Here is a 69309-nt window from a genome sequence, read left to right on the forward strand (position 1 = left end):
ACAACAAGGTAGGGTATTTAAGAGTGCGCTGGAAATTTAAGTTGAGTAATGTACATGTGGACTATTTGTGGAGCATTTTAGTGATTGTTTTGTATATGTAATATATTTTCATAGTCCACGGATACACCTATAATTTTTTAAGTGCTGAGTTGAAAGATGTATTGTATTACAGTGACTGATGTAACGTAACTGTATACTATCAATTTTCTACCTTTTAGAGAAAAGCCTTTTAGAGGCTTAGAATTTATTTTTGTAGATTAGTTACAATTTTTTGTTGTTAATGTGAACAAAAAGTAAGGATATAAACTTAGATTAAGTTCAGGAGATTAATGGCTTATGATTTAGTAAAACACTTTTTTTTTTAAATAAAGACAACTTATAATTGTTTATACAGTATAAAGCTTGCAGACAGTAAATGGGAGTTGAAATCTGTTTTCGTTTCTAAAGGCAAAAGTTAAAAAAATGCACAATGACAGAAGACTTAATGAAAGTACGTATTTAAATAGTTCACACTACCTACTGTTATAAACTGTATTTTTTTTCAGTCGGTCTACGCAGTACCCACCATTTTATTTGCCTTTGTGTGTCACCCATCCGTCCTTCCAATCTACAGTGAGCTTAAAGAGTAAGCAGTCCTCTAAATTACAGCTGGTTAACTCAAGTCATGTAATCAAATAATCAGTATAATATTTGTGTATTGTAACATGAGACGCTGCCTTGCAATGTATTTGCATAATGCTCTCTTATTGCTTTAAATGCATGGAAATGCACCTGATGACATTGCTTATTTACAGTATAATTTGCTCTCTGTAGTAATTTAGTTTTTCCTATACCACCAAAACTAAAAGTTTCATTTAAGAAATGTCAGTAGAAAGGGTACATTATTTTAAACTTCTTCACATGCTGAAACTTCATTTTGGATGAGTTTTAAAATATGAAAATGAACAAGTATTTACTGGAGCACTGCAAAATGGCTTTCAGCATAAACATCAAAGATATTTACGTTTCTGGTACCCTTTGCCACCCTCTAGCTCCTGTGAACAATTCAGATTTAGTTCATATTGTATCAGAAATAAGGTGACATGGCTGTATAAACTTTTTTTTTACATCCGTTTTCACGAGGGTTTAATCCAGGTGTTTCAGTTCACAAAATGATAGAAAACAACCAATTCAGTGAAGCCCTCTGGCTCGATATGATAGCCATTTTACTGTGCTGTAGCGCAAATTCTTTCATATTCAGAAATCATCTGAAATGAAATTTTTAGAATTCATAAAGCACTAAGAATGTAGTATCTTAAATGTCCAGAGCATATCTATTCATAAAACTGTAAGTTTGTTGTATAAAAATACTGATTGTTTAAAAACGTACTGTTAAAAAATAGTTGTATAAAAAACTGTTTTCACTTGTAGGCGCTCTATCAAAAAAATGGAAAAAGTATCCATAATCTCATTTCTTGCCATGCTGCTGATGTACCTGCTAACGGCTGTTTTTGGCTACTTTACATTTTATGGTAAGTGAGAGCTTTTATTGTGATTTTCCAGTTAATGAGAATACTGAATTATGCAATCCCACCAGTCTTTTAGATCACTTTACAGTAAGGTGGTTTTAAATTTGAGACTACAATATCACAGCAAATGAATCGGTGTTCTTTTTTTCTTTAAACATGAGAAACATGCTAAAGGTCACTGTTGTATCAATATAGGCTCTGTGCATGAGGAGCTGCTTCACACATACTCCAGTGAGGGCGACACCATCATTCTTGCTGTGCGACTGGCAATTATCGTTGCAGTTGTGCTGACAGTACCTGTTCTTTTCTTTGTCGTAAGTATATATGTACAGCTACTTCTACTGTAACATGATAGTTGTTTTTTTTAAGTTTATAGAAAATGTATGATATGTAAGGTATTAGTCTTCCCATTTCAATTTGCTCTTAGTGAAAATGCCTGTCGACTTGGATTGATTGGATCTTGTGGACTAGACATTTTACGTTTAAAGTATTGTGTCACCTGCATCAGCAAAGATGGCGGCTTGACCCATTTATCAATAGAAATTCATAAGCCTCTTCAGAACCAGTGATTTTGAAATTTGACAAATATTTTAACAAGCATAGCCACTTCAGGTTTGCTCAGCATACCTGTTAAAGCTATACATTTTAATGTCAGAAGAGTAATATCAAAACAGCTTAGACTTTATACTGCTTCTCTTGAAAAACCCCAAGGGAGCTCCAACAGATAAAAGGTCCTTGCTTCACGTCAGTAGATATCTCATCACTAGCCGAAATTTCCCAAGGGGCAGCTGACAGCTGATGTGCCACAAGGGTAGTATAAGTGTCAGTCGGCCAGGTTTCTCTTGCCTCTTCAGCAGTCAAGATCCTTGTGACTTTCCAGCAGCTGCAGTGTTATCAGTACAGCTCTCAGGTCCTGTGGTGTACTGCTGGTGGGTGAAGTGAACGTGTATGTCTCATTCTTTCCCAAGTGGCTACTGAAGTCATTGTCAGAGGTTCCATTGAATGCAAATTATCTAAATGAAAGATAATTAAATCTTCCTAATCCTGGCTGTCTAACAGCCCTGTCACACTGTGAAATATAGGGAAAGGTTCGTGAATTATATAATATAGTATTAGAGTAAATTAAATGGATGAATTACAGAAATTAATAAAAGCTGTGCATAGCCATCACAAGGAATAGCTTTGGTTAATGTTGTATTCATCAACAAACCTTGAAACTGGAATCATGCCAACCTCTACCATACAAGTAGTGGTTTGACAGTTGTACAAAATTCTTTATTCTGTTCTACTGCTAGGATGAAAATACAAACACATGAACTTCATTAAATGACACAAATATTGGAAATTTCTTCTGGTGGCTGATAAATGGAATCAGTTGACTTTCTTGTTTATATATTTTTTTTTTCTTCCAGGTGCGGTCTTCTATGTTGATGATAATTAAACAAAAGCAATTTAAGTGGAGCTGGCACATCGGAGTAACATTGGTTCTTTTGGCGTTCTGTGTGCTGCTGGTCATTTTTATACCTTCAATAACGGACATTTTTGCAATTATAGGTATACCATTTCGTTTTCAGCATTGTCCTTGTATTTTACAACAAATTCTTTGATTCAGAAAAACTAATAACATGTATGTCTTTGGAAATTCCAGGTGCAACATCTGCCAACATGTTGATTTTCATTCTTCCAGCTTCAATCTACTTGAAACTTCATCAATCAGTACCTACCAAAAAGAAGATTAAAGTATGTTGTGCATGTCAATGGGTATTAAATTGGTTAAATGTTTAAAGAGACTACTTACTTTTTATTTGTATTTTATTTAAAAAATTGTTACTGATGTGTTGGAAACCTCTAAATCTTAACTTTAAACACAGCTGCACTATCCTGACCAGTTCATAAAAAGATGCAGCGCAGTGTTATGCGAGTTTTTGAAAGTTTAGGATTATAAATATAATATTTGAAAAATTGGTGAGTTTAATCACTGTCCAGAAGCTGTTTTTTTACCTTGAAATAACTTGTAGAGTTTAGTAATAATTGCTAGCATAACAATACAATATTTATTTTGTGAAGTACGCTTTAGAATTATACATTATTTAAGAGCAGTAGCTCAATTTGCTAAAAATGTAGCAGCAAAACTCAAGGTATAGTTCACAATCAATATAAAACCTCATTGAAAACATTTTAACTTTCTATATGTACTAACTATTGTAGAGCTATTTAGACATGTCAATGTCAATTGAAGGTAATCTCTTAATGTTGTAACTGTCTCCACCAGTAAAATTCAGTGACACCAGATGACATGAATTTCACTTTAATTTGTGCCTATAATCAGCATATCTCTTTTTTCCAGCCCTTTGCGTTCCTAATTGGTGGAGTGTTCTGCGTCCTTCTCATCCTGCCTTTGGTGATTATAGACTGGATTCACTCAATACAGAATAAAAACAACGCCCATCACTGATTCCAGCTGGCAGATGAAAAAGATGACTTTTTAACATTTCCAGAAAGACAATATACTGTATGAATAGACTAAACTTGAAAATCTTACGAAGTGCTTCCCTATGCCACATTAAAGCACCTTTGGAAAAACTCAGCCATCCTTAGGAGACATCCTGAAATGGAAACTGTCAAAAGCACAGCTGGGATATATGGATATCACAGATCTGTGATGCTGAACCTGTATAAAAATCTAAGATCTCGGCATCATCCTTGATCACCCTGATTACTGTATATGTACTGACTACATTTAGAGGCAGACAGATCATATTAGAATCCAACTCATACCAATAAAGACATTGTTAGGGAAGAGGTTCAGTGGTCCCTACTTTAATTTTCTCAAAATTCTTCAGGGATATAACTCAATCATGACCTGGCTTAAAAAAGAAAAATAGTTTTTGAAGGTGCTGCAATACTGTTTTAGACTCAGCTGTGAGTTTAGTTTTTATGCTTCATTGATGGACAAAATAATTTAATGTCTTCCTTAGCTGTCCCAAAAACAACCAATAGCAATGTTAGTCCACATTTTCTTGCTTGAACTCTTTTCCTTATGTTTGTGTCTAAAAGCAGTTATAAGCAGTTATAGAATGTCCTGCAGTTTTAATAACTTGGTTAGGTTGATAATATTGCTCATTGGCATGCAAACCATGCCAAATAATGTATCTGCCATACTGTATAAACTGCAACTTACATTTTCATGGAGCCATTGCAAGCATTGAATTATTCAGTACTGAATTACATACTGTACTTAAAGGTAAGAAGAATGTTAAGTAAATTTTTGAATAAACAATGCTAGACCATTAATACTGATGCATGCTTTAATAATCTTTTTTTGTTTATTGATGAAACGGTTCCTTTTTGTGAGGCTGCTCAGGAAAATGTTTTGTTTTTTTAGGTTTACTCAGACAAGACTTCAGTATTGTCTCTAAGGTTTCCTGTAGTACAGAATTTATTTCTAATGTGCTGCTGTTTAAGAGTTGGGCAGATGTAGTTTTAATTTATTTAGGTCTATTAGTTTACCTCCTCCCTGTTACTTAACTTTCTTGCGCCGTTAACAGAATAAATGTGTTCACACTTTTATACAAGGAAGTACAATGTAATTTTAATTTTTGTGTATACAGTACTTTAAAACTTCAAGTATGTTTACTGGTTCCTAATTGCTAAAGGTAACATTTTGTGTATCTACATTTGTATACATTTATAAGTGCAAATTCATACTTTGTACTACTGAAATTTATAAAGAAATGATAATGAAAAGTGTATAAAAAAGTTTCTACTAGAATATGATTATACATTTCATATTGTTTTAGCTTTAATGAACATCTTAACCAAAGTAAATCTTGATAGTTTTCTTCACTTATCAATATACTGTACTCAATCAACTAATTATTTAACATACTGAATATTAAAAACCTGATCAGCTAAATAGGCAAAATGACATTCTCCTAAATTAAATTTGTTCTAATAACCTAACGTATCTGCCAGGATTATAGTTAGTATTTGCATAGTGATGGCTAAAGACACTTAGCTAATTCTCAGTAGTGCCTTACAAAGAGGCATACTGTTGGAAGAAAATTACATGCATTATATGTTCTTTCACCTTAATGAATCTAAAGTACTCCTACAGAAATAGAGATCCAAATTTATAATAACTTCAAAGTGATGCATGTCTGTTCTGGTCTGCTGAGCTCCAAGCTACAAGACTAAATTCACCCTCAGTTTTGTTTAGCTGTATTTTTTTAGGGATGGATCTACTTCTTCTTAATGAAAGACCTACTGAACTGGCATCTAAGACTTTTTCCTGTATGTGCTTCATCACCTCATATATTGTGCTAATTTGTCATTATCACAGAGTGTAAATTAACCCTAACATTAACTGTAAATGTTAACAGTACTGTACAGTATGTAAAGTAACTGTACATTGTTGAAGAGTTTAAGGTATTCTGACTAGTTGAGCCTGGTGAAAGTCTCCCATTGGAGTTTGGAGGTGCCAGTTGAGGGGGGGGTTCTGGGGTTGGTATACTTTTAATTGGAGGCACATTGAAGACCCAAATCACCATCAGATTGATCAGCCAAGCTGCTCTTTTCTTGTTGGCTTACCAGTTTCTTCAGCCTACTGATGTATTGAACCGCAAGGGGATTTGAGTGAACATATAGATTATAGACTAGCAATTTACTGTTGGGTCTGTTTTGTGGAGATGTAGTTTTACCTCCTTGCAATAAGCGTTTTGGGACGTTTTGTGTGCATTTGAAGTAATTGGTTAAGATTTATTTTCACAGTTCCACCTAGTAACTTAGGAATTTCAGTTATTCAGGATCTTAAAATATCCTTATGTATACCAAACACTTGAGAGGTACCTTTTAATTAAACCAGTGTGTGATTGATTACCTTTCTTAGAACAAGTGTTTGAGTTCAGAGAATTTCTGTTTACAGAACTCTTAATATGGTGGATTTAAATGCTTCAACCATAATTCCTGATTTTGCTTCTGAATGTTTTTTTGTATATATATATTTTTTTAATTGTGTGTTTAGTGTTGTACTCTCCAATGTACTGATACTGATTTTTCAAGTGTGAATTCAATGAGTTTTACACTAGTGGGAAACTATTATGGGACTTCATGTACTATTTCACTATGTTATGTGAAGTGCAGTAAATTTGACACGGTTTTACATTATTGAATTTGTTTTGGAACTGATTGTCATTGTCTGTTTTCCCTTTTTATATTCTTTGTATGTAGGGTAGATGTTTTTTTCTGGGTACAATGCACTGAACGCGTTTGTTCATGCACAGACAAGAAATTTAACATTTCACAAGTGTTGTGACACTGGTAAACTAGCAGAATTTTAATGATGCTGCTTGTTCAGCTGATCCATTTTGCCTGGGTGAATAATTAGAAAGACATGAAGAACTTAATATAGAATTTGGAGTTGCGTGGTGGGGCCGTGGTTATTATTGCTGCCTTGCAGCATTGGGTCAAAGGTGCAGTTCGGAACCTGGGGTGCTATTGGCGTGAAGTTTGTGAATTCTCCCCATTTTTGCCACATGCTCTGATTTCCTCTCGTAGTACAAAAACATACTGGTAGGTTAATTGGATTCTAGGAAAACTGGCTGTGGTGTGAGTGTGTGGGTGTCTGTGTGTCCGCCCACGTTAGACTCTGATGGAGTCCTGCCCAGGGTGTATCCTGTCTTGCTCCCGTTGCTGGCCAGGATAGGCTTCACCTCCCCGTAACACTGAATTGAATGAAGTGGTTAGAAAGTGAATGGATATTACAGATTTTCTAAGATTTTCAGAAAGCAAGAAATAAATGGTGGGAGTGCTTGTGAATTACTGCTCATTACTGACTTACAGAGAATGAATTTGGTTCATTATTTTATTCCAAGAAATTGAGGATTATTTACTGCATATAAATTTCAGTTTCACAGGCAAAGTATTGCTACAGGGATTATGCAAGACAATATGTAAATGTGTAACATGGCCTTGCCTGCAGAGAGGTCTAATCCCCACTATGAACTCTGCAAACAAAATTTCATTCAATTATTTGGTTCAAAACACCCAGTAAAATGGCAGTGCTGAAAACTATAAAAAAAATTACAGATCATATCTTTTAGAGTTATAAATGAATTATATTTTAAGCATAATTTATATTTTTATATTTGGTAGATCAGCTACCTGGTTCATTTTATCATGTTGTGTAAAGCCTGCTTGAATTCCTTTGTCACAAGCACCTCTACACACTGTATTTTTTAAGTATGTAACAAGACTCAAAAATATTCCATAATCATGTCTGCTAAATGAGTACCTGTGTGCAACTTAATATAAATCCCTGCACTAGTCTTTTATAGCTACTGTAGCAACCCTAATTAATGTATTTGATGCAAATCTACATTTAACCATCAATCACTTGTCAGTTCCAACTGATATAAAATTGCAATTCACTTGTTTTTTCATAAAAAAAAACTACACAAATGGGTTATTAACGTGAGGGAACTGTATAGACCGAACACCCATTTTTGGGGAACAAGCAGAGAACATTTTTTTATGATGATAGACTAATGATTACTTAACACCTATTAACATTAGTGAGTAATACATCTAAGAAGTGGTTTGCACTTGTATTTCTTGCACAAAGTTGTCATTAAAATGTGGGCAAACAATTACTGAATTTAATCCAACATCTTTTAATACTGCCAAAGACTATTTTGTTAAATCCTGGATGAAAATGTATGTGATGTCTGTATCCTTTGTAAATACTTGATTTAAATAAACTTTTTCTACATAATTTGGTTTTTTTTACTTGGCAAGGCTAAATGTATATTTTCACTAGCACTAGATGTTTTTCACCACCTCCTGTACAGCAAGAAGTGTTGCTTATATTAATGTTAAAAATAAAAGTATGCAGTGATATGTTACAATATTTATGCATCATAGCTCTTAGGGAAACTACAGGCAGCATGCAAGCAGACAGGGTGGAGTAACGGGCAGGGATCAAAGTTGGTGAAAGAGAATCTAAACGCAGTCCAAGGCCAGGAAGACAAGGTAATGATATACAGGAAGAATCCGAGCCGAGTAAGAATGAGGAAGAGCCAAGGGATGATCCGGGAACAAGGTTGTAAACGCAAGCAGAACTAAGGATTCCAAACAGCACAGGAACAGAAGAGTTAAAGGACCCGGAGATGAAACCCTGTCAAATTCTGTGAAATCAGTTTAAATATCTTGGTTGTAAATAGTCTCCAAGTGGTCCAGATCCCCTGTCAGATTGATATCCATGACACCCATTGAGTGACAGGTTTTATTTATTTAGAAAATGCCAAGTCCCTCTGAGCCAAGTGAAAGCTTCTGGTCTGGCAGCGATGAGGGTGAGTAGTCCTTCACTGAGCCTGTGGATTGGGCAGTCCTGCAGGATGTGCTGCATAGTTTGCTCCATTCCACAGGAACAAAGAGGGGTTGCACTGATTCCCCATCTATAGAGGTTGGCAAGACTTGGAACAGTCTTAAAGCGGCTTAGAGTGGACCCTCTTCTTCGAAGGTGAAAGCTAGGAGGATTTTAGGAAGGGCATGTAATATTTAGGGCAGAGTTGTTTTTTTGTTTGTTTAAAATCTAGCGATTCCATTCTTGATCCCAGGTGGAGTCTGCATTGAAGTTTTGTTGGGGGTTGGAGGGGATTATGTTTTCTTTCTCTATTTTTACTTTTTAACATTGACTCCACTTCATATAAACTCCATTCCTTTGCCACTTGCATGCTGACAGCTCCCCACTCGAACACTATGAAAGAGCAGTGTAAACTGCTTTTACATAACCAGTGACAATAGGGCTAAAGAAACTCTTCTGAGTTTCTTTGTCTAGGCTAGTCTACACAAGCACACAGGGATAGATGAGAAGAATCACATGATTCCTTCCGTTGATTAAAAAAATAAAACAATTATTTAGTTCATACTTAAATCCTTCTTTAAGCCATGTGTTTAATTAAAACAAACACATTTTTCAATATTTCCTGTGGAAAATAATTGGGATGAAAAGGACGTCTAACAGATGCGGGCCCTTTCTTCCATGTGCACAACTGGTAGCAACCAGTACGAGATGTTTCAAAGCCAGTCATCATTCACCAGCTGCAAGAAGTAGCAGATTTACAGCTCCCCCGCAGGCAGAGTGTGTGACAGCTGATGCCAGCACAGATAGGCTCAGCTGGCAGGCAGCTGGTGTTAGGCGAGGTGTTCTGTTCAGTCCACTTTTTCTCCTGGTGAAAAGAGGGGGGACAAAATTAGTAGTGTTGATGCACAGAAAAAGGGAGTGTGCAGCTCAGACCACCACCTGACTCATAAAAATAAGTGCTAATAATAGTTGCTGGTAGGCTGTGCATGAAGGACACACTGTTCTTTCAGGAAAATCACAACAAAACACCGTGCATTTCAAAACAATCTGTAGCAGGGTTTCAGTTACAGGAATTGTTCAAGCTTTTTAAAAATATTTATGTTGAATATTTATGTGTACTCACATTCAAAACTCCAACTTATTGTTAATGTGTTGTTAAATTGTTACTAGTTTAGCCGATCATTTCTCAACATAGTTGCATTGAAAACAGGTGCTGGGTGAAATTTAAACACATTGCAGAATATAAATATATATTTTTTTAATTACAGCCTATTATTACCAGTTAAGTTATAAGCAAAAACATCTTAAACAGGAGTGACCATGATAATTACAGACATATTGAAGCTGTCATGCATTTTGCATAAGTTCTGTTTTCTAAGTATTCATAAAAGTCGACATGTTGAAAGATATCCAGATGAGAAGAGTGTTGTTCACTGATGGTATACTAAACCACGAGGGCTAATGCTATAAATATCTACTGAAGTGAGATCACTGTTAGTCAGTGACTGATCTAGTATGACATATTAGTGAAATATAGTATTTTGTGTAGCTATTAAAAATACTTTTTATTTTTTTCAATTAAAATGTAGACTGAAAATAACTGTCAATTAAAATAAATGAATCTGGTATCATTGGCATTTCAGTGTGGACCTCTGCAGTGACATAAAATGAGTGTGACTAGGTGAAAAGCCACTTCAAACTCCGTGAACCTGTCAACTGTTGTAACTATTTTGTCTTGCTTACAATTTACCCAGAAATTACCATGCACCAGTGCAGCAGTGGCTATGAGGGCAACGTACATGGGTGGGTTGTCTCTGACTCAACCATATATACCAGTAGACCAGTAATGGAGTGCCAGCTGCATCAGGGTGCAATGCTGTGTGCATGTGCAGCTGCATTGCTGTATATGGGTCTCTAGTCTCCCCTAACCACACAAACTCTCCTTACAGAGACAGCTGCAGTGTTACAAACCCACAAGATCTTTTTCATCTGAAAACATGGAAGTGGGCGTCACAGGCCTGTAGAGAAAGAGAGTCAGCCAGTGTATAAAGTTTTTCTGGGCATGTAAAAGTTGTTCTTCATCACAAGTCAGGATAACAGGCAAATCAGTTTCACAAGTTCAAATGCAGCCAAAGGTGGCACAGTGGTGCAGTGGTTAACTATTCTGTGTCACAGTGCTGGTGTCATGTGTTCAATTCTTTGTGGAGCTTATATGTTCTCCCAGAGTTTGTGTGGGTTTTCTCTGGGTGCTGTGGTTTCCTTACATGGTCTAAAAATATACTGTTAGGTTAATTGGCATCTGGAAAATTGTCCCTAGATGTATTTGGGTTTGTGTCTGAGTCTGCTTACACCATGATGAACCTGCGTTCTGTCCAGGGTGAATCCTGCCTGTACCTCTTGCCTGCCAGGGTAGGCTCCAGCTCCCCAGTGAAGCTGAATTGGAAGAAACAGTTAACAATGGATGGATGGAAATGCAGCCAAATACTGGAAGTTCAACAATCCGGTACTTAAAGTTGGAACCAGTCTTTTTGAAACTTCATATTCGAGAAATGTTATGGAATTATTTGGAGTTCGCCGAAGTAATAAGTAATAAACTTTAAGTACCGGATTGTTGAAGTTTGTTTTTTGTTCCCAAGATATAACGCCTTCTTTTTCGGGTGATCACGTGACCAGGCACGGCGACTTTGACCTGCAGTGACCCCATCTGCCGAGTTCAAGTGCTCTGTTACTGGTGCGAGGATAACAGTTCTGCAATTTTGTTTCTCTGTTTACCTGGGTTGGGGGTGGTAGTTAATTTTGCATTTAATAGCATTTAATACCAGTGTCTTCTGTGCATTTGTGTGAACAGAAAAATTACATTTGTCACCAATATCATACCCAAATTTCTCAACCTGGAAGATTTTAAGATGATGCTGAAATTGGAATACAGGAGAGGCATCCACCTCAGGCACTGGAGGAACATGGTGTCTGGTGGCTCTAATCCAGCAGAACTCTCAGGTACTTAATTAGACCAATTACATTGTTTACTTGATGGGCGTCATACACTGTACATACTGCATCTCATATAAAGAACAACTGTGAAATTAAAATCCTTGTAAAAGTCTTAAGTATGATTAAGAACACTATTACATTGTTTAAGCAGTGAAATCTAAACTACAATCTAGGTATAATTGCTGAACAGGTTTTGTCAGTGTTAGCATTACCGGGAACATCTCTCTGTGGGAGGTGAATATGTTGAAATACAAGTTTTCAAAAGCAGCTCACTGTACCTAAAAACAAATGAGCATGAACTGCAGGACAAAGGTTAAAAGTGATAAAAAGCCTAACTAAGCATGACTAAGCAAAGATCACTCTTCATTGCTTTACTGTTTATGGTAATTTTGTTGGTCAACATCACCTGACATCCTTTAACTAACCATCAGCTGTGAGGGGCTACTTGCTGATTCATTCACTAGAAAACTCTCTAGTAGTGTCTGCTGCAACTACAGTTTTCTTGAAATATTATTCCCTTTTATAACCTTATGGATGAGTAAAACAAAAACACAGAGTCCTGAATACATGTCCTTAAGAGACCCATATCAACTGATTTATGGTGATCTATATCTCTCTGGAAATTTGTAAGGAGAGCTGCATCTTTCATTAATAAAAGAAGTGGACACTGTAAAATAGTATAATACCTGCTGACTACAAAGCATTTTATTATCTTATAAAATCAGAAAGGGTGTTCTTCCACAATCGCTTTCTTCAGATTTTTGCTAAACCAATGAAATGAGCAAAATTATGCTGATTCAAGTAACTTTAGTACAAAACTACAAAATGTCCTTGTGAACCTGTGAAGCTCTTTCAAAACTCACTTTTAAATCCACACTTGACTTATTGTGTGTCAGCCAGATATTGACTAATTTTGTCAACAAGCAATTGATAGGTGAGTTGATGGCAAAAGGAAATACTTTATATACACTTTATATATATATAGAAATTATTTATATTCGCAATGTCTTCTGGTCTACTAATAATGGAAGGATTATTCATGTAGGAATTATTTTTAATGTTTTTTTTATCTATTTTTTTTTCAAGAACTATATTTCTCTTTGTTATGCTAGCAAAACAACAAACATTTCCTGCAACTGTAAGTTTCTGAAGCAGGACTTTATTTATAAAACCAAAACAACAGTGAAAAAAACCCTTTCAGTTCTCCTTTCCTGTGAAACTGGCGTATCCATTTTGAACAGGGCTAGCATACACTTGTGTACTCAATTATATCAATGCAAATAAGGCATTCACCTAGGGTCCATAAAAATCTAGAACAAGAAGTTTTCTTTTTATTTAAAACATGATCTTTCATTAGCCAAAATGAATTTTGCCTGAACCAAATGAATTGTATGTTTAAAAATGTTCACGTTCAATTTCCTTAATACAATTCCTGTTTATTAAAACCTTACTTTTGTACTTGAAGAATATCACATGAGTTAATTTCTAAACAGATTTATCATACATGTACTGTAAATCTTTTTTCCAGGCCTACAGAGCTCTGCAAAATGTAAAATTAAATTGTTTAGATTACCCCAGACATAGTTTTCACTACTTCACGAAAAATAAAAAATTAAGTGAGCAACAGGTGTATGATTATTTGTAGTACATTTTAATTATTCTTACAATTATAAAATTGAGAAAGGAACATGATGACTTATGAAAATAAAAATGGGCAGCCCTTCTGCTAATCACAAATTCTAAACGTTTAATATTGCTTCAAGTTTGCCAGACTGATTGCAATAGAAAGCAGCTATCAACCGTTGTGATTGGTTTCAGAATAAGCTGTAGGTTAGCAATTTTATTTAATCTAGGCCAAGTTTTCTTGAAAGATTTATCCAAACATAAATACAAATTAGACAAAACATTTATAGAATTGTCTAACTTTGGTTCAAATACATTAGCAAAAGTTATTTTCTACTCATGCCATTAAAAATCAGGGTCTTTGTTAACTTCGCTCAAGGTTCATTACTATTAAGTGGTTTAGTTAATAATCCTTACTAAAATGGTAATTTGATTCAAATAACTAAAAAGTGATTTACTGGGGCTTCCATACCTTACATCAACTATGCCATATTTAATGTCAATAAGGAGTCTGGGGCAGAAAAGCTCTTCAGCATGACTCTTTAATCTGAAGCCACACAGAATTGTAGTGGGATTAGTGAATTTTCATTGAAAGGATATAGTTGGCCAGCTCAAACCTTTTCCAACTAGGACAAAGGTTATTGGCACATAAAGTTTATGATTATGAGGGATACATGGTCAGTGCCACTGGAACAAAGCTTCATATAAACGAAACCTCATTATCACAAGATCAGAAGAAAGGATGATGATGATGATGAAAAACAGGTCATGCAGCTGATGAGTGCTTGTCATTTTCCTGCACCGAAGAAATCACAGTACCCAGTCTAGACTAGAAACCTCAAAGCATCTCTGCCTCTAGTATGTGCCCTAGCAATGCATTAATTACTTTGTGTAAAAGGAATTTCTAATACTGTTGCAATATTATCCTTTGACTGGTTTCCAGTTATATCCTTGTCTACTCAAATAACTTAAGTTGAAATATTTATTCAGCCAACCTTTGTGATTCCCTTTTAGATTTTTAAGAACTAAAGCAGATCCCCTTTCAGCCATCTTGTACTGAAACTAAAGAGATACAGCACCTTCACCTTAACAACTCCCCTTAAGTCCTTAAGATTCACATCAACCTCTGTTGATATTGCTACATCTTGGTTGTTGGCCTTTTCCCCAGTTTCTATCAGAAGCAAATCTGATTTCGGAAGCACCTTGATCAATATCAATATCACTGATAGTTATAAGGAGGATCAATGGTCCCAAAACCATTTCACATATTGTCCAGTCCAAACACTTCATCCTCTTACAACTTATACTTTCTCCATGCCTACTTTTCTTCAATGTACTGATTTGATCAGAATCAAATAATTGATGACCATTCAATCATTTGATCAGAGGGACAGGCTTTCTGAAATTAATTTTGAATGTGTGGGCTAGATTTGACCCTGCTATGCTCACGTGATCCCCCACTTGGCTTCCTAATCCCCTGTGCCATGGATTCTACTCAAAATTCACAGAAAAGTAAAATATATATTTCCTCCTTGCTCTATTATTAATAAACCACATTTAAAAGCAATTATATAAAACAATATCTGATACCTCTTTTTCTTGTTTTCCAGTGTTTTTAAGCTTATTGAAGGAGGGAAAATGAATTTTCCCATTACTGAAGTATGCCCCTAATTACAAGCTTTACTGATGTTTTCATACAGATAAGTTTTAAAGTTACCATGTGTGATCCCAGAGTTTTATAGAATACCCCTATGGTAGAACTCCTATTAAGTTTGCTCATTACTTTAAGTAGGTCCTTTGGTGTCCTGTTAACTGTAGATTAAGCTAGATTTTCTTTAAAACACAATTCCACTCCTTATCTGTCAGTTCCATACAATAAAAGAAGATGCTCCCAGGCTCAGGCCAGTGAAGCTGTGTAGAACTTTTTTGTCCATTTCTGTTTCAAAAAATTTGTGTAACTTTTTAACAAAAAAAAACTACTTAGAATATAATTAGACTAATTAAAAATATTTCAAGCTCCATGACGCTGACCCCCCTACAAACAGCACAAACTATGAAACCCATCTCTTTCATTAGTGCTACATTTGTGCCGTTGAAAGTAGTGTTTGTACTGCTTTCGTTTTCGAGATATAGCGCCTTGTTTTTTCGGCGTCTTGACGTCACTCAGCCCCCCTACAACAACGTATGGAAACTGACCCGGTCTCATTCGTTTGTGCCTTTGAAAGTAGTGTTTGTGCTGCTTTTGTTCCCGAAATATAACTCCTTTTTTTTTCGGGTGATCACGTGACCATACATGGCCTGCAGTGATCCCGTCTGCCAAGTTCAAGCGCACTGTTACTGGTGTGAGGATAACAATTCTGCAATTTTATGTCTCTGTTTGCCTGATTTGCGGGTGGCGTTTAATTTTGTATATAATACCAGTATCTTCTGTGCGTTCACATGAACAGGAAAATTACATTTGTCACCAATATCAGCTGCATGTTCTTACAAAGAGGCTTTAACTAGCTCGCCTCAATACTTCACACAGTAGCTGTGCCCTTTTTAAAAAATGTGAAGAAGCAATCAGTTTCTCATTGTGTCCTTTTTAAATTAATATGCAAATCAAGGGCTGTTTAAAGATTTGACTTGTCTTTCAAGCCACGTATTAGAAAAAGTTAAGATTAGCAACTTCCTTTATCACAAGACCATTGTGTTTATATATTTCTTATGGAAAAAGAACAAATCGTGAATGTGAAAAAGAACCAGGATTTTTTAAAGGGGGCACTATGCACTTAGTTGACCCAGGTAGTTCATAACTCAACTGCATAAAAACATTGGAAACTCTACTGTCTCACACATGCAGACCACAGAAATATTGGAAAGTATTTTTATTTTCAGATAAAATAACCGAACATATATCTTACAAGGATGTTTAAAGATAAAGGTCTAAAGGTCGGTATTTTAATTACTCAATGTGATGAAAACAACTGGCTTGCATTTTGTGCAATTTGTGTCACAAAGCGTCTTTCAGGACCCTATGCAGACAGTACAATCTGGAAGGGAGTGAACAGACAGGGAGGAGACAAGGAACTGGGCTGGTAGACGAACAGGGGGGCGTGGTCCAAGCAAACAAGTCCGAAGGGTGTTCGTAGGGAAATCCGTGGGGAGGCAAATGTCCAGAGCCGGGTGGTCCATCCTTGACAAAGACTAACAAAGTTAAAAGCCGGAGCGGGATCTGGTGAAGGGTTGGGGGAATAAAAGGGGGTAACAGGGCCAGTCGCTCCCAGCCCCGGACCCAGATGGTCAGGATGCCGTTGAGAAGCCTATGCCGTCGAGCACCTCCTGGACTCATGGGTAGGCGGGCTTCTGGGTGTCCATCTTCCAGAGCTGAGCCCAGATTGTCAGGAATGTCTGGCTCTTATAGGACAGGGACAGGAACCGGTGGCAGATGCAGGAGATCAGGAAAACGAGGAAGGGCTGGAGCATCCTTAAGAGGAGGGGTTTGTGATTGGGACAATTTGAGTCCAGTGGGGTGGATGTTCTGCATTTCAATGTAATGCCTTTGTAGTATGAGGCAAATACAGAAAGATCATGACCACCAGATCTTTCAATTGTGATCTTTGATAAGTTGACCCCAGCGTTAAGAGTTGAACTAATGGCTGATATATTTTCTGCATTTTCAGTGAAAACCTCTTTGAAAGCTTCATTTTCGAGAATGTTATAATGATCGTTACACACGGTAGTGCAACTTCTGGCTTCATCAATTTCCCTTCGGGATCAATAAAGTCTTATCTAACTTGAAAAATATTTTTACAGTTGTGAATATAAATTACAATTACAATTCGCGAAAGAAGATTGCACCGAAACAAATTGCACCCGTTGCTTTCATCACATCAAGTAATTAAAAGTACCGAGTGTGTTGGTACCTTTAAACTTCCTTGTAGACAGTCGCATGATTACCTAAAAAAACAAGGCGCTATATCTTGGTAACGAAAGCAGCACAAGCAGTACTTTCAACGGCACAAACCGGCACAAACACAGCACTAACAAGAATACGGCAGGTTTCAGTGATTATGCTGTTTGTAGGGGGTGGGGGGGCAACTGGGCAGAGTTAATATTTCAAGGTTAAGAATTTTATTACAGCTCACCAGGTGGCTTGAATAGAACAATTTCTCATCTAAATGAGAATGTACTCCAACTGAAACTCTGGCTGTACTGTACTTTCTGGGCCTGAACCCCCAGTGAGCAAGCAAGACAACAGTGGCAAGGAAAAACTCCCTGGACTAAAGTAGGAAGAAACCTTGAGAGGAACCAAGGTTTGAAAGGGGGAGCCTATCCTTCTCTGGCCGGCATCGGCATGGTAGGAAAAGCACAATCCTGTATGGTAATGTTCAACAGTGTCCAGTGTTCAACTGGTTTCCTTGGGATTTCTCTGGGAAGGGCTTTGTAGAGGATCGGCTGTTGATCTTACGACCGATAAAGGAGCTGGATTCTGGACCTGGGCCTCCAAACAGTCCACCTTAAAATGAATGGATAGAAAAGAGAAAACAAAGTATTATTAAATGACAATGAAAACAGAAATCGGTAGTTTGCATGTCTTGCTTCTCCTAAGTATTTAACGGAAAGAATCTAAAAAGCAAAGAGATTCTACACACTACAGATTCAGTGACTGTATGTAATATAAAGAACCGAGGTCCTGACTCTCTGTGGTCATTTAAAATCCTAGGGCATTTCTCGAAAAGAGTAGGTGTGATGTCCCGGCCAAATTTCCCCTTGGCCTTTACCAATAAATCCCCATGAATTGGCTATGAATTTGTTTCATCACCCTGTTCTCCTCGGCAATGATAACTGATGTATTGTGATTGGTCTGGCGCACTATGGCTGTCGTTGCATATATCCAGGGGGATCCTGCATATTGGTGGTAATGGAGTGGGGTCCCTATTACCTGTAAAGTGCTTTGAGTGTAGTGTCCAGAAAAGGGATATATAAGTGTAAGGTATTATTATTATTATTATTATTATTATTATTATTATTATTATTATTATTATTATTGTTGTTGTTGTTGTCAGTATTATTATTGTTGTTGTTTTTGTTGTTGTCAGTATTATTATTATTATGAACACACATAATATCCACTGTATTTCGGAGGGATCTGTCAGATAGTTGACAAATCAGAAGTACTTAACACCTGGGCAGTTTAGGCATGAGGCAGGTGCTATATCGTGTTTTTAAGAAATGATTAAATTATTAAATAAATGTGTACTGGGTCATTTGCAAATAAGACATCTTATTATCTGAAAACTCTCATCAGAAGGTAATTGTGATAGCATAGTAGAAACATCAAATAATAAAATATTGGGAAAAAATAATAGTGTGGTAGCATTTATTTTAAAGAATAAGAAATAATTAACAACAGTAAAATATGAATGCTGTAGCAGATTTAAAGATCTTAAAAGACACTTGATGATATGTCTTAGCATTCTAAGAAGAAATACATACCATACTAATTCTATCCCTCACAGGAAAAAAAAAACATCAATACAATTATTTGTGCTCTGATTTGAATAGAACGTTTGTAAGATAAAATCACATATTCTAAGGCTGTATTGCTGGACACTTCTGTGAAAGAGCCTTTAGTCCTCTGCTGTGGGATGGTACAGGGGTCACACAAGCCTAACAGCTGTGCTGTAACAGTACAATCAATGCTTAATGCAAATGGCGTAGAAATCTATTAACATCAAAGCTTTTGACTGGAGTGCAGAGTGCCACACTACAATGTGAAATTCAGAAACAGAGTACAAGCTTTAATGCTACGTTGTGCAGCACACATCTATTTCTGTTTTCAGCAAAGAGAGAAATTTGTCCAGTATGGTCTTATTGAATGATCCATAAACAAAAAATAATATTCATATACTGTATATATACTATATATAAGTTAAAAAGCTGCCAGAAGGCACTTTGAGATCTGATCTTTTTTTATCGCATTATTGAGAAAATATTATTTAGAAATAATCCTATTAAAACAAAATACCAATTAAGGGAATGTAATGCATTTGACACCAAACACCAAATGACACCAAAATCAAAACTGATATAAAAATATATAGCAAAAAAAAAACCGAATATAACTAAGCAATGTGTGAGAAACCTTTGTCATGGGCTCCATGGAAAACAAATATAGTTGAATGAATTACCTACTTTTTGTATGAGTCTCTTGGCAAATACTGAACTAATTTTCTTTTAGAAAACATGGGAAAAGTGATACAAAATGATATTTAAGGAATAAACTCTTTGATCATTCTTCTCAGCCAAAAGCTCAAGCTCAGAGGTGAAGACTGAAGACTGAAGACTGAAGACTGAGTGTATTAAACTAATCTGTAATGTTATTAGAGATCAGTAGGAGCAGTAGAAGCCAAATGTAAACACAATTTTGTATTTCATTAGCATGGTATACACTGCATATAGAAACATGAAAACAGCAGTACAGTATATACATAGTTTAATTCTGTGTTCTACTTTATATGTGCTATTGGTAAGCCTAGTCTAGGGGCACAGCAAATGTATTTATTATTAGGAATATCGTGACATGTATAGGTTGTGCAAAGTTTGGTTAATTTAAAAAAATGAAGAAAGACTGCTTTAAATTATATGGATTAACTCTTGAGGTAAAAAAAAAAACAGGAATACTCCGTCACAAAATGAAATGCTTTCCTCAGTGATGTTGTTATTGACTTTCTTCGAGGCTTAATTGTTTTTATATTTAAAAATGGGAAATTTCCCAAAACTAATTCAATCAATTTGTGACTATGTTAGAAATAAATCAATCTTCCACTTCAACAACTGTTTACTAATATCATCTTGACATGGCACTCAGCATTTCAAGTAAGTGGGACTTCAGCAGAAGAGGTGAAATACATCAGACTTTCATTATTGTGCATTAATAATGAATCTCAAATTCTTGAAACATTTCTGTTCTTAAAGAAACAGCTACATCTTGTGTTAAAAGAAGGAAATTCAGCAAGTATTCTTCAGCGTGCCTGAAAAATGATTTAACCATTTATTTTTTAACCACTTTATCCAATACAGCCAAGGAGCCGGAGCCTGTCTTGGAGTGCAACAGGTCCAAGGTTTATATCTAAAATGATCATTTTAGATTTCACCATGAAGGTGTAACCTACTTAGTGGTATTCAAAGGGAATAAATACATCACAGGATTACTGCACATTTTTTATATTGTTCAAAATAGGTTGGGTCTATGTGAATTTTTTTCCAACAGATCTCAGAAAGAAATTAGTTCTAGACGCTTTCAAATCCAATCAAAATTCACATTGAGGAGATATCCTATGTGATCCTCTTTTAATTACATTTTTGTCCATTCAGTACTAGCAATTCATGAAAAATGGTTTTCATTAAACAAATCCCTGTCACACTTTCGAAAAAATACAGCCAATCGAGGCGGATATCAAAACAGACTATATAGCCCAGAAGGCTTCTTGACAAACTTGTTGCAACATAAAGTCTCCATAGAGCTTTATGATACGTTAACTGTATTTGATGTTCTATATACAGGATACTGTTTTTGTTTAAATAGACAGCAATACACAGCAAATTCAACCAGGATGTGCCATGTTGCAGTGGAAACCAGTCAGAGGCTGTTTGAATGAATCTCCACAAGTACTGTAGGTATGTGATTTACTGAATATCAGTTCGTATCACTTGGCCAGTGTTACATGATGTTCTTGTCCCCCAGTCAAAAAACAAGGCAGCAATTTCTATTTCAAAACCACATGTGAAAAGAACTAAGTGACTGAATTACTTTGTTTCAGGTCACTGTCTGCAAGGAATCTGTTTGTCTGTTTTCTCCAAAGACTCACTGAGAAAGTGACTGTATAAAATTTGCAAATTGGTAACAAAAATGCAACAAACACAAGTGTAAACATTCTATGGTTTATCACTTGGCACAAGGGTGTTGAGCATATGCATTGAGAAGGAAATTTGCATTGCAAGGAAATGCATTGGAAATGCAAGGAAATGCATTGAGCCCGTCCTTCGGATGAGATGTAAAACCGAGGTTCTGACTCTCTGTGGTCATTAAAAATCCCAGGGCATTTCTCGAAAAGAGTAAGGGTGTAACCCCGGGGTCCTGGCCAAATTTCCCTTTGGCCCTTACCAATAATGGCCTCCTAATAATCCCCCTCTATGAATTGGCTACATTACTCTGCTCTCCTCCCCACTAATAGCTGATGTGTGGTGAGTGTTCTGGTGCACTATGGCTGCCGTCGCATCATCCAGGTGGGGGCTGCACATTGGTGGTGGTGGAGGGGAGTCCCCATTACCTGTAAAGCGCTTTGAGTGGAGTGTCCAGAAAAGCGCTATATAAGTGTAAGCAATTATTTTTATTATTATTATTATTATTATTATTATTATTATTATTATTATTATTATTATTAGTAGTAGTAGTAGTAGTAGTAGTAGTAGTAGTATATCCCAGTCGTACAAAAACAACACATTAATGAGTTCTGTTACTTATTTACAAGATGTCATAGCCAGCAATTGTAGAATACTGGAATGGGGAAATCTGGAATTTCACAGAAACTGATTCACATCTTAGTGTCCACTTAGCAACCAATTCTTGTATGTTAGAATATAGCTGGTGTTATTAGTGATTCAACATCAAGAGAGAACTGGAACATTTCAACAACAAGCTTCAGAGCTTGATTTCGCTACAGCAGACAGGACCATAATATCCAATTGGCATAGTAGGCACTGTGCCTAGGGCCTATGGAAACTAAAGTGCATATGAAAAAAATATTGACCATGATTTTTTTTTATTTGTGTGATAAAAACCGCAACAAAGATCTCTTCTTGAATAAATATATGTATATACCAATGATAGGCTATGAAATGAATAAAACAGAAGTCCTTTACCTTAACTGGCCCTGAGAGCAGATGTAATCGGGATTAGAAAAGGGCTAATTCCGATAACATATAGCAGACAATGTTTTCTGGAACTGTGGGTCTCATCATGGTCAAATCCTTACTCATCAGCATCACTTTAGTCAGTGAATAGAGGCAACCTTTGTCACAGAATTTTCTATATTCAATCAAGGTTTACTGTAGAAATATTGCTGATGCCTGACTCTGTGCCAAGGAGAATGGTTTAAATTGTGCTAGTGAATTTGAAATGCTTGATGAAGATAAAGTTATGATATTATGACACACAGTTCAATTAATAATAAGCAGATCCTATAATCCTCTATGCTGTTGCCACAATTAATAACATGTTCCTTTGTTTGAAGATGTGTCTTGGAATGTGCTGTTTCAAAATGAAACTGTTTTTGAGCAATTGACTGTTAAGAAGGGCACATACTGTATTGGATGGCTTGAATTAAAAAGGAAGAGATTGAGTGGGAAAAGAGATGTGCTGTACTCCTTCCTTGGTTGTTGTTTTTATGTTCCCTGTCTGTCTCTGATTGAGAGATGAGATAAAACAATTTGATAGAACTAAATTTCATGTCAGATCCAGACCATGAATAACTTCACATGCATTTAGCACACATCAGAGATTTGCTAATCTACATTAACATGAGGTAGTCCAGGACTAGTGCTACTCAGGGTTTGTGATACAACTGCTTAGTTTTTCTACAGTCTTGGGAGTTAGGGTGAATGTTGAGAAACTGTAATATTCTTCGACATTGGCATCTGTTGGTAAAGTTTGATCATCATTGATATAAGAGAAAAAAATAAAGGTTTTAAACTCATCTTCTGTACTATGCATGGCCAAGCTTTGTTCTTGAGAGCTACGCCCCAGTAGGTCTTAGAACCAGGGTTGTTCCAAACAAGTGTATCCTAATCCTGGCCCTAAAGCAGCCTTGCAGTTTTCTTTCCAAATGAACTCTTAATGAAGTAAGTTAACCATTAATTTAACACATTATTTAATTTTTAACTGTTTCTTCACTCAGGATTTAGTCTCAGGAGTAATCTTATAACTTTCTAAACATTGTTAGAATTGTTTAGCATTATTGTTATTGTTTAGCAGCTGTTTATCATGTAGTATTGTTTATCGTGATGTGCAGACACAGGTGGGGAGGCCGCTATGAAACATTCACAAAGTAAGGGTTCTTAGAGCTATGGGCTTGAGGATTAAATTCAACCAAGTATTTGAAAACATATCCTCAATTTGAGAACTAAACCCCAACATCTCGTACAGGTTTTAAGCTTATTCGTAACTTTGTTCTTATATTTCAGATCGTATTTTTAAATGCGCACATACAAGTGCTTCTTGCGCTAAACTTCAAATGTTCAAGTGGAATTAAAACTGACACAAATGAGGATACTCCGTGAAAAGTATTTGTAATATTTTTTAAAAGAATGCCACTTGCACAAGTACGTCATTTAACATAACATAACAGTTGCGAAGCTGTCTACACATCAATTGTTAAAATATGAAAATAAACATTGTTTGTAAGTAGTTTAACAGAAATCCATGTATCGCTTCAGTTGCTTTTCCATAATTTGATTAAAACATTTTCTAGGTGCATTGGTTTAAGTGTAACTCAATGTTGGTCCAGCAGTCGTCGCTGTGATTTTATTCTGGAGACCAGGCCTTGGCTCAGAAAATGGACTCCACTTCCCATTTCCTTCTCTTTCTGACGAAACCGTATTCGACCACTCCTCCCTTTCTGTGCGTCAATTTTTCATAAAATTAAAGAGACGGCTGCACAGCGACACCCAGCGGACTTCTTTACGCACGGAGAATCTGTGACCGACATGTGGCCGAGGAGCCTACAAACCTACAGCGAGCTTTCCGTGCATTCAAATCGGCGGGATTTCGTATCTTTTCCCGCAGTGTAGGGGACAGGATTCCCGGAAATACACTGACAGAGGACGAGGGGGGACTCCATGTTGGCTTTTGCACAACCGGAGATAGCGTTTTGTACCTGAATCGTCTGCCTTTTCTAAGCGGTAAGTGGAAGAATAGAAAATATGTGGCGTTATAAAACTGGAAGGAGAACTTCGTACTGCCTTTTGATATTTCGCTGTTAAGAAGCGACGGTGTTTACAGTTGAAATGACTTTCGTAATGTATTTAGGATTGCTCCGAAGTGGCCTGTGGGTATCTGACTCTGATCTTCCCCTAGAAATTCCCTTTAAGTTGGTTCAGACAAAAGTTTAGGCCTCGAGAGTTGAAGGGTCATTTTAGTTTACATGTGGCTTGCCATTAGTCAAAGTTTAAATAACCTTACCCATCGCTGCTCATACGTAAAATCGAATACAAACCCCAACGATTTTAAAATGTCAGTGCTCAAGCCTAGTTTCTTGGGTATGCACGTTAGCACTGAAAAGTATTTTCTTTTTAAGATGTTCGCTTAGCAAACTAGGGAGCATCACTGCGCATATCGGAAATATTGTTAACAGCTCAATCGTGTTTTAGTGAACCCAGAAAAAGCACGGAACTGTATTACCAGGGTAATGTTGTTGTCTTGGACAGTCCCCACATTTGGGGCAATCACCAGTTTGTTGTGCTGCTTCTCAACGCCAATCGTTAATGTCCCTCACGAGTTTGGGCTGGGATTAGCGGAAAGGTCTGCTCTGTAAACAAAATGTAAATAGCACGGCCAGCAGGACGTTTGGTTTTGTTCCAGCTCTTCCTACCTGATGGTTAGCTGGGCTTTAGATATGTTTTGCCTGCAACACGCTGTTTAGAGTACAGTTATCGTGTTACTTCTGAGCTAAACAAAGGGCGAAATGTGAGTTGGAGACGCGAGGTAAAGGTGTAGGCTACTCGGCTCAGAGGCCTGTGTTTCTGACTCGATCCAGGCCAGTCAGGACTCCATAGGCAGCTGACAAGGTTGAGAATTGATTTCGCCGAGGTTTCACTGAAATTAAAATGAAATTGTTGTACTCGCTGCTACAGAGTCAAATTCACCCCTAGATGTAGATGTGATGTGTATTATCTGTTCAATCTACTGTCTAACTCCACAAGTTTGAAACCAGTTTGCACTGGTTTAGCTTAGTGAGCAGGAGAAACGGAGTCTTCGGCTAAGTGTGCCACACGCGCAAAAACAAATCGATTCACCGAGCGGGTTCAAAACCTACATTTCGGATTGCAGTATAAATCAATTTTCAACTGAAAAAGTGAAGTAACATCGACCATCATTCTAAATAATTTGAATATGTGATATACCACATGATTGTTCTCCCTTTAATATAGTTTAGAAACATAAGTCTTGTAAAAATTAACCTTTAAATAATCGAGTCTCATTCCTGAAATCTATGATTATTTACGTCTTGTGATTCTGTCACTGTATTGATGTGGTAGTGTTAACTAGAGCGATTTAACATTTATGTTACGGGGTTACTTAACAGAAGAAGATTGAGAGTACGATTTTTGCATAATCACACGTAACGGAAGTAACATTTTCAAAATTCAGATAACATTAAATACACGAGTTCTTTTCATTATCGCAACAAAATAAGAGAATGGGTGGTGCATGTTGTAGAAGTGCTAGATACGCTTCCATTGCTCTAAAGGTTTTCAAATCACGTAACATTGTTACTGACGTTGTAACTTTTAATATTGTTTTAGTCACTAATGATTCTCCTTCCGAAAACGAGAATGGATTTCATTTAGCATATGCGAGTGAAAGTATCAAGTCTCTCTTTTGCTTAATGCTTCCATAAGTAAGCACAATCATCATCTTTGAACAGTGCGGACATCTTACACTTTTTTCTTGTTAATTAGGTCCCTGTGGTGTAACATTCTATAGGAATTTATTTCGATGTAAGTATGGTAATCTGGCATCTGTAATAAGCTTTTAAAACATTTCCATTAGACAACTCCAGTGAGTTTCACAGTTGTGAATAAGTGTCAGCTGTCAGGATCTTTAATTTTTTAATTTGTTTGCATTATTCAGCATACATTGTCAGTGGTTGAAAATAGTAAGTAACTTGATTTACTTTTTTGAAAAGAAAGGATATACTGCAGATGGTTAATGCTTTTGCTGTTTGGATTCCAAAATGGCCTCCTCTTCATTGGTCACTGTTTATATCTTGTGGGACAATAGCCTTAGTTTAATTGCACAGTTTGTCCCAACTTCTCCATCATTGCACAGCCATCTGTCCTAAGAACTGTAATACTAATTTTTAAAACTGTACCAATGTCTTTTAATTGAGCCAGTGAAACCTCAGACCAGCAGCTGATGAAAATTCTGCAGTTTGAATGTTAGAATTTAAGTGTCTTTTATTTTATGATAATTTCTACTTATTCAGTTCCATTAAATCACTGTTTGCTCATGACTTTTTTTTGCATTGAAGTAATTTTCATTTAATTTAAAAGACAGCATCTGTTAATGTCGCCTAAAATTCCTGGCTGTGAACCATGTCAGTATTAAATCATTTAAGTACGACAGTCTTTTGTACAAATTGAGTCAGCCATGTAGTTGACTTAAATCCAGATTTGTTCTGTACTCTCAGAAAAACTTTGAAACAGCAAAGCTGTAAGTTTGTCAAGTAAACCTGAAACTACTTCAGAACTAGTTATTTTTTAGTTGACTTTCAGGGCAGCAGCATGTGAAGAAGCATCCTGTGACTAAGACCCAAACTTGTAGCTTAAAGTTTGTAGGTGGTCTCTTTGGCATAAGGAAAACTTTAAACACTTAATCAGATGTTTTATGCACTCAAATTAAATTGAATGTTGTACATTTTGCAAGATGCTGTGCTGTTTTGGTTCATGATGTGCCTTCGTGTGGGGCTTTGTGTAAATATATGGTAAATGATCATCAAACAAATTACCAAACCAACTCCGACCAATTACCAAAGATATGACTAAAATAACACTACTTTTTTATAGCAGGTACACAGACATGTAAGTGAACAGCTATAACAGGTAAATACATTAATATTTTTCATTAACGGGTCATCAACAGAGTGTCTACTGTGAAAGTCACTCACTACTAGCTTGACTGGTCTCTTTTAGAAGCAACACAAGCTACAACATACTCTGCACCTTCTGCAGACAGTCTCTTGTGGGTTTCTGTCCCATTCACTTTTTGTAGTCTGGACAAGTGTGTGTCTGTTCACTGGTTTCTAAACCTTGGATGCTACATGTTGTCCCAGCTCATCTCGCATACTGATCATTTAGTGGGTTCATCCCGCATACTGTACTTGTTTGGCATCTCCGCTTGTGGCTGGAAGGTTGCTGGTTCAAATCCTGCAGGCGGCAGGGGAATCCTACTCCATTGGGCTCTTGAGCAAGGCCCTTAACCCGAACTGCTCCAGGGGTGGTGTATAAATGGCTGACCCTGTGCTCGAACCTCAAGCTTCTCTCCCTGTCTGTGTGCCTGTGTGTCTCATGGAGAGTAAGCTGGGGTATGTGAAAAGACAAATTCCTAATGCAAGAAATTGTATATTGCTAATAAAGTGATCTTATCTTCTGTAGCCTTTAGACACTTCATGCTTTTTTTAATTCTGCCCATCTGCACTGCAATGGCTAATGTTCATCTAGGTGATCTACATAAAGTTTTTATCCGTAACTAGAGGATGACTTGACTCCAGTGCCGGTGAGTCTACCTAATGTGTTGCTCCTATATACCATTGGTGTGAAGACGGTGTTCTTCTGATAATCTGGTATATTAGTTCCTTTCTGCGTTTTTCTTGTGGGCATTAAATTCAACAGGTTAAATCATTTCAGCACTCGCTCTAATTAAATAATTAAGTTCTTATGCAACTGTGAAAGGCAGGGGTGGAATGTAGTCAGTAAACAAAGATAAATTTTGTTGCTCAATATCTGTTATGTTAAACAATATCTAAAATGTAAATGATAAAATCCAAGTAATGATAAGTTTCTTGTTTTGCAGTGTATAGAAACCACAGTGAGCTGAATTAGGATGGTTACAGTAAATAAGTTAGAGCACTCCTCATACAAAACAGTAGTTCTGCCAGTACAGTATACTGTAAATTATACAGTAGACTCTTGATTTTCCCTATAAGTAAAATTCAATTATTGTAATTGAGATCTTTTTTTAGGCTGTGATAAGTCTAGCAGGTGTGAGAAACATCATGGCTCTCTGCGAAACCTATACATAGTCTAGTGAGGTCAGATTGATTTTTTTGAGTGCCATTAAAGATTTAATACTTAAAGGAATTAATCCTTCTTATTCAGTGTACTAGGGAGGTAGCATTCATAGTAGATTGTTCTGCTTTGTGTTGATCATGAGAAGGTGCATCAGAATGAACAAATGCTACAGCACCAGCTCAGCATTTACTGAATGTGTACTGGTGTTTTCTAATTGGACGTTAGAAACTAAAACAATCCAGGCTAGTGATTACAGCTTTAATTGTGGATTTTGATAAACAACAAAAATAGATGTATATCAATAAATGTAAATGACATGATAAAATATTTCAAAAGGAGTAGCCTATGGAATACATCAGTAGTATAACACAAATGACTAACTCTGTAGTGTACAGTGTAAAACTACAATGTCCTTTTAATTTAATCCTGTAATGTTTTTGCAAAGTTTCAAAGTGTAAAGGAGTTTTTGCAATGCCCCTTAATTGCCACTAGATATTAAAGGAAGCTGAACATAGAAACAAAACTTAGTTCCGTGTCATCATGGGGATTTTTAAATTGTTCAAAGATCCAAGTTAAAACAAATTAACCTCAACAAGTCAAGTAATGCCATGAAAAAATCCCTAATTTCAACATTGTTTGAGTCTCTATGACTAAAGTTCATCATCAAGAAGTTCATGATTGATGTGATGGTTGCTGCCCCCTCAGGTAGAGGCTAATAAGATATTTAACTCTGTGTGTGGTCAGAAAAGTGGATTGGGAGGTTAACCTGCACCCAAATGCAAACATTGGGGAGTTATATAAAAACTGGCATCATCAGATTGCACTGTCTGTGGTGCATGCCAATGTGTCTGTCAACATGCAAGAAAAATAGGGAAGGGTACTGCCCGGGCTCCTTCAAACATATTCATGTTTTTGAATTTGGAGAGGCAAGAATACAGATGCATTGTGGAAACACTTACATCAGCAGTGCCTTAACAGACTGCTCATTTGAACTAAGTAGACACTACATAGTTTAAACTAGAACTACAGTGGTGCACACTTTTGTATCAATTTGAAAATCTAGTTTCTGCATCCTAAAGGAAGATAGAATAAGTTAATGGATTGTACCTGATTCAGATATGATCCTACTGTAACTATACATTTTGCCTGACTTGTATCTTCAAAAATTGTTACATGGTGGTGACTTCATTTGGTGCTTTTAATTCAATGCATTTTAGCTTCTTCGCCCATTTAATCTCAGGTGAGTGAAATGTATTTTATATCAAATGCTTATGAACAAATTTAATTTTATGGTTTATGGTTGGCTTTCATATTCTGGTCCCTATGTCCCAATCTGAATTGAAGAACAGACAGATTACAACATTTCCCAGGATCTTTTGAGCCCAGACTGGTGCCATTTTTCATGGAATTCAAGCTTGGGTGCAAATGAACTTTACAAAAGAATAAAGAAACAAAGCACAGGGTAAGAGCTACTAAATAAGTTTTATATTAATAAATAAGCTTGCAAATCTTTTAAAAAGCTTAGGTTGGCAACTTCTTGACATTGTTGGAGCCAAGGCAGGGTCCACTGAATAGATTGCCAACGTATGAACACATTTGAATCTATATCATGTAGAAATGCAGAGGGTACTCCTTTCACTCTGTTTTTCTTTTCTGGTCACATAGTTGCTGCTTCTGCTTCCTCTCCTCCTTCATGTACCCCATCTTTCTCTTCACTTGCAACCCTGCAGGGAGATATACCCAGTAGCTACAGGACTGTCCATCCCCGACATCCGGCTATTGCTGCAGTTCAGGCTGTCTGGCTTTTCCTCCCTCTGTTGCTGACATTTCTGTATGATCCGTTTGTTGCATGGAATTATTCTTCGCATTGTGTTCTTCCATTGAGTGGTTTTAGGTACTACTGCTTTTCTTTGTGTATTTGACAGTTTATAGTTTTTGTTTTGAACCTAAACTGACTATTTTTAGTAATATTCATATTTATTGTTTTAAATTGTGATTTTCATATAGAAAAATCTCCACATCCTTTCCAAAATAACTTTTGTATCCTAAAAGACAGAAATCAGGATGCATTAAATCGAAATCAATTTTACTTTTATTTACACATTATTACACACAATGTCCAAGTGATAAACAAAGGCTCAAATTTTCCTAAAAGTAATAACTAATGAAACCCTAAAAAATAGGTCCTTAATTGTGTATCTTGTGGAATCAGACTGTTAATTCACGGGGAACAAATCATAAAATGTGACACCGTTTGTGATGTAGAAATACTATGTTTTGATTTGTAAGTATTTATTTTGTGTGATTGGTAACCTTGTGTGTGATTATAGAGAGGACGAGAGTAAAATTACAAAATGTAAAATATTAAGTTAAGGCTTGATCTCTAGATTTTCATGAGTGAGGCAGGAAGGTTTTTGTTATTTTATCTTTTGTTAATAATGGTGGCTCTGTGGCTAAGGATCTGCAACTCTGGCTGGAAGGTTGCCGGTTCAAATCCCACGGCCGGCAGAGGAATCCTGCCTTAACCCAGTTCAGGGGATTAAGGCCTTAAGGGGGTTAAGGTACTCCGTTGGGCCCCTAAGCAAGGCCCTTAACCCCAACTGCTCCAGGGGCGTTGTACAATGGCTGACCCTGTGCTCTGACCCCAGGCTTCTCTCTCCCTGTCTGTGTGTCTGTGTCTCATGGAGAGTAAGCTGGGTTAAGCGAAAAGAGAAATTCCTAAAGCAAGAAATTGTATAGGGTTAATAAAGTGATCTACTTATTGCTCATTCCTTCACAGGTTCACTTACCATGAAAAAGTAATAAAAGAAAAATGAATACAAGTTTGATCAAAATATATCTTAAAAACATACTTCTTTCAAATGAGTTTCTGTAAGTTGAGTTTGCCTGAGCTTAAGGAGTATAAACATTTCAGAAGTCCTGACATGTTTGATAATGGATCACAAGCAGATATAGTGGCTTGTATACTTTCATAAAGAGAGGATACCCATGGAAAAGGCTTTTCCTCCCCTGAAATTAAGTTTCTTTAAATGAAAAAGTAAATGAGGAAGAACAGACCAATTTAAAGATCTATTGAGTTTTTTCTTTGGCAGTGTTCCTGGGCCATTATGAAAATGTGAATGTTCTTTACAAATTAATATTTTTCAATACAACAGAGCTGCAGTGATAGCTGCAGCTGCATGAACATATGAGCCACCTTGGTGCTTATAACCACAGAAGGGGTGGCTTGAGAAATCAAGTGTTTGTACCACTTTTTAGTCTTAGTGTCGAGTGATTCTGAGGTGACATGGGCAATGTGTGCTCAGATAAGTGATAAATGTGCCCTCTGCAATGTCGGGGAGGGACACCTGTCTAGACCTTCAACTTACTGGTAATGAAATGGGCTACATTGTAACCCACCTTTTTTGTACACATTTCTGAAGTTATTGCTATCATCATAGACATTGACAAATATACTGTACGTGTACAATTAAAGTTTATTAAAATTAACAGCTTTAAAAATTTCAGCATTTTGACTTAGGATTTTTCGATTTTTAGAAAAAAAACCCAAACAGATAAAGTTCTAAACTGCATTTTTGGTAAGAAATGAGACAAAAAGCATTATGATCCTATTTCTGGGTCACACGCAGTTTGAAATTCATAATCACAATAACCACAGTAAATTAAACTTTATGCTACTCAGAACCTTTAGATGACGTTCTTGACATAAGAATTTAAAATGTTATTAGAAGTATTTATCCAGGTATTTGTGTTAACACTTACGTAATTAGTTCAGGTGGGTAGCTGCGTCAGCATGTGTAGGCTGCAAAGGAACAAGTAACAGGTTTATTCCATGCTGAAAAGAGAAGAAAGAACAACTTTTTGGCTGTGGAGCCTTCTTCGGGTGTGAGAAAGACAGGGCAGACAGCAAAGATTAAATAGCATAGGACAGTGGTTCTCACGCGGAGCGCTGCCAGGTGGTACGCCATATGAGCCTGGAACTTTGTTGTGTGCACTGAAAAATCGGGACGGGTTTTCATATTTTCTATTTTAATACATGTCGAATACGCAGCCTATGTAACGTAAGTGACCAATTGTATTTAAAAAAAAAAGCATCTCCAGCAAATAGGGAGGTAGGAGAATGTGCCTGATTTTGGAACAATGCCAATGTTGTAAGCACAGAATGCATAGAAATGCGTGCTATGAACGCTGGCAATCTTGTGAGCACAGGAAAGTGTGATAGATAACAGAAAAATATTTAAGAACTGTTCTAGGTTAATTTGAGAAAAATACACCGAACGTCTGTGTTTCACTCCCATGCACAAGAAATAAAAACTTCTTTTAACTTCTGAGACGGACTCCTGAAAAGGAAACGGGGAAAAATGCAAGCTTGCGGATTGCTAAAGCAGGTAAGCCTCACACAATTTTCGAAGGCCCTTATTTACCGTTGGCAAAAGAGCTGACATGTATTGTGTGGAGAAAAAGCTGCTAAACAGCTCAACCTGCTGCCTCCTCTGAAAGACACAGTCACTTTGGCCTATTCGCTCGTTTATGTTAGATACGAGTTTGAGGGTACGTCCCATGAGGACTTTCTGTTCTGTAAGCCGCTACCAACAGGAACTACAGGAGCGCACGTATTTCAGCTTCTGAATGAATTTATTGAAGAGAATGACATCAACTGGATAAAATGCATCAGAGTTTGTGCAGACGGTGCTAGAGCAGTGACAAGCCGACACAGCGGTGCAGTTGCACGAATTAGAGGGGTTGCTCCAGAAATGATTGGACGCATTGCAGTATCCACCGTGAGACCTTTGCCGTCAAGAAAATGCCTGACAATTTAAAATCTGTTAGACTCTGTTGTGAATTGTATCAAGGCTTGCAAAATGAATTCACATCTGCTTTGCTCAACTAAACAGGCTCACCCCTCTCGCTGAAATGGCACTTTTTTATTGTTTATTTTTAATTGTTGTTCCTGTTTTTTTTCTGTAAAGCGCTTTGAGAAGCCGCCTTTAAAGGCACTATATAAAATAAAGTTTATTATAATATTTATGATGTGTGTGTGAGTGTGTGCACGTACGCGCGCTCATGTTGGTCTGAGAATTTGTGGGGTTCCTATGAGAATGTGACTTGTAGGTGGTAATTGGATGCTTTGGTTTGATCAGGGGTGGTACTTGGTCCAAAAAGTTTGAGAACCACTGGCCTAGGAGAACAAAAGCTGGGAGAGTGGAGGAGGTAGGAGCAGGGGAGAGGCAGAGTGGCTGCTCAGGTGGTGCGAAGTGGGGAGAGGTGAAGAGAGGTGTGAAGTTGAAACCTGCATGTGAATAGAGAAGATTACACAAAAACAAGTCTGTCATTGAGAGAAGGGGGATGGTGTGAAGTTTCAGGATAATTTTTGTTTCTGGTGTCTGTTTGCTATGGGAGTTAAGCAACCTTCCTTTGAGAACACAGACGGGGAGATCAGTGTGATCATGGCCATCTGAGGTGAAATGAGAAACTATGGGCTTGGAGAAGTCTTTAATCTTCACAGCCCCAACATGTTCTCTGAAGCGGTCCCCTAGTCTCTTTGACTGTCTGCCTTGCGATGGATTGGCATCCCGTCCAGGATGTACCCTGCCTTGTGTGCATTGCTTGCTGTCATAGGCTCCGTCTCCCCTGTGACCCTGAATCGGAAGAAGCGGATTGATTTATGGTCTCGTCTAGGGAGTAAATTAAGGTATGTTTGCCAGCGTCTGAAAATGCTGAAAAATACAAGCAACAACTGCAAAGATAGGGGGTTCCCCACACAACCACTTCTTTCATTATGCACAAAGACTGTTTGGAAAGGACAAAGTCAGCCTACCTCCTTAAGTCTAATTTGTCTACTGTGTTTTTTTGTAGTTTTAGGTTGATTATCAATATATATAAAAGAATATTTCATATACTTGGCTGTTTGTAGCCTAGCACATAATGCATTTGTAAAAACATGAAAAAAATTTACTCTGTCAAAATCATATGGTGGTTTTATGGCCACAAAGATTAATCAGTGAGTGTGCATCTTTCAGTTGGCAAGCAAGAAGATAACACAGCTCGATACCTGAGAGTCTGTCATCCTAAATAACGTGTGCAGTGCTTTATACTCAAATGTTTTAATACTGAAGATTGTGTCATTTCTGAGTTGTAAAATTCACCTGTGAGCGTGCCTTTATTTTACTTAACATATGTAAGAGAATTCTTAAGCTATCATTTAACTAGTTAAATTGGTCCATTGATGTCAGTATTGGTTTGATTTGTCTTTAAGCAGCAGACACACTGGTCCACCATTATAAAGACTTGACACTACTTTAAGATATACCTGCACAAAGTGTTAAACAGAAGAATATTTATATTTATATATAGTCTAATGTTTTAAAAATCACATATTGGTATAATGTGATTGCTGAAAACCAGCTGAGCACAGGATTTTGTGATAGTCTGTGAATCCACTACAAGTGGAACTTAAACATCTTGAATCATCTTTAGTCAGTGTCACTTGTCTATTTTAGAGTATACTGGAAACCTACATGTCAGTTCTGTTTGGGAGCTCAAGAAAGGTTGTATTGTCTTCAGTTAAGGTTCCTTTGTAGTTGTAAGCTGGTTAATATTTCCATGTCCCCTGTCAGTCTACTTCCTTTTCCTGAACTTTTTATCTTACTGTATGTATTACTGGCTCCCAGCACTGGGGTCCTGGGTTCAGTTCCAGGCATGGGGTCCTCTCTGCATGGAGTTTGTATGTTTCCTTCTCCATTAGTGACGCTTCCTCCCACAGTCAAAGGACATAAAGATGGGCTCATTTGCTTTTGGGGAAAAACTGGCCCTGGTGTGAGTGTGTGCATGTTGTTGTGTCTGTGCTGTGCGATGGACAGGCATCTCGTCCAGGGTGTATAGTGTATCCTGCTTTGTGCCTGTTGATTGCAGGGACAGGCTCCAGCCCTCCATGACTATGAAATGGATGATGTGGTCAAGAAATGGATAGTTGCTGTTCTATGTGTTTTTGTTGTTCAGCGTTCGTCTGGTTTTGGATTGGTTTACACCTAGAAGTGTGGTATTTTGTTAGAAATGGGTATAGTAAAGTTAATCTAACTGATATGAGTTTTAAATTATCTATGCAGACAGCAAATTGCTTTATAAAAATGAGCTCCTACACTGTCAGGTTAAGCTCCAACATACAGGCCTAGACTTAACTTTTACTTCAGAAAGCATTGTAGGGAAAAGTGGTTAGCAATATGAATTTACTGATACTTTCAGTACTTAAATGCTGTTGATTTTATCAGTCGTCACATCTAAATTGTGTTTTCTACTGTTTTATTCTTTAATAGGTCAGCGTTTTTGTTTTATTACATTTACTGCAACTCGGAAATGGATCTCTGAAGACATTGCCACCCATGTCATATATGCTGTTTTCTAACAGCGTTGTCAAAAACGGTTATTAAAGGTGTCTGTTTTTATTTATAACTAATGAAAATTTTAAACACGGTTAAAATGTGAGCTGTGAGTTTAGGTTTTTGACTTGCAGTCTTTGGTTGATTTTGTAAACCCGTGAATACTATGTATTTTTCATAAATACGGAAGTGCTGAGAATCCCGTTGACGTAGTATTTTTAACAGTTATGAATATATCTATCACCCTGCAACTCACAACTGGCAACCCACTGAAGCTAAGCAGGTGTGAGCCTGGTCAGTACCTGGATGGGAGACCTCCTGGGAAAAACTAAGGTTGCTGCTGGAAGAGGTGTAAGTGGGGCCAGCGGGGGGGGCTCACCCTGCGGTCCATGTGGGTCCTAATGCCCCAGTATAGTGACGGGGACACTATACTGTAAACAGGCGCCGTCCTTCGGATGAGACGTAAAACCGAGGTCCTGACTCTCTGTGGTCATTAAAAATCCCAGGGTGCTTCTCGAAAAGAGTAGGGGTGTAACCCCGGTGTCCTGGCCAAAATTCCAATTGGCCCTTACTAATCATGGCCTCCTAATAATCCCCCTCTATGAATTGGCTACATTACTCTGCTCTCCTCCCCACTGATAGCTGATGTGTGGTGAGCGTTCTGGCGCACTATGGCTGCAGTCGCATCATCCAGGTGGATGCTGCACATTGGTGGTGGTGGAGGGGAGTCCCCATTACCTGTAAAGCGCTTTGAGTGGAGTGTCCAGAAAAGCGCTATATAAGTGTAAGCAATTATTAATTATTATTATTATTATTATTATTATTATTATTAATTATATTGGTGTATGTCTAGATAAAGTATATATTTGTGTATTGAATCATGCACTTCATCTATTATATTTCCTTTCTTTCAGAGGGCATCTAGTAACCTGAAATGAGAAGCAACAAGCCAAAGACATCTGATGAAACAGACAGTGGTGAGTCTGACCATTGCCAAAATGGATGACCACTTTTCTCTCCCATTTTAAAAATATGCAGTGATATTTAAAAATATATATTTTTTGCTTTGTTACATGAAAAATAATGACTGGAGGTTAAAGATGTTTCACTCTTCAGTTTTTATAAATATCATCGAATAGTTTTTTCCCAAGCAGTTGGTGTCAGTGTGTAGAGGATTGGGAAAACTAGTCAGCTCTGGGGCTCAATGCTATTGTAGATTTTATAAGTAGCATTGAAATTATGGTATTCTCAGTCCACCTGCAATTACAGAAGTAAGGATCATTGAGAGTTTGTTTTTGATGACCTTGTACACTCTTCAGCTACAGTGTACAATTTTGTCTCACTGGTTCACTGAGAAAGGTAATACTTCACTGTGAGATTATGCTCAGTAAACAAGTCTAGAAATGTTCAATATGAACATTGTTCCAACAGGAGAAAAGAACAGAGAGGATGACAATGAGTCTGCTGTTGCAGAGACTGATGAAGCAGATCGGTGCCCCATCTGTCTTAACCTCTTCTTACGACAAGAACTGGCTGTCCCTGAAAGCTGCTGTCATGTGTTTTGCCTGACCTGCATCCTAAAGTGGGCTGAAGTAAGTGTCCTTTACCTGTCACTAGACATGTATGATATTCAGTGTGGTGAAAAAGTACACACCCTTAAGATTTACTGGTTTAACAAACTTTTATCTTTGCCTACTCCTAACCAAGTCCTAATAATGGGTAAATTTAACCTCATTTGATAACACACATCAATTCTACTTTGTCATTATTAATTAAAAAAAGTAACCTAGCATCCAGTATCTTTTTGTGAAAAGGTAAGTGTACCCTTAATTCCACCACATTGAAAAGGGGGGCATGTAGAATCAGGTGCACCAAAGGATGTGTAAATAATTAGTTGATCATTGGAGTGAGTCTACCTGTAATCAGAAACTTTGTCTGTTTAGTCTTAAGCACTCAACCACACATCATGCCCAGATCAAAAGAAATCTGTGACAGTCTTATAGAAAGAATTGTTTCAGCTCATCAGTCCAGGGAGGGTTATAAAACTATTTCCAAACAATTTGAAGTCCCATCATTCCGTGGTAGGAAATGTAAGATTGTTGCTAATCTAACAGGGTGGTCATTCTACTAAATTATCTTCCAAGTACTGGACCTGTGGTGCTCCTTGAAGTCTCAAAGAACTCTTGAGATTACATGCATTAATCAGCTGGCCTCTCTCACTTTGGTAAATGTCAGAGTTCATGATTCCACCATTAGGAAAAGATTGAATAATAATGGCTTTCATAGAAGAACAGCCAGGAATCAACCCTTATTAGCATTGCCACAAGACTTAAGTTTGCAAAACAGCACTTGAATAAAAAACAAGACTTCTGAAAGAATGTGCTCTGGATGGCTGAGTCGAAAGTGGAGTTGTTTGGCCACAAACGTCACGTTAGGTGAAAACCAAACACTGCCTTTGACCAGAGGAACCTCATACCATCCGTGAATAAGGGTGGTATTTTGGGCCTGCTGTGCTGCCCCAGGACCTAGGTGCCTTGCCATTATTGAGTCTTCCAAGATTTCCATAGTATACCAGAATATTCTAGAAAAAATGTGAGAAATTTTCTCACAGCTGAAGCTGAACCAAAAGAGGATTTTGTGACAGAAGAATGATCCAAATCACACAAGAAAATCTACAACTGGATAGCTCAAAGAGAAGAAATTCAGGATTTTGGAATTGCCAAGTCCAAATCTAAACCCCATTGAGATGATGTGTTGGGACCTAAAGAGAGCTGTGCATACAAGAAAGCCCTCCAACATCACAGAGATAAAGCAGTTCAGGAAGAGTGAGGCAGAATGGAAGTGATCCTGCTCAACTTTTACAGGAAAGGTTTAATTGAAGTTATTGCTGCTAAAGGCAGCGCCACAAGATAATATTTATTAAGTTAAAGTTATAAGTTGCTAAATCAAGGGATGCACTTAATTTTTCACACAAAGATGCTGGAGAATTTTTTTTAATGACAGCAGAATTTTTGTATTGTCAGACGAGGATAGTTCTATCTGCTATTAGGACTATGTGAAGGTTAAATGTGTCTAAATATGTTAAACCTTAATAAAATGTTAATGGGATGTGTTTTCTACCACACCGTAAACATACTATATATATGTGTATTACATTTTGTAAATGTATATGGTGGCTATACGAAATTGCATATGTTGTAATCTTCAGTTCTTAACAAATTTAGTGAACAAAAAAGTTTTCACAGAATTGCAATCCATTTAATTCCTATACACTTTGAATTTCTTACCTAACTAATAAATTGCTGTTTTTGTCTTAAATTCCTACACATCTTTAACTGATTTCAAGGGAGAAAAGTGATTTTACAGAAAATAAAATGCAGAAAATCTTGGCCCTTAATTTTTTTATTGTTAAGTGTTTTGAGTTTGGACTTTGCAAATGAAGTAATCTGCTTTGCAGACAGTTCCATCCTGCCCTGTAGACAGGAAGCCTTTCCACGCCATTTTCAAACAAGATGCCATCCTAGGATGCATAAAGGTTAGTGCTTATGTTTGGTTTCATATTGTAGTCTTCAAAATATTTATGTATGATGGTTGTATGACTGTATAAACAGTAATGTTAAAACGTTTCCAAACTACCTACGTAATACTTCAGTGAGAGAATGTTGTTTACTCTTCCTTATGGTCTCTAGATTCACTAAAATCTTTGCATCCCTGAGCAGATCAAACAGTACTGCATATATGGCTTTTCATGCAGTTGGATTATGAAATGTTTCATAAATAAAAATGAATTTGATACAATATGCAGTTCATTTCAGTTTGAGGTAGCATTCTCCTACCGATCTGTGGAGTATCTTAGTTATGGGAAGAAGCTGAACTTAAAATATATCACTAATTGTCCTTAGAATGATTTGTTCAGCTAAATTGTGGATGCAAGCAAATGTAGTTTGTACTTTTTTTCCCAATGCATTTTTCCAGGATTGAAAGATGTATTGTGTTACAGAAACTGTACCCTTTACCCATTTAATCACATTTACTCTCAGCTTGTGAACAAAACCTTGAATTAAAGCAAGGAGTGTTTGTAGCAGCTTTTCAATGTAAAGAACACCTGTAGGCTTCCTTAGCCATTAATGTTTTTGTTTGTAACAATTAATCAGTCTTCATTACTCATTATTGAGCTCCAGTCTCTTCAGCCTCAGTGATTCTAAAAGAAACTTAAGAGGTTATTGGAGTGTTTTCTGTAATGAAAATCTCAAAAGGTCAAAGGCCATCATGTTTGGTTGCATAAAAGAAATGACACTTTGAACATTTCCGTATTATTTTTTGGTGTTTAGTGGGGTGGTGGGTGTGCACAGGTTTATTGGCTGAATACTATCAAAGAATGTGTAATTTATAGGAAATCTGTGCTGCTTATCTTTAATGTGATCTTTGATGTCCTTAGAAGGTTTAAAGCTTATCTAATGTGGCTTTCAGATTCCCGTGAAGAAAAAAGTGAGAGAAGTAGAGCTGCCATTGTGTTGCTACAACAAGGAGAAAGAAAAAAGGAAAGACTACATGTCACAATGCAGCTGCACATCAAGGTGGGGGAACACCTTTCAGCCTGCACGGCTGTATGGCACTGTTCGCGGGACAATTGTGCATTTTGTGCATTATCACAATAACTATATTGTAAAAAATCATACACTTTTGAGTATATATTTTTTGTTTCAGGAGGAGGAGTATTGCAAAGAAACCTGAAAGGACATTACTTCCCAAAATAAATGAAGATCTTAATAGAAAGTGTAAGTTTTTTTTTCTCCAGAACTTTTTCAAATGAAAGTTAGAACTTTTTTCACATGTTGTTTTCTTAAAGGTATAAGAATATTTTGGTGCTGAAGAAATACTCTTAAGAATTTCGGTTTTAAAGTCTTAACTTTCGCTGTAAGATTAAAATGTGTAGCAGCGAAGTGGATGTTATGAATTTACAGCGCTGTTACAGCATGTTAGTCATTTTGTAAAACAATGCAGGAACGTTAAATGTGACTTAATGATGTCTTTTCTATCAAAAGCTTAAGAGGACAAACTTCAATCAGATTTAAAAGCTATTTTGAATTGCACTAATAATGCTATTTTAAATCACATTAAAATGTTTTTTTCTGAGGTTAAAGACAGCCCTGATATGTTTGGCCTTGGGTCCATGAGATCTCATTTTTATTAAATACAAGCTTTTAATTGCCTAGATGAGCTAATGGTTTGTATAATTGTAGTATTCTGGGCCTTTGTCCAGATGTGCAACAGGGTCAAATAAACTTGTGGGGAGCTGCCCTTGGGGAGAGGAGCTGAGGACACCTTTATTATATTCCACTCCTCTGACAAAGACCCTGTCAGGGTAACATACTCCAAAATGCAATGTGAACAAATATTTGCCATACATGAACGTATTCAATCAGCCTTTTCTACTGACCTTAAATGTACTGACAATTAATCACATTTTTTTAAATCAGTCACATTCAGCTTCAACTGATTGTATAGATGTTTAAAAAATACAGGATCTGTAAGATAAAAAGCTTGCAATGAAAAGAGACAACACTATTTCAGGGCTGTGAAACAGCACAGAACTATTCCCTGGTAGACATTATTTAATACGTAACTTGGGATAACTCTCGATTGGAATTGCTGTCGTTGCTGTCAATACTATTAGTACTGTTCTAGTCTTGTTTAAAATATGTTAGCTGAAATGAAATATGAGTTGTGAAATGTTAATCATAGAAGAAATACAGGCTACGGTCATTCAGCATTGTGGAGAAATATTTAAATGGTTAAATAACTTGGCTGTAAAAAAAGTTTAAAATGGTGTACCACAATAGGCATGGTTCAGAATAAAAGACATTTGAAATTAAGTCACAGTAAATACGAAGAGAAGGGTTTCTTCTCAATCTAGACCTTTAGGTGTTACACGCTTCACAATTTTAGAAGAGTGTTGTAGATTTTTTTTTTGTTGCACATTCCTCTGTTTCTCACACAAGAGAAAGAATGTGTGTGACTACTGAACAGTATCACTTGCTCATTAAGAGAGCTAGGATATCATGTTTAAATTACATGATGCAATTTGTTTAGGTTAGTGTTTTTTGTGTGCAGTCAAATTTTTTTATCTTAAACTTCTGGTTTTAAAAGCCTTCCTTAGCCTAGCTTTCCATCAGCAGAGTTAGTGTTGGCCATTTTTCAGAACATCTTCTTTTCCAGTTTCATCCACATAAGCATCATAACATTTCTATGTACTGTATTACAGGTAATTCGTTTATCGGCCACAAGTACAGAAAGAACACTACAGCTGTGAGGAAGAAAAAGGTTTGTGCTGTTTCCAGTACACATGCTTATGTATAAAAGCAGATTAAGTTTTTTCCCCACATTTTCTTTCACTGCTCAGATGTAAATAAAGTTACTAGAATTCTGGTAGAGTATGTGCACTGTATTTAATAAAAGCAGTAATTCACTTTTTACATTTTACCTATATTTTCTTTCCTTTCTAACTAAAAATTTTTTTAAAACAACGTTTTTGCAAATGTTAACCTAAGTACAGATGCAGCCATTCAAAATGGGTGAGGTATTTCGCGGCATACCCCGGTGGGCGTGTCACAGTATCACGCGGTATCACGCGTTTCACGTGTGTCACGTGACTAACTATCCGGCGTCGCCTTGTAAAACCGCCAGGGGGAGCTTAACCTCTCATGTACAGCATTTGAGCCTTTAATTTTGAACTGTGTATTACAGCATGTTAATCATCAGTCATTAAAATGTTGGTATATTTTATGAAAGCAAGATTGCTCAGTTGGACAAAAGTACACAACCTACCTTTATCAGAAATATTTATGCATCAAAGCCTTTACTGAAGATATTACTAATAGTATTAATAATGGATGACTTTGGACAAGCTGTATACTCAAAGTATAATTTCTTTAGCACATTTGTACAAGCACTTGGAATCTGTCCAAGCCATACTTTGTCAGGCATTTTGTTTTACTTCAACGGGGCATAAAAACTTCCTTGCTTTTAACAGGGCGTTTCATAATTTCTAGCTACGAAAATGATTTAAAATGCGACACCTATCATTCAACTAGAGCTTAAAATATCACAAGGAAAAATACACACCGGTATTCCATTTCTCCCTAAACATTGTAAGCTTCGAAGTCTTTAACTAACGTGATACCGGAGTCAACAAGCATACTTTTAGAATTTGATTAAAAGGGAATATAATATGGAATCGCGTATCTCCAGAATTTAAAGACCAGACAATCGCAAACTCGTTTTCAATAAAAGTATTTTATTCATTCAGCAGTTTGTGAGAGGGACATCCAGCAGGGAGAGACACACACACCGGTTTTCATTGACAACATTGTTTTTTTTTTCAATTCCTCTTGTCTAACAGGAATGTTTTGTTTGTGGACAGACTGTTAGACAAGAGGAAAAGACCGCCTCCTCCTTCGAAGCATTTCGTTGATCCGATCACGAATTCTTTTCCAGTCGTACGCAGCAAGGGTTGAGAATCTCCGATTCACCATCGTACTAATGGTTTCCCGGAGATTGGGTTAAAAAAAAAAAACATACTAACAACTGTGCCATCCTACTCCTTAGTTAATACATTTTATTATTCATAAACAGTTAACATTGTTAGCAAAATATTTTGAATTATATTTAACCCTATTTTTTCTTTAGTTTTGTATTTAACTTATTATATGATAGTCAGACTTAATGTATATTTGAACAATGAAAATATATTTTTACAAGATTTTACATTAAGCACTTAAAATTAATATGGTTAATAATAGTAAACTGTAACATGCTGTAACAAGATCGGTTAAACTGCGAAGAAAATGCTTTCAGAGAAAATGTTTCAACCAAACCTGTTCCCACACACCCCGCCCCCACTACCATTAGAATATACACAAACATTTTAGCGTTTCATTCTGAGCAGAAGACCCTCACACCTGAAGAGTGCTGGCTGTGACGAATTAAACCGGTTTTACAGGTTTCAATCACAGACCATGTGACATGGGACTCAGTAAACTACAGTAACACCGTATTTGATAACGCTTTAAAAACGCTATAAAATAATGTGACTTGGCACAGAACAAGTTTACAGCACAGTACAAAGATAAATGCTGACCATGACTTTAGAAGCATAAATTGCCTTACACTCAATTTAAACACAAGTTGTCTTTAGCCCTCTAAGCTGGTTCATACAGAAATGTAGAGATCTAGGCTCAGAACACACAGCTTCATTAGCGAATACATATGCAGGACAACTAGAGAAGACGTTTTACAGAGGATGGATTTTTAGAAACATCCCATCAGACATCCCATCATATTCACAACGTGAAATCTAGAAAATAGTATTACGTAACCAAAATCCGCAATATGGAAACAGAACCTGTGTAATTGTTGATAGATGATGTACTCGTAACATTTTTTCAAGACGAACTACAACATTTAAAAAATGACTTGTATGTACTTGATATCTCTAATCAATCCACGGGTCCCAGCACAAAGCGAAAGTAAAACGCATACCGTTTCGCGCTTCTTATTGCTCAAAAGTAATTTGACCGTATGAAATGCATAATATAAACCTAGAAACATATACGTAAGCAGTACTTAAGCACTGTAGTATCGGTGTTAAGACATACCTCTCAAATACTGTAAATCAAGTTAAAAATATCTCAAGACCGATTCTGGTCGTAATGAAACCATGCAAGGGAGTTTTTATGTCCGTTGCAGTTCTTTTGCAACATGAATATAATTATATCTTTATTAATTTCTTGAGATACGTGATTCCATATTATATTCCCTTTTAATCAAATTCTAAAAGTATGCTTGTTGACTCCGGTATCACGTTAGTTAAAGACTTCGAAGCTTACAATGTTTAGGGAGAAATGGAATACCGGTGTGTATTTTTTTCTTTAAAGTACCGAGACCAGCCATATACTGTATGTTTATGTTAAGATTTCCCTTCAGTGGTAAAATTAGATATGAATATTCAATACTTAAACGGGCACAGTTAAGACATTAAATATACATATTGTATACAGTACAGTTTGCATACGGTAATATGTTTATGTTACGCGATTAAAAAATAAATAAAACTGGAAGGTCCAGCACCACCATTATGTTTATATGGTTGTTTTTGTTGGTTGGTTGTTATTATGGTTATTAATAATACGATCTATAGTTGAAATCTGAGCCTAAATAAAAAGAAAAAGCAAGTGATTAGGTTTATGAGCAATCTAATTACTTATTTGTTTAAAAAGCTATATAAAATAAAGTTTATTATTAATTTGCTGGACAGAGCGGTGAACATTATTATGCATAAGACAAAGATAACGATCCTGATCAGTTTAGAAATCTGTGTACGCTGTAAGGTTTTTACTTCTTAAACTTTTAAAATACACGTTTTGAATAGAAAGAAATCCTCTTCCTGGTATAGCAAACCAGCACGTCTTTTTTCTCCAATCAGAGGGGTGTCAGATAGTGTCAGCCAATCACCATTCTGCGTTGGGTAGCAACGGGTGACTGTTCTCAGGCGGAAGATGTAAACAGCTTAATGTTCGTGTTAAATAATTTTTTTTAATTCAATTAAACGGGCACAGTTAAGACATTAAATATACATATACATACTGTATACAGTACAGTTTGCATACGGTAATATTTTTATGTTACGCGATTAAAAAATAAATAAATAAAAATGAAAAGTCCAGCACCAGCTGGATTCGCACACACAACCTGCCAGTTGGTAGTCACGCACCTAGACCAGTAGGCTACAAGAGAGCTCGCATGATCAGGCAGGCGAAACAGCCCTACATAGCTCTGCCGCAGTACACGGATATAATCATACCGTTATTAAATTCTTTAGATACGCGATTCCATATTATATTCCCTTTTAATCAAATTCTAAAAGTAAGCTTGTTGACTCCGGTATCACGTTAGTTAAAGACTTCGAAGCTTACAATGTTTAGGGAGAAATGGAATACTGGTGTGTATTTTTTTCTTTAAAGTACCAAGACCAGCCATATACTGTATGTTTACGTTCCAAAATTAATATCGTTTATGGCCTTCACACGCGTTACAGTATGCTCCTATTCTTTTTATGCTCAGCTACTAAGATTTCCCTTCAGTGGTAAAATTCAATATCTACAACGGGCACAGTAAAGACGTTTACAGTAAGTCTTTCTACGACAGACCAACGGACCACGAGTGCCCCTGTCGGTCAACCAATCACGCACTGCGGTATCGCGTGTCATCATACCTGCGGTATCTGTACTGCGGTGTCTGTACCGCGCACTTTGAATGGCTGCATCTGTATGTCTACAACTGCAAGGTGACCATTTGGCTCATTTAACCTGTTGGACAGGTCATGCCTTATTGATCCAAGTATCTCATCTGTTTCTTCCATTTCGTGAAGGAACAACATGGCTGGGTAGCTTGTTCATACTCCCACAGTCCTTTGTGTAAAGAAGTGCTGCCTCTTCTCACTTATAAATGCACTTCCACGTATTTCTTTGGTAGTTTATGGAAATTGAGAGAGAAATCACACAGTAGTAATATGGAATAAACTTAAGTTTCTGTATTTACTTTTTTACAAAAAGTGCAGGCACGTCTTCAGGATACGGCAGTAGTAGGCTTCTGTTGCAGTTTCTCGTGGAACTGCATTGCAAAACACAAGTGCTCTAAGCAGTATCTGTACAGAATCACAGGACTTCACATTCACTTCAAGACATGAATGGGTTACACTGCAAATAGCTGCAACTGTTAGTTTTTCCTGACTTCCTGAATAAGGCTCAAATATATATATCTCCTGACTACAACAATATTCATGCATTTGTTTCCAGATCACTCTGAATCTCAGATCCAGCAGTTTTTTGTATAGCATCCAGTAAGATATGTCTTTTGTAACATAAAATGGCTAGAAATTTAATTGTAAAAAAGTGGAGTGTAGCTTAAGTTAGTGACCCAGCTTGACCCCACATATACAGTACCAGTCAAAAGTTTGAGTGCTTAAACTTTGAGTACTTATCTTAAGTGAACTGCATTGAAAATGTTAATTTTTCATTTTCAATAAAAGTAACACCCAAAGCAAGTGGATTTCAGTCTGAAGCCCAGGTTAGTCAGAAATGGTGTTGGAACACTAAAAGAAGTTGAAAATTCTTTTTTAGATGTTCTAACAGTTAACTAGCATCTTACCTCACTTAAGATTATAAGTGCACATATGTAATTAAATATTAAGTGACTATCCTCAAACTTTTGACTGGTACTTTACTTCATGTAAATGTTTTTATGAAGATTGCCATTAAAACGCTCAAATGTTTGAGCAGGAAGTAGAAACTTGCCTTATATCAATAAATTCCACCTTGTGAAAGGTGGCTTTATTTAAATGTATGGAGTTTTTGCAGAAATTGACGAACCTGTGACCAAGTTTGAAGGCAGTATATTCTGAACAAACTCCTAAACTTTGGCTAACATACCCTGCCATAGTTTCATTTCAGATAAATGCGTTATGGTAAATAATTTAAGGTTATATAAATTATTTTTTCAGTGTTTTATTTAATCTCACTACATAATTATTTCACTGTTTTTGGCCAAATGACCTCATCTCATTTGTAAGCTTTATGTTCACTTGGTCATCAGTTCAGTCACCAATTGGTAGTGGACAAACACTGTGATATTCTTCTACTCAGATACTTTCTCAGAGTGTTCTGTGATCAACTGCAGAATGATCAGATGCCGAGACAAAAAGTAGAAGATTACTACTGAGAGATCTATAGCAAAAATGAATGGAAGTTATCTGCTCTGATTCCTTCTGTCCTGAGATGCTAGTTTTGATCCTGCTGCGGACCTTGGTTTTAATATACTGTACATGACTCTTCACTGCTTGAGTTAGTTATACAAGAAAACATTACATTGAAAATACATTTTGAAAATGAGATCCATCACAATGGCAAAATTAAGTGTCAGAAAATGAAGCCAAGTAAAGCAAAGTATTTCTTAGCATTCAACCTGTACATTTCAATTTGCATGCAGTTTAAATTAATCAGTTATTGCTTTAGAAAGTGGCATAGTTTCTTATATTTTTTTATAATAAATTAGAAGTAGCTCTATACCTAGATTTGGGAAGTGTGGGTGCTACAATGTAACATTTTATGCACTATTACTTGGCAGTTTCAATATATCAAAAATGCAGTGTTGCAAATTACAAGCCATGGGTCCCAGTAGATTCTCTCAATTTATAAATCTAAAATCCCTTACATTTCTGTAGTAAAATACAAATCTTTATGAGCAAAACTAATCTTTTGAAAGTAACAATAATCTTATTATGCTAATTTTGAGTTATACAAGTGGGATAGTTGCTTTATATCTGTCATCTTAAACTGTTTATCCCAGCTCTACTCCTGATTATCTAATATCTTGGATATTCACAGTGGTATACATCTTATCTTATCGTTTTTGATTATTTAAAAAACAGTAGGTGTGTATTACCATTTGGTAACCATCACCAAGAAACTAGCGTCAAAAAGATGGTGCTCTGTGTCACTCTAAACAGAAACAGGCTTGGGTTTACTGGCAATGTATTCAACCTGTGGAACCCTGATTAAGGCTTTATTCTAAACTTGAAATTAACTTTGAAATCCATGTTAAGCAACATGCATCATCCAAATGAATTGATGGGCAGCATTTGCATTGTCAGTTCTTACAGCGAAGAAATATTTGGCTGGTTTCAAATACAGAAAATGCTCAAAAAGTGCTCAATAGATAGTGATGTTTAGCTTGTATATTTTTATTAATTGTAGACAAACGTTAAAAACATTTTAATCTAGTGAAAATGCTTTTCTTTGCCACATTAAACTTTGGGTTTTTACCTTGTTGTTCACCTAGTCTTGCAGTGAGCTCTTAACACAGATGTTGAAATTACTTCATCTGCCCCACTGCTCCCTAGCTCATGGTGTCAGTCATGTAAATGACTCTACAACACACTGCGTGATGCTCACACCCTTTCTCCCTCATCTGTGTTTCTCTGCAGTTGTGCTCATATTTTAGAAAGTTTAATATGACAGTACTCAGTTCTCACATTTTGCCATAGATCATATGAACTGTGCATGATATAAGCCAGATGTACCTTTATCAGAGTGTTTAATTGATATTTTATGATATTTTAGCAGAGCTGGTTAAAGTAGAGGAAGGTCCTGGCAGCTTTCATAGTACTATAGTTGTTGACTCTGCATGAATGCACAGTATACAATCAGTTTGGTAAAACACTTCATGATAATCATTTTTGCATTTCAAGACTGAAAGACCACAGGGTACTAAGATGCCTATTGTATCCACAATGTTGTTGGGAATTACACAATGTAGAAGTAGTTCAGGTGGGTAGCTGTGTCAGCATATGTAGTCTACAAAGGTTCAAGTAAAGGTTTATTCCATGCTGAAAAGAGAAGAAAGGGGAAACGACGTTTCGGCTGTGGAGCCTTCTCCGGGTGTCAGTTCTTACACCCGTGTCACACCCAAAGAAAACTCCATAGCCGAAACGTTGTTTTCTTTCTTCTCTTTTCAGCATTACACAGTGGATACATTATTCATTCTAACTGTATAGAAGTTTTAACATGAATGTTCTCAAACATTTTACTTCTTTCAGGAGGTCCAGGTTTTATGCTTGTTTTTCAGAGACCCAATTTAGGTTTTCTTTTCATTTTCTAATAGGTCAACAGAGGGACCTGTTCTCAACAGCTTGTTAAAAATGATTTCTCTTCTAAATCCCTTTCGGGTGGCCAGCTTAGTGGATCGTGTATCTCAGTTTCTGAAAGCTGGTTAGTACACATCTAAACCCCTTCCTTTATATAAAAAAGTTTTTTTACCTGTATGATTGCCTACCTTTTCTAAAAATGTTACTCTCCCATCTTCACATGGTTATAAAATGGAGCTTCTCACTGATCCTTGATATTGTCACTTTATATGTTGCTTATGAAGTCAGAGGTTTTTGCTGATTTTAACTCTATTAATCCATGCAACATATTAGGTTTAACACCATTTAATCATGTTAATGTTGCCCAGAAATTGTTTAGCTTTTGAATTACATTATAGTTCTTCAGGAAATTTCAGAAAAGATGTAAATTCCAGGGAATCTTTCAAGATCTAAATTTTAAAAAAAGTATTTGAATAAGGAACTGTATGTGGAATAAATATGCAAAATATAAAATATATCACTGCTTTCTGAGCTTTGGGCTGACTTTACTGTCCACTGAAAATGTTTTGCAGTGCAGACTTCCTGGACATGTACGAAGGAGAGCCTCTGTTACGACAGAAGCGCTGCAGGCTGGAAACGTGTGAGCGGCCCTGGCTGCCTGTCTCTACTGCAATGCCCGCCGACGGACTAGTTCGGTGAGCTCCGCACGCCGTCAATTCCACCCTCTCGGACATGGAACTGTTTCTGTTCCTAAAAATTCATCTTCAGCATAGTTTGGAGACAAGTATCCGAATTCTGTTGAGGGTGCGTCAGCAAGTTTCAAAGTAAAAAGCTTTCAAAACATTCCGAAAACTGAATTGGGTGTAAGCACACGTTTTTGATTTGGGGGCATTTTTCAAAAAAGTGAATGCAGTTTAGCATTACTTAGTGCTTTTTCTTTGAAGTTGTGAACATTGAAGTTGTGGTTACAACTTGGACAGTAAATTACATTTAACATCTGAAGCACACAGAATTTTTTTTGGAGAATTTTGATTTCTATTAAAATAATTCACTATGAAACTAAGTGCTCAGAGAATTCTACAAATAATATTTCAGTATCTTGCACAGGCCTTACACAAACTGATCTAACAGTATAGTGACAGAATGCCAGCTTTCAGCTTCAACCAATTTAGTATTTTCTTTTATTTCTGTCTTACAGGCAGTGCTCTGATCCTTCTGAAATGCTAAATGGTTTATTTCCCTTGAGATCATTATTACCAGACTCTACCTCTCCAACGAATCCTTTTGCAGCCGGACATTTCAGTGAGTTTCTGAAAAATCTAATTTGTTTTTTTTTTCCTTTTTTTAATCTACTGGTAGCATTGTATGATAGTATATACTGTATATCCATCGTGGGTTGTAATGTGTAATTGTAAAAAAAAAATGATACCCTTAGATCACTGACCTAATCAGCAGTTATAATAAAACATCTGCAAAAAAAAGATGAAAAAAAAACTAATTGTTTGCACTGATTGTTCTCAAGACCATGTATTTTGGTGCAGTTATATCCAAGAAAATGTGTACTCAGTGGGATTAATATGCACTTTTCTGCAGATCGTAAAAGGAAACTGCTATTACTGCATGTATTTGTAGTGTGTTTTTGCATTAAACTCATCTTGCATTTGTGCTTATCATATGGTACAGATTAGGTTCACAACTCAAAAAACTATTCACGTTTTCTGCCTAAATATGCATTTTTAATTTATACTAAATCAAAACATTAGCAATCAAAACATCTTTTTTTTTTTGTAAATGTGGCAGATTGTCGTGATTTTGCTTCCAGTTTATAAGGAAACTGGTTTGTTTCCCTAACACTACTTCATAGCTTCCAAGCAAACTAAAATCCTTGTTTCCAATTAAACCAACCATTTAATTAGATTGCTGTGGCTGTACAATTAATGGGTTGTATTATGTTATATTCAATGTTAACGAAAGAAACTAGTGTTAATGATGAAGTAAGCTAATCCTATGAATTTGAGCTGGTATTTTTTAAACACCCATAATTTTAAAATATTTTAATGATGTTTACATAGCTGATGATGTTTACAACTACCCTGACTCGATAATGCCTTTGATTTTCTTTTCTTTTATTTCATTCCAGTATTCGTTGGCAAAGAGTGTGCTGTCACTTGTTCCAAGGGAGAAGAAAAGAAGAGTTCTTCACGTGCTTCTGGCCCGAAGAGTTCAAAGAACAAAAGTGAGTCCTCCACCACAAGAAGAAGGTCGACCCGCAACAGCAGAACAGACGAATCATCCCCTGTACAGGATCCAAGTTCATCACAGTCTAACCACTCGGATTCTGATTCGTCTGTTACAAATACTTCTGCAAAAGCCAGCAGCATCTCCAAAAAGCCAGAGAGGCAAGCGGCAAAGAGGAAGTCTAAGCAGGCGGCTAAAGAAAAGCGTCCAGTGAAAAGAAAAGGTAGAGCCACTAGAAACACCTCTAATAAACCCACGAGTAGTCCAGAGGGGAGTGATGTTGAACAACAGCAGGTGGAAGAGGAAGAAGAGAAAGAGGCAGCTGAATGCTCAGATTTGCTACTGTCAGATGGTGATCAAAATCCAAACACACAAATGGATGATTCCAGTCAGCATTCAAGTCCGGAAGATAATTACACAGAAACATCCGGTCACATTTCTGAACATGAAGACAATAATACCAGATCCTCAGCTGAGATGATGATAAATGACAAAAGAAAAGATGACAGTTCTGATGAGGAAGAGTCAACGTCTCAAAATAATGATGACCTTCCCCCATTAACTGTGAAGGAGAAGCAGGATGAAGATCCAGCTGTCCAACCTAATCGCTTTCTTCTGTCTTCCGATGAAGAGGTTTTTAAAGATTCAGCAGTCTCACCTTGCAGCCAGAAGTCTTTAACACTAGAAGGAGAAAATGTGGAAGATAAAGCAGATTCAGTTTGCTGTGATCCTCCTTTAAGCTCTTTAGAAAAATATGAAGAAGTAAGGGCTGAAAGTGCTTCAGAAAAAGAAGATTCTATGTCCTTTAGCAGTGAACGGCCTTACTCACCTGTGGACATTAACATGGATGACATGGAAGCTATAGGCCATGGTGTTAGTTCAGAGTCAGAAGCAAAAGAATGGTCATCTGAAAAATGCATATCACCTCAGCCTGTAAATGAGTCAAGTGAGCACACAGACCCTAAAGCGTGTTCAGATGATTTAGAAGAATTTCATCATTCTGATAAAGAAAGTAAAGAAACTGTAGACAATGAATCAAAAGCTGATCAACCAAACAGAGCCATTCCCAAGAAATCTCAGGAGGAATTGGATGTGGAAGGGAAATCTTTACAGGGATGTGAACATTTCCATATTGATCCTCAGGTTACAGAATCTGTGGACAGTAGTGAATGTAAAAACGGAGTGTCTTTCGCTGAAGATAATAATGAGATGGTACCAATGGAATGTGACTCTCCTAATAGTGAACTTAGTGAGCTGAAAACTGAAGAGAACAAAACTGAACATGCCTCTTCTACAGCAGTACGTCTTGTGTCTGACAGCCAAGCTTCTGAAAATGACAAGAAAATGGAACAGAGAACTCCAGATGAGACCACAGAGAGTTCCACAACAGAACAGAAGGAACCAGAGAAAAAGGAAGGGAGGCAGCGCAAATCACGTTTTCACTCTCCTTCTACAACCTGGTCTCCTAAAAGAGATTCCAAAAAGGAGAGAAGAAGATCAAGATCTAGGTCTAGAGAGCGTGACGCAACCCCACCTACTAGGCGAAGGTCCAGAACACGCAGCAGGGACAGAGAAAGTGATAGTCATAGGAGAGACCGTAGCCGTGAGAGAGAAAGAAGAGGGAGAAGACGGTCTAGAAGCAGATCTCGGTCCAGAACATATGGTAGAGGTTCGTCCTCAGAGAGGACCGAGAGGGGTGGTCATTCCCCTTGGAGAAGGGACAGGTGGTCCAATGATAGCTGGAGGAGCTCTAGGGGAAATGACCGACAGAGAAGAAGTGATCAGGAAAAGCAAAGTGATTTCTTAGGCAAAGAATCTAATGAGCCTGACAGTGGAGGCTATGCTGAAATCCCTCCAGAAAGAGGCAGGACAGAAAATCCAGACTGGGTAAAAGAAAAAGTAAAGTCTGACTTGGAGTTGAGAGGCCGTGACACTGGAGTTCTTAATGAATCTCGATGGGATGAAAATAAGAATGATGGTGCAGGAGACTCCTGGAATCGCAGTTTTAGCCCAGGGGGTTGGAAATCGGATCGTGGGCGTGGTGGGGGATCTGGGCGTGGTGGTGGCTTCAGGGGAGGTTTTGGACAGGCGGAACCAATAGAAAACCGCTGGCAACCAAGAAATTCTTTCTCAGGGATCTCTAACAATTCAGGGAATGACTCTTACAGTCGGTTCAATGAAAACCGTCACAATAGACGGAAGGGCGATCAGGATTTTGTAGCCGAACCTCCCGTGGATCGTTCTGGCTGGTCCTCTGCTTCCAGCTGGGCTGTGCGTAGAACTCTGCCAGCCGATGTGCAGAATTACTACTCCAGGAAGGGGAGGAACTCTTCAGGCTCACAGGGGGGGTGGATGAAACAAGAGGAGGAGACACCTGGGCAAGGTAGGACTTGACGGTTTACACTTTGAAAGAAATGTCAAAAATAGATATTTTAAAGCAGTGTTGCCTTGAGAACTATTTCTGAACAGTACTGACTTATACTTTTTGTTACAGGGGGTTTATTTAAATATTGAACTGTCCGTTAGTAGTAGAATGTTTTCTTAACATGCTCTATAAAAGTTTATAAATTAAATAAGTAGCTTCTAATTTTCATTACATGTTGGAATTTTATAACCTATTTCAGAACATATTAAATATAACCACCTATAATTACATTCTGAATTCCTAGAAATTGCTCAATAGACAGAAGCATGTCCTATGAAACTTAATTAAGATCTTGCTTTTAAATCTTCAGTAGTCCAGGAATTATCCTGAAATATGACTCTCCTGGAATTTCAATTTAAACAACACCATGTCTGAAAGGGACCTAGTGATTTGTATCGAAGGTTTAGTATGATGCCAACTATCTGAAAATTAACACAATGTTTCTGAAACAGGTGGTTTTGTGTGAACAGTAGTTTAATAGCTAAGTTAATAATGCACTTCCACCATTTTAAAAGACAGGAGCTTGTGCCCCAATCACATTGTTAGGAAGCTACTCGAGATACCACAACTTTTTGGGTGAAACTACATTTTTCTGCTTCCCACATTATATTGATGAGAACATAGCTAAGTCTACATAAACATTAAGATCACTTTCTTTTCTAGGGAGTCCTACAGCTCTGTATCACCCACAAAATACATATAATGTGTGTTCTTGCAGCCTATGTGGATCACTTTGCCTTTGTCAATATCAAATTTTATTTGCCATTTTGTAATTCTTTCTTTGCCTCTTGATTTCAGCAAATCACTGAAATCAAGAATATTACTAAACTGAACAGACTTAAACTGTGATCTGCAAATGCATTTAAACACTGATTAAGCGTCTATTAACAAATCCGTGAACTTGAAAAATTTAGATAATTAAGAAAAAGTATAACAGCATAGATCAAAATTCCACTAGTAACAGTAGAATATGTCCCCTTGAGTAGAATATGTAGTATTCTTGAGTAGAATATGTAGTATAGAGGTCATAGGTGTTTATTCATAATAAATATCACAACATTAATATCCTTAATAAAAACTCTAGGATAAGTAATATGACAGTCATGTTGCATAGCTTCTTTAAAAGTGATGGAAAATTACTGGTGTCAATGCAAGCAAGCAGTTTAAGTCAGTATGCGAGTGATGTCCCAAGTTAGGACAACAGATGCCAAGGCAGCAGCAGAGAAGCAGTTAGTGGAATTCAGATTAATTCTACAGAGGGGCAGAGTTAGCCAAAATTTTCCACCCTTTACAGCACTAATCCTTTACAGAGAGGATGTTTTGGGGGAAAATGGACAAATCATCAGATGCATCTGGAAAAAAATGCTGTGGTACAATCGGTGCTTATATGGTTACAACTAGTCATCATCAGGTGGTTTGTAAACTGAGTCAAAACTAGTATTAGTATCAAGGCTACATTGTCCATGTTCACATGTGGACTTATATGGTCAATTAAATTTTTATGTTTAATATAGGTCAACAAAATTGATCATGATAAAACAGTTGGTGAGGTTAATGAATACTCCCCCCCCCCAGAGTTCAGAAGGGATAGTAAATGTTTCATGGTTTTTCAGCATCGATTGTTCTAGACATTTTTTTATTATACAAAATATTACATGTTCCTTTGTATAATAAAAAAACGTCTAGAACAATTGATGCTGAAAAACTGGGAAACGTTAACTAGTAATGCAGCTGCCTACTTTATTCTAAACTGTAGTGCCGAAGTGAAGAATGCACTCTAATTCTTCATTGGTACTGCAGAATGAAATTATATTTGCAAAACATTTTAATTACAGTATTTTTTTTGTCTTTTTAGATGCAACTGTCAACGAACAGAACAGTCAGCCCGGTGACTGCCAGCAGCTTCCTGTTAATGTGATGCATCACCAAATGAATGTAATCCCGCAGCCAGTCAATCCACAGCCTATTAACCCACAGCCTGTGAACATCCTGCAGTTCCCTATGGGCGTGCCCACACCTGCAATGAACATCCAGCCTGCCCCATTCAACATGTCCCACCAGTTACCAGTGCACATCCACTCTGCAGTGCCCCTCATGCAGGTGCCAGCTCCTGGGTCTCAGGGTCTACCCCCACCCCCACCCCCTCCTCCACCTACACAGCAGGCTAGCTTTTTGGCCCCGCAGTTGGACAGCAAACAGCCTCAGGTGAGCTGGCATGGCGCAGTCCTTGCTATCAGCGGTTATCCTACTGAGTTCAGTGGCTCTGTTGACTTTTTTAACCTTATTGTACACTCAAGGAATTGAGGAGAGTTGAATGTTCTCGGAGAGCGACACAATTGCAGACAGTGTTAGAAAAGGTTTTTCAGTCTCTTGGTTTAACCTTCCCACTTAGAGTTGGGCAGATGTGATCTTGTCTTGAAAAGGTAAATACACTTGGACATGCTTGTGAAAATATACTTTCAGAGATTACATCCAGGTTTTCCTTCACAGTATTTCAACACTTGGTTTCAAAGGATTGTGCCAGTATATGTTGTTTCCCACTCTCAAGCTTATTTGTTCATACATCCTTCAAATACACATGCTAAAAAGTTTGGTGTCCCAACTCTCAGAACTTGCATTTTAGTCTGAAATGATTGGTTGCTAGATCATTAGGGATGTTTTATGCAATTTTGTTAATTTTTAAACTGATGCTTTCTACTTGAATTGTCCAGACTGATGCTGTACTATAGATAAATTAATAGATGTTTAATAATATATACCCCAACAACTGTTTACGGACCAGTTTCACAAACTGAATCGTGTGTTGCTGCAGATGCTGGTTGCTTAAATGATTTGTTGTGGTTTAAAACCACAAGTGTGACTGAGTGATCTCCCTTAATGCACATTATGTAAAATGCCATTGGTTATTTTGTTTTTTGTTTTTTTGTGTGATTTTGTACTATTGAATATTTTGAACTTAACTGTTTTAAGCAGTAGTGTAGTGGATTAAGACATATTATCAATTCAATTGAGTAGGGTGTAGATATTAAAATGTGAACCTGACATTTTTCCAAATATAGCTTTATTTTTAAAATGATGAACTGGATATGTTTGCTGATCTTGTTTCCATCTTGAGCAGGCAGTGACCAGTGCCCAGGGGGGTAACAAGTTCAGCGCCCCTCTCCTGCCCAATCCAACCAAAGTCCCAGGAAGTGCAGTTCAGGGACCACCTAGCATCATTCTTCCATCGTCCACCACCCAGAGCAGCGCGGCTGGAAAATCCATTTCGAGTAAAGAAACCATCAGAGTTGAAGTCAATGCTGACAGTTCAAAGAAAGAAAAGGCATGTTTCACCTTTGTGACTATATGTATATTTAATTGTAGGCTGAAACAAAGCAGGGATTTCAATTTGTATACAAAAATGTTTCCAGAGAAATTCATTGTACTTTTTTCCTTTCTCTGTACACAAACAATTGAGTAATTATGAGCTTTTGTGAAACCATTGACTCATGATTTAAAGATGTTTGGTGTTGTTTGCATTTTAACTGGATAACACAATAGGATCTGAAGCATTTTACTTCTTGGGGACAATAAATGAAATGGGGCATGGAGATACTGTAGTGATTGTATACAGTCATGAGTTAAATTAATCCCAGTTTCTAACTTGATGAAGCATTAGAATAACATCTCTTTGATAGCATAAATTCCTGAAAATAGCAGAGTTTTGTGACATTTTTTAGAAATATGTAAATCCGACAACAGCGATCATTTCAGGTAAATATTTTTGAGTTTATATTCTAGTGCACAGGTATTTAAAGTACATTGTGATATCGTGTCACTGTTGTCAAGCACTGATTCAATTTGTGTTAGCTGTTATTAGTCGTCAGTATTATCCACCTAATAATTTTGTGGAAAGCTGTATGAGATGAGTAGTGCTGGTATCCTAATTTTAAACAACTGAATGGAGAGATTTTGATCTGTTATTTAAAAGGTAAATTAAGATTATGTTCTATCTTCATTGAATTATTTTAATACAAAAGACAGTAGTACAGTAGGTACATGATTGACAGTGAATTGTATGTTATATCAGTTACACAAATTTGTGTTTGTAGTTTCAAACTTTTATAGTAAAAATAAATATGAACGCAACATACTGTCAAAACCTTCTCCAGATTCAAACTGGAATCTAGTGAGAAGTACAAATGTGTAATCCACTTTCTAAACCGTGTTATGTACACAGTGATTAATGCCAGTTTAATTGCATTTTGCAGAAGTCGGCAATAAAACCTATTTCTCTTTATCTAGTATGCAATAAACTAAAATTGCATTTCAGTGCAGATGAAGCAGGTGGATGTTTTATGGCAATTAATAGTGGTAGATTAAAAATGTACTGCATTTAGTATTTCTGTTGCCATGCATTTAATGATTCAGATTTGAATGGTAAACTAATATGCTTGTGTTCATTTATCTCCAGAAGCTGCAAATTCAGGAAAGAGCTATACAAGAAGTTAAGCTGGCAATTAAACCATATTACCAAAACAAGGACATCACCAAGGATGAATACAAAGAGATTGTACGCAAAGCAGTGGATAAAGTAAGTAAAGACGGATTTAGTGGGATAGGTGTGCAGCAAACATGGGGAAAAAAGTGTTTAACATACTGTAGATAAAAATAGCATTTTGCATAGGTTTGCATGGTTAGAAGTTAGCGTAAGAGATGATATTCTGTTAAGTGTTTCTTTTCCTTTCAGATTTGTCATAGCAAGAGTGGAGAAGTCAATTCTGCCAAGGTGGCAAATCTGGTGAAGGCATACGTCGATAAATACAAACATGCCCGCAAGAATAAAACAGAAGATCATGGAAAGTTATGAAACATGTTTCTTTAAATATTTGCTAAGTGCAATTTCTACCAACTGTAACATTATATTCAAACTCTTAGGGACAGACTGGAAATAAGGTTTTGATATCGCCAACGTAATGTTAATATAAAATTTTTTCTATAGATTTCATATTTTGTTTAAAATAAGAGAAATTGAAATTATAGATCGTAAAACCCTTTGTTTTAAATAGGTCTGTTTAATTGGTAACTACTGTTATTCTCTGAACCTGTTAATGGTTAAAGCTTAGCATGCTGGGCCAGTGGAATGTCTTCTGATTTATAAATTGTACAGATTGAGGACCTGCAGTAGTGAGATCACATCGATCTCTTCTCTTGTAGCTAATTGGTACTGAACAGGTATGTACAGTTTTCATCTATCAGGATAAGGTCTTTTCTTAAGTTTTTAGGTTACAATTTTTTCATCTTTTTTGTTTTTATATAAAGGATTCTCTTAAAAGCCTAGGTAATTGTGTTGCCTTCATAATTATTTGTAGCAAAAACTGGAAATATGAGTGCAGGACTCTGCTGTGTTCAGTCATGTCAGAAATCTTGTCACTTTCTAAGGATTTAATATATTCAAATTAGGTTAGGCATTTAAGTGTAGTTCGAGAAACAAATCATTTTGCTGATCAGAAATCCATGCCCTTAATTTTTTGTAAAATGTGCTGCGTGGACACTGTACCTATAATCCAGAAAGCATTGAAATAAATGATATGCTGCTTATTGTGATTTTCATGTGCATTGTTTTTAGGAGTTCTGTCTAGACTAAAACCAGCAGATACTGTACAACTTCAGTGTTATTTTTTATAGCTAGCAATTATGTTGGATTTTTAGTTCATCATGTAGATAACACTGAACTGGTTTAGATTTTTTAAATTGGAAAATCAAGCTATATTTGTAAGCTTCTTCTTTTTGGTATGTTTATTTTGTGTTGGAATAATGAAGTGTATGTATGTGGCAGATTTTTTATGAACAGTCCTTCTGATGAATTGTAACCATAAACAATGAATGCAGAACTTATAACTTATAACTTTTGCAGTTATTCAGAAGGCATACTGAGGTTATCTGTAAAGAGCTGATTTTAGTAGTGTTCTGCTTAAATTGCAAGTCATTGAGGTATCCATACCTTGCAATAGTACCCGAGTACAGTTAATTGAAGTCACTTGTTTATATTTTCAGTTATCTGCTCCAGCATTTCATCTTTAAAGCAATATCTTCCGCGGCTTTTTTGCAATACAGCATCCAAATTGAAAACCTATACTGACTGTTCATTTTTCTTTCCTTCCGTGAATATCCCATATAAAACATTAGCAAGGGAATACTGTTTGTAGAAGATGTGCGTTCATCAGGTTCTTTAGACGAATGTCATTGTAAGATTTGTATATATAGGAGAGATAACAGGCATAATAAAAAAAAATGAAAAGGTTCCTGTACTCTTTGATTAATGTTTTGGGTATTTACTGAAAGTTTAGTTTTGCTAGTCATTTTCTTTGAATTTTTAATGGGTTTTCCAAGGTAGGGTATTCTCTTAAGCCATGGCTGCATTGCTCTTCTCTGGAAAGATTGCAGAGTGGCAATATCTTTTAAAAAATATAGTTCTAAGAAATTCTACCCAATATTCTAAATGTTTGGCAGTCTATACAATTTTAACATAACCCTTAAGTTCTATGATTTTAACTATATATCCTAACATTTTGTTTGACTTTTTTTATTGGATGTCAGTATAAACATCAGCATTTTATTGTCGTTTTTAATTTTCTACTGTAATAAGGATGTCTATTGTGCTAAACGTGTGATAAGTACTGTACAGTGTGCGTGTGGTCATCCTAATTCAACCATATGTCTTTTACTAATGAGGCATGCTTCCAGTCAAGGAGTCAGTTAATTATTGTGAGATTCTCCTCGGCTGATCTTGTAGAGTGGTGATCAACTTGTACTGGAATGACGAAGGTCAATTGGGAGCATTCATGTCACTCTAGCTCATTAAATTCACAGAAGCAAGGAGTATAAAGATGATGTATCTTTGTGGTTTTCCAATGCGTATCTTTTCCTACTGAGGTGTTATGACCACCTGCTTTTATTTTAACTCTTTGCATTTGCACCGAGCATCAAGAGAACTCCCTTACAACTGCAATAAATTGACAGGAGTTGCACTGACATCTTATTAAACACGCATGACAGCTAAATTTATCATGGTGATTAACATTTGTCTTTAACAGGGTTCATCTACAGTGAAAGTACCAGGCTAGACGCATGTATAGCCAGGGTTGAAAGCCTTACAAGCTGTTAATCTAATAAGTATTCTTTCTACAAGGTTGCAGATGCTTTCCTGTCCGATTCATAATGCCTGCAACAGCCTCTGCCTGTGCACTGGTGTTTGCACTCTAGATATCGCGTGTCATCCCAGTATGTTCACTTTGACTTTTGTCTGGCAAGTAGGGCATACGCAGTTTTTCTGTCCCATCTTTCAAGGAAAAGAAAGTCATGGTTTACATGAGCGGCATGAGGATGCGAGTTGTTCTCGCATCTGTACACTTGATCAGTGTAACACCATCCAGTCAAACCATCAATAAATACAAGTATTACAGTGCCTGGACACTCCTGCTCAGACCATCACACTTGGACCTTTCCATTGATTGTTCATTTTTGCACATTAATTAGCTTCACATTCCACACCACACTGCGATTTACACAGCATTGATTCATCGCTGAAGAGGACTTGACTCTGCTGTCTTCAACCAGCCTGAATTGTTGTTGCAAGATCAGGATGATCAAGTGAGAGGATGTTGTCCTCTTGCAAAGTGGGGTATATTTTTTTCTATTTGGATTTTCAGTTTCATTAATGTCTATTTAATACATGTGCAACAGTCAGCTGAGTGCATTATAGTCAAGTCACGAATGACTAAAATTATGCCAAAAATATTTAATCCTTTAAAATCTTGATTTTCTGGAAACGAGGGTTTTTTATGCTCTGTAAATGTAGCATTCTCCGTACACAGGAATCCCAAAGCACTTTATAAGTGGGAACAGGCCCACTTCATCCCCCACTGAAATGCAGCAGCCTTTATGCACTGGTAGTCCCACTACACAGTAGATCAGGTCAAGTGTGAAATTCACCACTTGAGCTCATTCAGTTCAACCTCAGGTGAATTTAAGAACTATGTGGTGCAACATACAACACAAAACAATATGACCAGCAGCCATATCACCTTGCAACTTGCAACTGACAACCCACTGAAGCTCAGCAGCTGTGAGCCTGCTCAATACCTAAATGGGAGTCCTCCTAGGAAAAACTAAGGTTGCTGCTGGAAGAGGCGTTAGTGGGGCCAGCAGGGGGCACTCTCCCTGCGGTCTGTGTGGGTCCTAATGCCCCAGTATAGTGACAAGGACTCTATATTGTATAAAGGCGCCATTCTTCTGATGGGACATAAAACTGAGGTCCTGACTCTGCATGGTTAGAAGTTAGCGTAAGACTCTGTGGTTATTAAAAATCCCAGGGCATTTCTCAAAAACAGTAAGGGTGTTACCCTGACATCCTGGCCAAATTTGCCATTGGCCTTTACCTGTCAAGGCCTCCTAGTAATCCCCATCTATGAATTGGATTCACTACTCTGTTCTCCCCACTGATAGCTGATGTGTGGTGAGCGTAGTGTGTACATTATGGCTGTCATCGCGTCATCCGAGTTTGTGCTGCACATTGGTGGTGGTGGAAGGGAGACCCCATTATCTGTAGAAATCTGTCCAGAATAACGCTATATAAGTGCATTATTAAACCAAAAACAAAAAAACTGAGATGAAAAAAGAGTATACATAGATAAAAATGGCAGACAGTTCATAGAAGGGATTGAAAGTAACTGTAGTATTTGGGGAGATATTAGGACATCCATATTTGTGTGTGTGTGTGTGGGGGGGGGGGTCTGTCTATTAGACATTATATTGATGAGACTTCTTTACAGTCATTGTTTGCAAGTCTGATGGCCTCTGATGAAGGATGTGAGATGGATCTTCAATGATGGCACAGGAACTCCCTCTAGGATCTGGTGGGTATACAGCTGTGCCAGGGGTCTAACAGGTTCACCAATGATTTTTGAAGAAAGAACAGCCTTGTGGTGAACCAGTAGATGTACAAATGGAGTCTGAGGGGAAGCTTGAACAAAGCTGTGCAAGCCAAGAGGGGAATTTAGTGAGAAACCAGTTAAAATCCTTATTGTTTCAAGAAGTGCTATTGTCAAAATAGTCAGCACCTTGGTTTAATGTCTCTTCCTAAAAGTGGCACCTCCAGCACAATTTCTCTGCTCATTGTACTGAGTGGTATACAAATTCCAGTCTTGAGAGAAGACTGCCACCTACTGGTCCACAAATTTCGCTTACAGCAGCAACCTGGTTTTCCTTTGAGATTTGCAAGTCGTGGTCTTGCTTAGCTTCTTGAGAAGAGACAAGAAAATATTAGTTAATGCTAATGATTTTTGCATCAAAGATAATGCAAGTCTCATTAGGATGCTCGTCAGATTTGCAAAAAGTATGAAATGGGAAAGAGCTGTTACAGCACTGTTGGCATCAAAATTATTTAGAAAGAATACAATATTAAACTGAGACATGGTAGATGTTTAGTTATCTTTATATTAAAATTACCAGGTCTAAACATTATTCTTGCTGTTGCAACAGGCATTTCACACAAAACACAAATGTGAGAATTCGGGAGGTAATTTATAATAATGCATTTTTATGCCATCTTTGTTTCTGAGATCTCTTCATGATTATGGTTGAAAGGGCTTCATCACTTTTTTATTATAACATGGCTGCTTATGAGTATATATGTAAAAGTAAAGTGTCTTCCAAAGGTATTGGGACAGCAGAGTCCAGCTTGACTTAACAGTCAGGAACACTACTTGGAAAAAGTAACAGAGATATCTGCTATCCAGGGAAAGAAAATTGTCATCACAATTTTTAAGTGCATACATTTTGAAAAACAGTTATTTCTACTTTACCGTCCAGCAGTTTATATACTGTATATATATATATGCGTGTGTTTTCATAAGATTTGCGTAAGTACATGCAATATATTTTATTCTTGGCTAATTCAATGCTTGCTTTTGTTCATATTAGAACAAAATCATACATTGTGTTCAACCCAGTACATTAATTTGACCGTACATATTAGGACACATGCACTATTCTAAGTCAAGTCAGTATTTACTGTAGCTGCATATGCCTTTAAGGCAATAATTATAGTACATGAATTCTGTGATCCATTGAACTCTCCAAACTTCTTACGTAATTGAGATGCTTTGCCAAGCTTTTACTTTAGCAATTTTTAGTTCTTGTCTATTTTTGGAGTGTCTCGACCATTTTTTTTAAGCATGCTAAACTGGATTTAAATCTGTAGATTGTTTTGGCCAGTCTTAAGATTTTCCATTGTTTCTTTCTCCTGGGGAACTCCTTGCTTGCATTGGCCATATGTTTTAAGTCGTTGTCATGCTGCACGGTGATGAGCACCATCAATGAAATGTACATCATGATGTAAAAAATTACATTATGCCTGTCCAGGATATGTCATTTCCTATGTGTATGTGTGCACTGCAGGATGCAAGGATAGACACTAATAATGAAATACAGAGTGATACTATCAAGAACTCAGATTTTTTTTTTCTCATTTTGGAACTTGGGGAAATCCTTTGGTATAGTCTTGTTCAATCCAAATATAATGACATAATTATTGTGTTCTCATGACCATAGGATTTGAAGGTGGTTAGCAAGCAGCAACCATATCCTTCACTGTCTCTTGGAGTTATGATTTTTTTTGACATGCCGCCCATCTTTTGAATTAGCATTGCATACATCCAGAGCAAGCCAATATAGATATAGTGTATTGGTAAGACCTCTTTCAGAAATAAATCAGGATCAGAGGGGTGATTGGAATTGGTGACCTCTGAGCTTATGTTTTAAATTGTTTTAATTAAATAGTTTTACTAGCATAATCTTACTTCTGATGTATATAAATGTTGAGCGAAACCTAGTCATTTTGGAAAATCCTGATATTGAATTTTTTTCTACTTATTCAGTGTTGTTTCCAAAAATGTAGTGGACTGACTGTACAGTCATTTTCCATCAATTCTTACATTTCCATTGGGATTCACCCAGATCCCCTGGCCAAACTAGATTCACAAGACACAAGTTGTTCTGTGATCTTTGTGTGGTTTATCAGCTCTCAGGCTTTTCTTAAGTAGAAAAATAAAGAAAAAAAGTAGTTATTACTAGATCTGAAATTTCAGTGAGATTATTACTTTGTAAATAGTGTTAATCCAAGTTCAAGAATGGGAGAAAAAATATATTTTTGCCCATATTTAGCTTGACGTGACCCATTTTTTTACTACCATTGGAGAGCAGTGAAAAATTGATGATTTTACAAATGGGTTGCATTCTTCCTGTGATGTGGTTTGAATGAAGTGATATACTTCAGCCGTTTGCCTGTCCTCTTCTGATCTTTCTGGGCTTCCAAAAACAACCCACCAATGCAATCAGTGATACATTCATAGTTCCTCTATTCCATCAGATAAGCATGTTGGAACCACATGACTGACATTCATTATCCCTTCTTAAACCCTTTAGTTAAGTTTGCACCAATCCTGCATGCAATAATAGACAGAAACTGATGTGAAAGGAAAGGGTTAAATTGTGGTAATTAGGAATAATTTAAAGTAGTAGTTTGAATCGGTACTGATTGCCCTGAGTAGAAGTGCTTAGCCAAACATTCCCCAAAATGTAAAGTTAGAAAATTGATTTAAAAGGGAAGCTTTAGAGGTTTTTTGTTAATTGTCCAATTAAGTATGGATTGTGTATCCACCCCAGATAGGTGCAAATTTCTTTGATAGGCCAAATAGCTTTTTTGTAAAAAACAAATTTATTTGTATTTGTCTCTATTAGTATGAGCTTCTGCTACAAAAATCTTGTCATTAGAAGCACCCATCTAGGCGAATACCCTTAAGGTAAGCTGGGTTCATTGCCCATCCTCAGCTTGCTGTGACACAGTGACGCATGGAATGGGTCGATCACCTTGTGTGCTGTAGTGGCAATAGCAGTGGAAAGGAGCTGCACCACTTCAATGTCTTATCTCTGATGCTGGTGATGAAGGAAGCAGATCAAATCCTTCCCATTATTGTCATCCCTAGTATTAGCCCAATGGCTGTAGTGTACTATGCTCTGTGGATTAACACTTCTAAAAGGTAAGAAAAATAATTATTTGATTCTATTTAAAAATGAATGAATTGCAAAGTGCCCCAAATTCACATATATTTTTTCATGGTTCCAAGATTACCAGGATGAAGCCTGCCAAAGCCAAAAATGTTGTCTCCTTTTTTTTTCCTTTCAGCAAGGAATAAACCTTTACCTCTTCCTGTCCAATTATGTTTATCTGTGGTCTGTGATAGTCTTTTTTGTGTAAATGAAAAGACATGTGGGCCCGCCACCCCAACACCAAGAGAAGGCGTTTCTGCAAAGTGACACAGCAGTAAATCCATTACTGATTAGCATACACAATTTTAAAAGGCAGTAAGCCCCAAAAACCTTACATAAGTAAACATTTTAGGTGGGATTGCAGGAATGGGACTTTTTAACTTTTTCTCTTGCGTTGTTATAGGTCCTGAAATAAAAAAGGACAAAATTTGTAACACAATCCAGTGCTGAATTTCTTTCATCTTTCTGAAGCAGTATTTTTTCTGTCCTGACACATCTGAAGCGAGCAGTGCTGGTATGGGGTACCTCCCCTCTGTCATCCTTACTTATATTATTTATATGATCTCTAGATTCCTCACTCATACATAACACACTAGTAAGTGTCCCAGGAGCTCAATACTCTGGTTCAGTCAGGTAGGCTTTGTCAAATGCTCTGCTATTATAAAGCGGAGAGAAGTGCCGACACTAGTTTTGAACGCTGGGAAGAACGACTACTGACATAGCCACCTGGCCTAAAGTGGGCTTTAAGTAACTTTACTCAGGTATGTTAAAAAATAACATAATCTGAAGGTTTTACTTCAAGATACCTTTAGCTATTGGGTGGATGATGAATTCTTTAAAAATCTTTTTTGTATTAAAAAAATATTTGAGAAGAAAACTGCAGTCATCTGGAAAGCTGTTAAGACATCACTGAGTGTGTAGTGATAATGTGCATTTTCAGCTCCCTAAGGAAGAAATACTGGTAAAGTGTAAATCTTTTGTTTGGTTTTGAAGGTTCTATTTAATTTGGGATATGGGTAATAGTAATATATCAGGGTTATAAATTTGAATTGAACAAAGAATATTTAATATATACATCCACATACACTTTACAGCTTTTTAGTCACTATCAAGGAGGCTGTTTAAATGGACAAATAAAGCACATCCTCATGTAACTTGTGGATGGGACTAGCATACTTCATTCTTAAGACGTTTGATCAGACCGTTTGCTTTTTTAATTGTATTGCAAATCCATTAAACTCTGAAGCCAATTTGTAATTGTAATGAGTTACATTGCTCTTTCTGTACATCCAATGAGTCTCTTTAACTGATAATGAACACACAAAAAACTACTAACGTTGAATAATATGAAGAGGGAGACTCTGACACCTAAAATGTGGTTATTGTGATTCAGAAAAGAGGATCCGATTGCCAGGCTAAATTGGTGGTGGGTAGCTGGCCCAGAGGACTGTTAAGCAGCACTCTTTCTGTCCTGTTACCCTCTATGGGGATTCTTACTTGGAGATATTTAGTCACATTTTCACAGATGGCAGCTTTGCACCTTTGGCCCCTCAGCCAAGCACAGATACCAAATGTCTGAACCTGCAGTTTTTACCAGTAGGATAAAACTAACCTGTCTAATGGTCTGTTCCAAATTGTAGTATTTTTCAGATACGAGCCTGCTTAAAATCTGTTAACAGTTTGTTTCAGTTAACTAATAATTGAATTACTTAAATGCAATTAGTAATTCAGATGGAATAAAATTAGGGAGATCCTGCAGCTTTTGAGAGCTCAGACTAGTACTGGTTGAAATCTTCGAGCAATACATCCTTCAGAAACTGGGCACCACAGCCGCTGCCTCTGGATTACCTTTTCGGCTTTTGCTTGAATTCATTTAAGGCCTTTGGTATCCATGGCAATCAATCTGGCACCATTCTTACACATCACAACCATTCTGTGTACAAAAACAAATAACATTGATCCTCTAAAAGCTAGAACTCTCACGTGTCAAACTGAAAAGCCACCCTTCACATTTCACAACACAGTACTGATGAGCTGGACACAAAAACAGCACAAATGACCATTAAACAGTATAATTTTGCAAAGCGTAATCACATGTGGAACTATCATTTGTATATATATACTATGTGTAAAAGAACGAGGATATCTGATTTTAAAACATCACAAAAACTGAATGCAACTGAGATAAGAGTAGGTGTGCACCGCAGAGCTGTATTTATCAACTTGGATGGCTGTACAACATAGTTAATATTGAGTTTGTACAGTTTCTGCTGCAATCAGGTGCAATGCATGCCACAATTAAGAAGCTGAAAATGTACCGTATATTCAATTTGTTATGGTTACCACTCAACAACTCCAAAGGTAAAATGTTTTAGTAGATTTAAGAATTGAATAAACCAAGCTCTCATACTGCAGCGTGAGTTTTAAAATCTCTTGCCCGCATATTATTATGTGAAGTGTATGACTGGCCATAATACCGGGAATTAAAGACTGAGAGCATTCTTTGTAGAATGGCATTTATTTACTTTTACAGTAAATACATGTATTGTATGATTGTACATTTGTCAGTTATGCAGTCTTTTAGTTATTCTATTTGTACATATTTGCTAATCATATAATTTTGCATAGTGTGGTGAATTCCAATTAGTTTAGAAGAAATGATCATTCAAGGCAATTGTGACACCAGTCACTGGCTCCAAAACGCTGATAAATTCCTAAATGATTTAGAGTTTTCGGTCAATACTGCAATTTATATAAATGCAAGTATATGTCTCTTAAGCTATTACAAAAATCAATGGTTTCAAATACATCTTTCCATTGTAAGTAGTAATTTAGGGAGCTTACCAATAAATTTAGTTTTATCAGTATTTATATCTCAATCCGAATTAGTCAGAAGGAAGTGACTAATGTTATTAGTCTGATGTCATTGCATCTCTAAA

At 36.8% G+C, this 69309-nt stretch overlaps 2 protein-coding genes across 2 annotated transcripts in view; both read left to right on the forward strand.

The window, feature by feature from the left end:
• The window catches only part of LOC148654882 (sodium-coupled neutral amino acid symporter 1-like), a 22720-nt gene extending 14440 nt beyond the window's left edge, over positions 1-8280 (forward strand). The window contains exons 10-16 of the mRNA XM_088644783.1: positions 1-8; positions 546-625; positions 1411-1511; positions 1704-1822; positions 2921-3062; positions 3157-3248; positions 3856-8280. The exon at positions 1-8 is cut by the window's left edge and continues 106 nt beyond it. Coding sequence (XP_088500909.1) covers positions 1-8; positions 546-625; positions 1411-1511; positions 1704-1822; positions 2921-3062; positions 3157-3248; positions 3856-3963 — 650 coding nt within the window. The 3' untranslated portion in view covers positions 3964-8280. The remainder of the gene's footprint in view (positions 9-545; positions 626-1410; positions 1512-1703; positions 1823-2920; positions 3063-3156; positions 3249-3855) is intronic.
• Positions 8281-24184: 15904 nt separating this feature from the next.
• Positions 24185-60564, forward strand: scaf11 (SR-related CTD-associated factor 11). The gene is made up of 15 exons (XM_088644784.1): positions 24185-24429; positions 36830-36892; positions 37347-37507; positions 39373-39450; positions 40386-40492; positions 40623-40693; positions 42181-42239; positions 49635-49741; positions 50190-50312; positions 50816-50919; positions 51758-54238; positions 56136-56485; positions 57399-57602; positions 58734-58853; positions 59010-60564. The coding sequence occupies exons 2-15, from the start codon at positions 36850-36852 to the stop codon at positions 59127-59129; spliced, it is 4128 nt and encodes a 1375-aa protein (XP_088500910.1). The 5' UTR covers positions 24185-24429; positions 36830-36849; the 3' UTR covers positions 59130-60564.
• Positions 60565-69309: the final 8745 nt, after the last annotated feature.

The sequence above is a fragment of the Lepisosteus platostomus genome, chromosome 9, assembly GCF_059453375.1.
Source record: "Lepisosteus platostomus isolate fLepPlt1 chromosome 9, fLepPlt1.hap1, whole genome shotgun sequence".
NCBI lineage: Eukaryota > Metazoa > Chordata > Actinopteri > Semionotiformes > Lepisosteidae > Lepisosteus > Lepisosteus platostomus.

Excerpts from the sequence above, each read along its gene's own strand:
- scaf11 (XM_088644784.1), top strand. The coding sequence starts at position 36,850 with ATGAGAAGCAACAAGCCAAAGACATCTGATGAAACAGACAGTG. Across the intron at positions 50,313-50,815 it reads CCCGCCGACGGACTAGTTCG|GCAGTGCTCTGATCCTTCTG; the intron begins GTGAGCTCCGCA and ends TCTGTCTTACAG. Across the intron at positions 50,920-51,757 it reads TTTTGCAGCCGGACATTTCA|TATTCGTTGGCAAAGAGTGT; the intron begins GTGAGTTTCTGA and ends ATTTCATTCCAG.